We start from the raw sequence: 72,089 nt of genomic DNA, 5'->3' as shown, positions 1-72,089 counted from the left end.
AACAGAAATAGAATTATGTTGAATTTTACTGTGTAATAAAATTGTCCTTTCAAAGTTTGACCTCGAGTCTATGATTTCTATTCAGTCTTGAAAAAACATTCTGTCGCAAACCTTTCGTTCTTTATGATCAGATTTCTATTTAATTGTTCAAGATCCTAGAAACCATCACCTTACACATCTTTATCTTTCCAATACGTCTTGGCACATATTCCAAGACATTCAAGAGAAAAAACCATGAAATATCTTTTTCTTATAAAATTGACTCGAGTTGTGAGCCAATTTTGTCATGAACTAAATGTGTCCCCAGAGATTAAATAGGTAGAACCAATGTATAAGTGATGGCTTTTGTGCACTGCCCTTCTCCTTGTTGAGATCTACTTACCTTTAAAGTTTTATGTCGATATTTCTTATAGTTTTTGTGTTATGCTGCAGACAAAATTATGATGCACAGACAAACGGATGGATGGTTAAAGTGACAAATATATGTTCTCCCTCTGGGAAGCATAAAAAAAATCCTTGTGAAAATATCCCCTAAGTAACACAAGGATTCTTCCAATATTCATTTGAAGTAGCTGTAAGAAGCGTTGTTCAAGGACCATGGATCTGATGGTTACTGTAACAAAATTCCTCTGAATATCTAAGTTTAGGGACCTATGGGATCTTACAATGTTGAGGACTTAAGTCCTAGACAAATAACAGCAAGAAATAGATGGATTTCTGGGAGGATGGAGAAAAGTCCAACCACCTGAGCCACAAATCACTGACTGGAAAGTAGCATTGCCACATTTTGGTACTGTTAACAAAGCTCCAGTGTGTGTAAATAAAGAAAATTATCAGTATCACTGAAAGTAACTACACAATTCTTTTTACATATTCAATTTAATAGCACTAAAGAATGTAAATACAATAAACATACACGTGTCAGCACAGATAATTTTCCATACAGTTTAATATTCTTAGTCTTTCCAGGTATAATATCCACAACTTAATAATAGTTAAATTTGTCACTTCCATAACTTGTTGCCAGAACTCCCTCGTAATCTGAAATAAAGCAAGATTAATTATTATTCAGTAGAATACCAAAGCTATCTTGATGTTTTGTAAAAGGTGTACTGCCTCAATTAAAATGATTGAGGTAAGTTTAGAATAAAAAATCAACTCTATTCATTTACACAAGGGGCCAAAAATAGCCCTTCCCACCAACTGGACAGCCGTGCCAGTAAAAAGTTTTGTTCTGCATTCTGACTCAGGTAAACATATTTATAAGTCCATCCCCTCCTTTTCCTCCTGTTTCAGAGCACTAGGCCATACATGTTAGGGTTAACTATGATCCTGATATTTTGACTGGTGATTCGAAGGCATCTTTCATTCTACATACATCACAAATATTTACATCATAGTTTCTTTCTTCTCTGGGTACTTCTGAACCTATTTCAGTCAAATGTTTACCCAATTCAAATACTCCAGGTACATAGGTGTAAAAAGTTCCAAATGAACCAAAATCTTGTCACCTTGAATGTTTGAACCAATTTCAGTCAAATGTTTACCCAATTCAAATACTCCAGGTACATAGGTGTAAAAAGTTCCAAATGAACCAAAATCTTGTCACCTTGAATGTTTGAACCAATTTCAGTCAAATGTTTACCCAATTCAAATACTCCAGGTACATAGGTGTAAAAAGTTCCAAATGAACCAAAATCTTGTCACCTTGAATGTTTGAACCAATTTCAGTCAAATGTTTACCCAATTCAAATACTCCAGGTACATAGGTGTAAAAAGTTCCAAATGAACCAAAATCTTGTCACCTTGAATGTTTGAACCAATTTCAGTCAAATGTTTACCCAATTCAAATACTCCAGGTACATAGGTGTAAAAAGTTCCAAATGAACCAAAATCTTGTCACCTTGAATGTTTGTATACAATATGTATATAATTATAAGATTAAAGTTTCTTTTCATTATATTTACTCATTCATGATTTATTAACTTATATATTTATTTATTTACTTATTTATTGAAATATATGTTCACAAAACAGGAACCTTAAATATTGCATTAAGGGAAAATTCATTTACAGCAGTGACAGTCAGGCCTTATCAACACACAATGACATGCTCAAAATAACTACTAAACAGTACACTAGACAAAATATAAGTGTTCATACCCTTTTGTCTTGTTTGACTTTTTTGTGGGTTTGTCAGAAGCTATGTCTCTACTGTCAGTCACCATTTGTTCATCGGCGTCTTGCTGTTGAGTGTTTTTAAGTGTTTTCTTGATGTTTGTTACCTGAAATAATAACACATTTGTATTTGTAGGGTTTTCAATAGTTTCATTATGTCTTTACCAGTTATTTACCACAAAACCATAAAACATCTTTAATTATACATTTTTATCAGACAACTAATGTTTGCACTTGTTCCACCTGTATAATTTGTGCACTATAAACAAACTTCTCTGTCATCAACTTCATGCTGCATGTGCAGTAAATAAGTTGTTTTTATTTCAACCTGATATCCTGTTCCGTAATTTCTTGCTTAAAAACCTTTTAAAAATATGTAATTTCCTCACTCAACAGGAAAGTAAACAAATATAGGGTTGATTTGAATAATGCTAGAAAGAGTCATTAAAATAAATGAATTCAATTTTAGTAATCCAGTAATACTGACAAAATTCTGAGTCAAAGAGTTTTACTTTAAACCTTTATTATTGAGGAATTGTTTGTTACTAACTTGGAGGCACATCACCAGTCACCTTAATTAACATGAAAAGAATGCCAGCATATAAATGGTTTTGAGTAACAACCTTACGCTTCCTCAACACATCAACATGGCCAGAAATCACACAATTGTCGGAGTTCTTGACCTTTCATTTACATCTTTGTAATCAACAAAACAATGTATATTTTTAAGGTGTTATTAGTAAGAAAATTCTACCTCCTGGTCAATCTTCTGTTTGATTGCTATATTATTCTCCTTGTTTGTGTTAGCTTTGGAGATCTGCAACTCAATCCCTGACAACACTGCCTCACAACCATCACACCTGTACACAAACAAACATCTATATTTATATTTGCATGGTTATGTCATTATATAAACTAATCATCAAGGATTGTGAGTTTAAGGTATGATAATGACATCCTAACACATGACAATTATGATATCATTACTATGAGGACGAGAACTCATAGCTTACCATCAAAACAGGTGTTCCACTTGACCTGACCGCATGGATTATGATAACAAATAATTTATTTCAGTTTAAGTCAAGTTATCATCAACATGTGGATTAAATGGAAAAAAAGCAATGAACTGTCTTTTAATTTGCATTTATGAAAGATATAAATGACAAGAGTTTTGCTGACAAAATTTCAGCATTTATAACGACTAAAAATACCATATCACGATACATATTGTCCAATGCTTAAGACCACGCACGGTCAGTTGTGTCAAACCAGACACCTCTGATTTTCACTTGGGTTACGACAATCTATGCACCAAGCCCTGAGGATCCTTCCTCCTCTGATCTGACGGCTAAACTCAACTTTGCGCTTGTCAACTTATGAACATTATCCCTATGGGTTAACATTTTCTTAACTTATTTCCAGGGGCTGAACAATTCTACTATATAATCCAAAAATCATAGCATGACCAGCAATTCCTTCATCATCCACATAAGACATTTCTGTTAACATTTGTGCTGCTCTCAGGTTTACAATCCTGCTGGATACTAATGCATATAATCCAGGGCCAGGATTAGATATGACAAAGATGAGAGGCTGCATATTTTTCAGCTACCCACCAATCCTGTAGAACATTGATGATTTCTGGGACAGCTTCCTGTCTGATGTCACGCCCGAGTGCAAAGTCCACCTCTAAATGTTGGTTTTTCTGGTCGAGTTTTCCTCGGATGATATCAGCATATATCACCTCAATAATCAGATCCTGTTCAGTAAAAGGTCACAGGTTAAAGGTCACATCTTTATGTATTTTGTATACTTGATATACTCTGATATGAATACTACTTTTTTTATTGTATTACTCATTTACATTTTGTCTTTTTTTTTCCTCAATCAAATATTGGTAGATTATAAGTTGTTAAAATTATGGAAGACTGGATGAAGCGTGGTGTTCATCATCAGTATTCAAGAGACTCCAATATTTTTTGTTAAATGAACATTGCAAATGTACTAAACATGTTTGTGAAATATCCATATTTCAAAATGAACTAATATGTACTACATGTGATTTGCTGGAAACAGATTACATACCAGTACCATGGTGAATGCTGTTCCTTGTGCTAATTGTACAACACTTACTCATATTATATATTTGAATCATTCCTGTAAAACCATTTTAGAACAAAGGAACCCAGAAGATCTTGGTGCCCAACATCATTTAATATTTATTTATTCTTTAAAAGTTAGACCTTTTCCCTTTTATTCTCTTCTTTTCTCTGTATTTGCTTTAAACTATATGAAATTTGGAAAATCTTCAAAGAAATAGCAATATGATTCTTAGTTGCCAAACCCAAAGTGGTTTTGTTTTGTTTTTCTGATCAAACCAAAAATTAGAAGGGCACAACTAAATGAACAAAGGGGAAGTTCATACAAAATTTGATTTAAAGAAAGTGCGATACCAAACTTTCACAGTCAAAATCCAAGATGGCTGCCTGTCGGTGATTTAAATTTTTTTCTGATCAGTCGCAACGTCAGAAGGAAATAACTAGGGACCAAAAGGAACTTAAATTTGAAATTTTGGAAAGTCTACCTTGTACATCTATAGAAACAGCAGTGACAAGAATTGTTTACAGATGGATCACAGACATAGAACAATAGTCCACCTCTGATAATTGTGAGATAAAAAGCATTAAAATATGATGCTGACCATTGTGAAAAGTGAGTGTGTTATCCACAACATCACCAAGCCATCAAGGAAATATAAAGATGTACTTTTGTATATGTCACCCAAAATTAGTCAACAATTGACTCTACCTTTTAACCTCTCACCTACAGCCAACATCCTGGATACTCCAGGTGTTATGATCACTTTCGCTCTCTGCATCCTAGAACATGTCATAGCAAAAATTGAAGGCACAAGCGAAGTTATTTGATTGGTTCCAGGTGAAAAAAAACTGACCAATCACAGGCTAATACGCTCGATTTGAAGATTACCAATGAGCGACACCAAACTTTGAAGCCATTACATTATACTGTTATGCGTTCTCCATATTTGTTTCACGTACATCAAAGGATCAAACTAGTCTTGTGGACAAGGTGTCACATATGGAATCTTCAATTTTGCCATGAAATGTTCCAGGGATGTAGAGAGTGATAGTGAGCGTAACACTTGGAGTATCCAGGATGTCCTAGCCATTTGCCCAAATATGAATCCTCTCATTTCCTGCCATTAAACCAAACTTTGCATATCCAGTCTCCAGTAACAACTTAACATAAACACATTATTATATCAATGTACATCATATCAAAATATAAATGTATTTGGGAAGCACTGTACCTACCTCTAATGCTCTCAAATGTGGAATATCTAGTTCCTTCAACAGCTCGGCATAAGGTATACACTGTGTATGATATAAATATTGATGATATTATTCACCTTAGCTTAATATCCTAGCATTGAAATGTACAGAGAATGTAAGATATATTGTGTCATGACACTATCATACTATCTGGTTACACACATGACCATTGTTGTGACATCAACAACCTTGTTAGACAACACTGAAAGACCTACCCATACTGATGTCAAAAGAGTGGAAAATTAGATATATAATAACTCTGAACAAAATCAATATTTTGGTATTATGATCCAATAACATGTATAGCTATTGCTGACAGGCTGACCTAAAGCCCTACCATGCTTTTTTTTTTATTTAGGTCTATCAACGATATACAGAAATGTGTGTTATAGGACTGTAACACTGTGTGTTAAAAGGTTCATTGCTTAAAATACATCAATAACTTAGAACTCTATTGCATCTTTCTGATATTTTTTTGCATGTTTGTTTTGTTTTTACATCATTGAATGGCCTCACAACATCCATGGTTTGGTGTCAACAGGGATCTCAAGAGTGGAAAATACAGAATGAAACAGAAGAGAGAAAAGAAAACATTAGGATTCCCCAAATGTTGCATTGGGTCAATAGATCTATTTTGATCCCTTGGTAGAAGACACAGAAGAAAACATCCAATTCTGAAGGGTCCCACTTTTAGTCACCTCCTACAACCATGTTTTTTATTACAGCAGACACTATTCTTAGGCTCTATGATGTCCCCTAAAAAGAGGTCGCCAGGATAACCATCCCCTACCTGCAGGAGGTACTGCAACATCAGTTACTTTTATTACCTTTGAATTTGACTTAGCAGCAAGTGACACAATGGTTAGATGTCGTAGTTTAGTTAGCTGGGCCGGAGTCAACTCAGGTAGTGTTGATGCATTTTCTGAAAAACATTATATGTAAATGATTAATTACAAAAAGATATTAATTGGATTTGAGATGAACATGATATATAAATTAACTTTTTATTGGTGAAAACATAGCTCCATCTAAACAGATACAAAACATTTTATTTGGCCAAACTGGAATATAATTATCTTTAGAAAATGTCATTCTTACCTTTGTAATCTTTGTAAGTTCCATAAGCAAATACATTAAGTAAATTGAAGTAAGGAGCATGGGCACCACTTGACAGCTAAAATTGCAAAAACAAATGGTAAGAATATAGTTATTAATTCATTATGATGATTCAGTACATGTCACCTTGTTAATATCATGGCATAAAGATAAATTTCATTCACAAAATACATTATGCTCATAAACATGAAAAGTTATAGAAAAGACAGAATTTTAGATCTCACAGTTAAGCGGTATCTTTTATAGGCTCTTCATTCTTCTGTGCCATGTAACATGTAGCAAATGTTAAAACATTGATTATATACCTCCTGAATGTTTGGCATGTCCAAGAGTTCACCAAACACATAAACGCCTGGGGCCTCAAGTGCTTGTTTAATGAGTCCTACGGCAGCAGCACCTTTCATTGTCTTTGCCAGGAGAACAAACTGTTCCAGGGGGTTGGTGCTACTGCTTTTCTCAGTTGCCATGATAATAATACACAGTGAAAAATTAGCTTAAGAAACTGAAAGAAGAAAAAGAAAATACACTTATGTAACTTACATTGACAAATAAAAGCAATCTGGAACATGTCATAGCAAAATTGAAGGCAAAAGTGAAGTAATTTAATTGGTTCTGGGAGAAAACGATGTTCTAGGGGTGCAGAGAGAGAAAGTGATTGTAACACCTGGAGTATGGAGGATGAAACTGAAAAGGCTTCAAAGAGCTAAGTTTAAAACACTAAGTATATCTGTGTTAACAATAACAGTTTTAGCAGCAAGTATTGTTTCAATCTGATGGTAAGTGAAACAAACCATCACCAAAAACTTTTAATATTAGGTGAGAAGAATTTTATCAGACAGAATAAAGGTCTAACTTCTGTTTAGTCAAGAACACTTGAAAGTCTTTTTGAGGAAGTGATATTAACATATGAAGAAATATGGGAAAAGAATTAAGTGTATATCAATTGTGGAAGAAATGGGATGGAATAATAGAGATATAGTCAACTGTTTCAGTGGTCCTGTGACCTAACACTGTATTTTGAAGGTTGACTCTGTAACCTAATATTGACCAAACTTAACTCTGACCAAAGGTAATGAGTTAAAACTAAATGACATACTGACACGAGAGAAATTGATACATCCTATGCTTTTGAGGACAGTCTAACCACAAAATAGTATTTGTCATATCCTAATATATTCTAACCTGACCGACGTGATAGCATTAACAAGCCTACATTTCATTGATGTTTCAGAGGGATATGGGATCTTTAAGGTGGCGGGAGGGGGGGGGGGCTATTTCCCTAGACTGAAGGACCTGTACCATTGTACCATTGTCACTGAATGTCAATGTAAGAGTGAGATGTCATTATTTGTGTCAGTGCATCTGCTCGGATTGGAACCCGGAACTCCTGACTTGCGAAAGAGAATTTTCTCTAATGTAGCCGGGTGGTATACTCTGGCTAGAATTTCACCAGGACTACATAAATATGCTCATATTACACCGGTGCCAATACATTAATAATCACGAAGAATGTCTATTCAAACCAATACAGCATAAACGGATTTGATACAATGGCATGTTCCCGGAGCTTCCATACCGAAACTTTCGGATGCCGAATCTGTAATATCAACGAGTTTGTGCCAATAGATAAATATATTTGAAAGTAATGTGAATTGCATGGTTATATATGCTATTAATGCATAGAACGTGCGGTATTTATCTATCAAATGTTGACTTACGGCTTATTTTGGAAACAGTCGTACAGTTTCTCTTATGCTCTGTTCTCTATCGGTAAATTTCGATAGTTCATGAATCTCCAGTCGGAACCTCTCTACCGCTCAACTTTCGGTGTTCACTTCCGGTAAGTCATCGGAATACCTCGTAGATGAGCCAGATGATGATAGCAGCAATCTACGCAGTTATTTCATCAGATTATACATAAAATTTAAGAAACTATTGGAGTACACGTATTTACTCGAGCCCTTGGGCTTCAAGCCCAGGCTCTAAGAGAAAACAAGAACATGTCAGCCAGACTTGTTCTATCTAAGGCTTGGAAGCACGGGAGGCAAGTGGTTCAAAATGTTATCCGTAACAAAATCGGAAAGCCGCCAGTTGCCGAGAGGGCAAAGCCTGTTAACATCGGCAAAATCCACCAAGAACGACAGCTTTTAATAGGGAGATTATTTCCTCATCTTCCCACTCGAACGCTGGCGAGTGAACTGCGCAGAAGAGCTGCTACTCGTTTTGCATTGCCCGGTCGACCAACTCTTCTACCTACTTTCGCTTTTGCCTTTGCTGGATTTGCACTCCAAGGTCAACAACAGGAGACTGCAAAAGACGATCTTTCATCAGAAGTCCGAGTATGCAATACTATTAAGTCATTTAACGTGTATTTTCATGTCAAATAACTTCTGCTTTTTATATTTTATCAGGTCTAATGAAATAAAATTATAAGGTTGTATCACTCTCTGGTATAACTATCATCAGGTCCAGGAAAACCACAAATTTACGTATAATTCCAAACTGGCCTATTACACTTTAATTGTGGTATGAATTTATTACTGAAATAGATTTAACAGTAACTTTTGCTATATATTATTGAAACTCGCATTAATTTATGACAAGGTAAGTAAAGATGTTTACTGAAAGTTTTGTTACTTAGAAACTTGATGCGACTGTTGCAGCATAGGTAACTGTACTATCGTAACATTGGCTATATAGGCCAGAAGTGCTGCATGTATTTTCTGTACTTTCCCACACAAATTAATTTTATTTTTGCTGCTGTATGATGTTTCATGATTGAATAAATGTGACTTTGGCAAAAAATTGGAAAAAAGTATAGGTTTAAAGTGATTTTGACTGTTTTTAGTATTAAATCCTTATCCAAATTAAATTCCAGTGTGTCCTGACTTCATCATTCCATTTGTAACTATTTTAACCATAGAAATCTTTAGGTGCCTCCTTTGTTATGGAACATTCAATCTGCATAAACAACAGGACCTTGGGTTCAGTCCTCAGCAAACTGATCCTTGTTCCTACATAAAATCATTGGGATATTGATGAAAATACATGTAGTTAACCTTACTAGGTCTAGCTTCTCTAGCATAACGGTCGTGCCCATACACAAATTCTTTCACAGATGGAAATTATGTTACCTTGGTAAAATACTAATTGCTTCCTACCCGCTCAATAACGAAGAATTTCTCTATAGCTCCAGATCAATTGGGAGGTCATTGGTTTCTATGGCAGAGATTCTGAATTTAATTCCTAGTAGGTGCACTGGAAGAATAATTACCTCTTAGTCCTCAGCTCTATTGTTGTCTGTCAAATGGGTTTTATTATGGCCATCTATCCAGGAAATATTTTTTTCATTGCTATAGTTGATATGCGACCTGTGCATGGGCCTTTTTCTTTTTTAAACCAAAGTGTTGTAAATTCGCAATTCATTATCAGGGAAGAAACATTTCTGTTGACATATGAAGTATGTCTGGTCTTTTTCTGACTTTGCATGTATATGTACTACCACTTTTTCAAGCACTCATTTGAATATGACCTGTGCATTTAGCAAGCAAGCTGTTGAAAGAAACAAGATCTTGTGATATGTACCAATTTCAGTTGGTGGTTTAGCAGTAGAATTTATTCAGTGGCTTGTTTTTGTACCATGCAGTTTCATATGAAGTGTTCATGCTGTTGTGTTTGCATGTACCTACATGTATTATAAATTGTATTTATTGTTCCTGATGCTCTTTAGTGAGTGCTTGGATTTGTATTGAATCATTGATAACCACTAGAAAAAGAGCCATATACATCTGATAGAGCAGGTTTATTAAAACTGGTAAAATTGTGATTCATTTCAGGAAATTTTCCATGAGCACCATGAGAAAGGATCCATTTTTGACAAAGTACAACAACTGTCACTGGGAGTTTTCGACTTGGGGAATCTGATTGGTCAAGGCTGTAATGCTGCAGTGTACAAAGCAAAGTTCAAAGCACCTCAAGATGAAGGTAAATGTAAAATTAGAGAGAAGAAATATTTCTATATTTTAAAATTTTCAATATTATTTGTAGACTTCATTTTTACAGTATAGTAACTTAATACGAAGCAAGATGGCAGTAACTGTGACACCAACTCTTTCGTTCTTACTTTTAACACTCCAATCTTACCAAAACAAAGTGTTGGCGAGGTTGTGTATATCCCAAATCCACTTCAATGCTTCGGTTGCCGAAATATTAGTCATCTATCTGATAACTGTAAAAACAAAAAGTTTGTGCTAAATGTGGAGTTGTGAGCCATGAAGATGGGTCAGAAGATGGGTTTGTGATGGTCAGACTCACTGTGCGAACTGTGGTAGGAGCATCCAGCATATTCCAGAGATTGCTGTGCTTGGTGCAAGGAAAAAGAGATCTTTCGTGTCAAGTGCATCAAAGCCTTCTTCGACACAGTCATCACGAACACCACCATCACCATCAAAACAGAATGAGAACCCTCAATCCCCATGAAAACCAGCTCCCAATCAGAAAGTGAAAAATCAGACTGTGCAGAAAATCCAAATTTCCTCACAAAGAAGGAAAAAAGGGTCTGATGACCCAATTCACGCCTTTCATATGGAGTACCAGGTAGTTACTTCAAAATCCTCCAAGATCTCTATCAAAGCTGTCAAACCCACCTTAGGTTAAAGAAGTAGTCTAGTTATTTATCTCTATTTATGTTAGTAAAAATGGATACAATAAGCCAATGGAATTGTAGAGGTCTTTGATCTAATATTGATGAAATTCTCTGACTGTCTCCAGAACATAACCCTAGTGTCCTACAGTGGTTGGGGAGCTGATAGAAAAATTTTGCTAAGACTCTATAGAACTCTTAGACGATAAAAATTAGACTACGGTTTAATTGTGTATGGATCTGCTAGACCTTCATATCTCAAATCATTAGACACTGTTCATCACTAGGGTCTGAGGCTCGCTCTTGGAGCTTTTAAGACTGCACCTATAGCAAGCCTCTATGCAGAGGCTAACATGCCATTACTATATAGCTGTCAAAATAAATTGGCTTTGAAATACACCATTCATGTAAAGTAAAATCCCGCTTTTTTACTTCTATTTGATCCAAAATATAAAACCTTGTTTCGAAACAAGCCAAGCTAATGATAAGGTTGCTGCGGCCATGGTTTCACAAGATGAAACTTATGGATGCTGACTACTGAACAACGCCTCAATATTCGCGATGGAAGCGCAAGCTATCTACCTCGCCCTTGAATAAATTCAAACAAAGTAACTAGAGCTGTTATCCATTCAGACTCTTTTTCTGTTCTACGAAGTCTCAGCAATAGAAATATCGAAAATATTTTCATTCCTAATACATTAATACTATATCATGAACTTGCCTTTAATTTTTGTTTTGCTTTTTGCTGGGTTCTTGGGCACATGGGAATACCAGGCAATGAAAAAGCAGACCGTGCCGCAAAGGAAGCTTTATCGCTACCACCTGTTGTTTTTAAACTTTACTTTACTGATTTTAAACCATTTATCAAACAATTTTTAACAGCTCAGTGGCATAATGAATGGAATCAATATACCAATAATAAGTTGCATTCTGTAAAACCTATCATCGGTGAATGGTCTCCATGCTATAGAGACAACCATAGAGACGAAGTTGTGCTTGCCTGTCTTCGGATGGGCCATACATACCATACATATCCATATATGTTAAAAGGTGAAAGATAATCCTCAGTGCAGAGGATGTGATGAGTCATTCACCATCAAATATTTTCTATTGGACTGCATTGATCTTCTGTCTTCTTGAGAAATTTTTTTCGTAATGTTACAAGTCTAAAGACCCTTTTTGAAGCTGTTGAGATTTCTAAAATTCTGTGTTATCTGAAAGATGTTGGTCTTTATTATAGACTATGACTTATCATTTTAATCTTTCGGCCATTTAATACAATATACTCATTTAAGATTTTCAGCATTTGTCTTTTACCTTTCAGTTTGTTTGGTTTTTTTCCCCTTTTTAATTGCTGTGTGTTTCACCATTTGATCTTTAATATGTTGACGAGCTGTTAAGGCTGTTATCATAATAATTATAATAATTATTATTATTACGTAGTTGTCCTACCTCCAGAAAGTGACACGGAAAATGATGCCTTCCTAGATGACATCAGGAATGGAAATGATGATGACTCTGACTCTGTCTTTGACTCTGACTCTGACTTTGTTGTCCTTGGAGACTTATCTGATCAGGAGGATGAAATGGCAGATGATTCTCTGGTCATTTGTAGTTCAGGTGAGAATCTCAAAAAAATGATTAATTCATTCATTCCAGACAAAAGCTTCTTTACTCAAATAGAAACGAGAGTACTTGATGTAAACCCTTTGATTAGGGAATTCGGAATTCATTCTGTCGATATTTTACAAACTGAAAAATCAAATTGTGATGCATAAACAAGGGCAATTTTCTAAACCTACACCTCTCGTGCAAACCTTACTAATGAAGAAATTCAATGATTATGAAACAAATTAAGAATGAACTTGTCAATGAAATGGGGGTAAGCACACAATGCATGTATGTTGATTGTATCTGAATAGAATTTCATATTACAACTTTGAAAGTCATCACAGCTTGTACTGAGCAACGAAAGTATGTGAAGTGTGTTTGTTTCACTTCCCTTGAAGAAAACACATAAATTGGATTAAGTTCATTGTCATGTTTTGGTTGAAGCAAACACAGCGTCAGTAGTTTGCATATGGAGGCAAGTGAAAAATTATGTGACTTTGTGAGTAGTAAACCATAATCTTGGAATGTTACCATTGTGTAGGGGCACAAGGAGAGACCACTGTAACAGGTCCTAGCCTGGTGGAAGAACAAGAGGAGACAACTTTTCCCGATCCTCACCAAGAACAGGAGACTGATGACTATAACCTGGCGATAAAAATGATGTACAACTATGACATTGAGTCCAATGCAGATGCCATAATGTGTGCCATGCTAAAGGAAGCTGTCCCAGCGAGGTGGTTGACTGTCAACCAAGATGATAATGCGCTCTGGCAAAATGGGTAAACTTTATAATATAAGATATTGTGTCTGGTAAATATTGTGCTTCACTAGATAAATTATGTTATGGTAAATATTGTAAGTGTCCTGACACAATCAAATATTTTTTGTTAGATATTGTGTCTGGTAAATATTGTGCTTCACTAGATAAATTATGTTATTATAAATATTGTAAGTGTCCTGACACAATCAAATATTTGTTGTTAGATATTGTGTCTGGTAAATATTGTGCTTCACTAGATAAATTATGTTATGGTAAATATTGTAAGTGTCCTGACACAATCAAATATTTGTTGTTAGATATCATGAATGTTGTTCACTTCAAATATTACAGAAATCTGCATGTGTTCAAACCAGAAAAAACTTGTGTACAAGAAACACATGCACAGTTCAGTTTATAACAACACCAGAGTAGCTTACATCTTGCTCTTCATCTTAGAGATACAGAGTTCAGGGTTAAAGGGTAAAATATCACTCTTGACCACTCGTAAATGATAGTAAAAAGTTTCATTTTAGGGTCAGGGCTGAATGGTCAAGGATTGCACTTGATCACTTATGTGGTTTTTTTTCAGGAACCGAGTTCGCCTGAAATCATTACCAGCCCACCCCAATATTGTTGAGATGTTGGGTGTGTTTGTAGACCCGTTACCAGATCTGCCCGATGCCTTGGATAACTATCCAGCTGCTCTCCCTCAAAGACTGAACCCTCAAGGCCTTGGGCGTAACCAAACAATGTTCCTTGTGATGAAAAAGCAAGTTCTTGAATCATTTCTTTAATTTTCTGTTTGATATTGGTAATCAAAAACATAACTTGCCTTGTTTTTGAAAATTTATTTGTTGAAAAATGTCCTTGCTGAATAGATTTTCCAAATTGTCACTGTTTATGTGAATGATGTGTGAAATCAGGGTTAACTCATGAAAATCTGTCACAATTCGAGAATACCTCAGGAGCCTGTGAAAAGATCTAAAGACTGAAATGATGTAGAAAAGTGGCACTCAATTACGATTTGAATGTTTTAGGAATGTTGTGAAACTTTACTTTCTTGAACAACTCTGTTTTATTTCATAATAAGTTTTATCATGGTTGGTTTGTAGGTATGATCTAACACTGAGACAGATTTTAAGGCAGGAGGAGTTATCTCCCCATATCAGGTGTCTGCTTCTCTGCCAGCTGTTAGAGGGCTCAGTTCATCTTAAACAACACGGAATCGCACACAGGGATTTGAAGAGCGACAACATCTTATTGGATTGTCATAATGGTGATTGTTCAGTCAACTAATAAATGTTGATTTATGAATTAATTTGCTCTTAAAGAATTCCACCAAAATCAACAGATTTATGTGAGTCATTATATCTGGAACTGCTTATGTTACCATGAATGTATGATATTGTTATCTTTGAAAACAGTCCATTACAAGATCTGAAATTCATTTAGAAAAACAGCTTAAATATTGATCAATAGATACATGGAACAGACTCAATGGAAACAAAAAAAGGTAGCAATTGTTTGAGAATACAACAACTGGTTTATGTTTAGAGTGTTACTGCCATGGCATGTTTATTCCAAGATTTTATTACATATCAATCCCGTCTTGTGTGATATGAATACATTTTTTTCTGTTTTAGAGGGCACTGCCCCTCATCTTGTGATAAGTGATTTTGGATGCTGCTTAGCTGACGAGGAGAATGGTCTACAACTTCCGTACCCCACTATTGAAATTAACAAAGGAGGAAATGGAGCATTGATGCCACCAGAGGTAGTTATATATGGGGTGTGGCATTAAAGCAGAGACGGAAAAGGAATTATCAGATATCAAACTACGAAACATATTATCTTGTAATTGAAACAAGTAAAACATTTGCTGTATTTCTTATTTGTGTCAGCTTATTCTGGGATATTTTTAATGGAAGTTTTAATTGCCCTATCATATATTGTTCAGTAAGTATCATCTGTCCTGTAACATGCCCTGAGTGGCATATAATAATGTTGACTCAAAGTCAATGCTAATAGTAGCCCAAGGAAATAGCATGTGTTGATAATTCTGCCTGACAAGAATATCCCTGGTACATAGGATTGGTTTTATTTCTAGACATTGGCTTATTTCTGGTTTTATTTCCAGACATTGGCTTACTTCTGGTATTATTTCCAGACATTGGCTTATTTCTGGTATTATTTCCAGACATTGGCTTATTTCTGGATTTATTTACAGACATTGGCTTATTTCTGGTTTTGTTTTCAGACATTGGCTTATTTCTGGTTTTATTTCAAGACATTGGCTTATTTCTGGTTTTATTTCCAGACATTGGCTTATTTCTGGTTTCATTTTCAGACATTGGCTTATTTCTGGTTTCATTTCCAGACATTGGCTTAGTTCTGGATTTATTTTCAGACATTGGCTTATTTCTGGTTTTATTTCCAGACATTGGCTTACTTCTGGTTTTATTTCCAGACATTGGCTTATTTCTGGTATTATTTCCAGACATTGGCTTATTTCTGGATTTATTTACAGACATTGGCTTATTTCTGGTTTTGTTTTCAGACATTGGCTTATTTCTGGTTTTATTTCCAGACATTGGCTTATTTCTGGTTTCATTTTCAGACATTGGCTTATTTCTGGTTTCATTTCCAGACATTGGCATAGTTCTGGATTTATTTTCAGACATTGGCTTATTTCTGGTTTTATTTCCAGACATTGGCTTACTTCTGGTTTTATTTCCAGACATTGGCTTATTTCTGGTTTCATTTTCAGACATTGGCTTATTTCTGGTTTCATTTCCAGACATTGGCTTATTTCTGGTTTTATTTCCAGACATTGGCTTATTTCTGGTTTTATTTCCAGACATTGGCTTATTTCTGGATAAAAATGGTTATATACCATTAGTATGTGATTTGTTATTCCTTATCGTAATGTATGCTATATTTTTGTAGAGTTTCATGTTCCTAAGCTTTTTAGGAAAAAGTAATCAAGACTCTTAAGCTTTGGTTCTGATTAATAGTTTCAATATGACAGCTGCCATTTTATGGTATTTTAAACAAATTTTCATTAGTCATCATTAGAAACAGAATTTCTTGCAATATAGCTAATGCAGAAGTTTATTTTTCATGTTTTATTTGTCGGTGTTACAGTTTCATCGAATTAGAGTTAATTACTGAATTGTGTAGACTTATAAAACCATCAACTAAAAATGCTTCGTGGTCATTTACAGATATCTTGTACAGCACCAGGACGTAATGTAAAACTGGACTATAGTAAATCTGACCTCTGGGCAATTGGATCACTTGCTTATGAGATATTTGATCAAGATAACCCTTTCTATGGTGGAGCAAGGATCACAAGGAAATTAGACGGAAGAACTTACCATGATAGTGATATTCCATCAATGTTAGGTACTGGTGCCTGTGTTCAGTTGAAAGTTCAATTTATACCTGTTACAAGATTTCATTTATAAAGGGGTTTTATAGAATGTCAGCGTGAGACATTCCATGACACTTGACATTGAAATGATTGAGGTTTCCTTACTATTCAGCAATCGCTTGACATCAAGAACAACTAATACACTTAAGGCACAATGACCACTACCCAAGGACCCTGTCTCTTACAAATATAAACAAGGCACAATGACCACTACCCAAGGACCCTGTCTCTTACAAATATAAACGAGGCACAATGACCACCACCCAGGGACCCTGTCTCTTACAAATATAAACGAGGCACAATGACCACCACCCAGGGACCATGTCTCTTACAGATATAAACGAGGCACAATGACCACCACCCAGGGACCCTGTCTCTTACAGATATAAACGAGGCACAATGACCACCACCCAGGGACCCTGTCTCTTACAAATATAAACGAGGCACAATGACCACCACCCAGGGACCCTGTCTCTTACAGATATAAACGAGGCACAATGACCACCACCCAGGGACCCTGTCTCTTACAAATATAAACGAGGCACAATGACCACCACCCAGGGACCCTGTCTCTTACAAATATAAACGAGGCACAATGACCACCACCCAGGGACCCTGTCTCTTACAGATATAAACCAGGCACAATGACCACCACCCAGGGACCCTGTCTCTTACAAATATAAACAAGGCACAATGACCACCACCCAGGGACCCTGTCTCTTACAGATATAAACGAGGCACAATGACCACCACCCAGGGACCCTGTCTCTTACAGATATAAACGAGGCACAATGACCACCACCCAGGGACCCTGTCTCTTACAAATATAAACGAGGCACAATGACCACCACCCAGGGACCCTGTCTCTTACAAATATAAACGAGGCACAATGACCACCACCCAGGGACCCTGTCTCTTACAAATATAAACGAGGCACAATGACCACCACCCAGGGACCCTGTCTCTTACAAATATAAACGAGGCACAATGGCCACCACCCAGGGACCCTGTCTCTTACAAATATAACGAGGCACAATGACCACCACCCAGGGACCCTGTCTCTTACAAATATAAACGAGGCACAATGACCACCACCCAGGGACCCTGTCTCTTACAAATATAAACGAGGCACAATGACCACCACCCAGGGACCCTGTCTTTTACAAATATAAACGAGGCACAATGACCACCACCCAGGGACCCTGTCTCTTACAAATATAAACGAGGCACAATGACCACCACCCAGGGACCCTGTCTCTTACAAATATAAACAAACACACCTATTCTTTGTTTCCTTTCTAGACATTTTTACTTTGATTTCATTGTTATATAGACAACTTGAGGTTGATGTTTAGATAACAAAACGAAAAAAAACAATATGGAGCTTCTGATTAATAAGTATTTCATTTGTTTAATGAACCACTGATAATTTTTAATGAGCACAAAGCATGTAAAAGATGAATTTGTATAGCATAAATTATTTCATTTTTATCTCATTTTGATTCTCTCCTGAAAGGTGATGTTCCTGATGTTGTCAAGTTTTTGGTTCCAAGGATGCTTCATCGTGATCCAGCTCAGGTAATATAGCTTGGAAAAAATGAACTGGTCTTTTCTGTGGTTCCTGTGCTTGTGTTTTCTGTACTAATTTGTTGTTAGGTGGTGTCGATGTATCTGAAGTAGGATTTAATATGTGATATTCTTTTGGTAAAAACGTTGCAAGCAATGTGAGATATGCAAATTTTAATATTAAGTTTTAAATAAAGATTGCTGCTGATTGGTCTCCTGTTAGCAGTATATAATGATTGTACAGTATTTCAGTGAGCTGTATGTTACGGCTAGCAATTTGTTTATCTGTTATAGAGACCAGAACCAGAAATGGCTGCAAACCTGCTCCAGATTTACCATCACTTCCCAGAATGGTTACGTCCTGGAAACACACCATCAAAGCAGCACATCACTGAAAACGTGATGTTACTTGTAACACAGATGTTAATTGGCTGGAAGTTAAAAGGTGAAAGGTTATATACAGTGGAGAAACAGCTACAACTCACTTTCCTGAGAAGACTGGTCATCTCAGATTTGGTGCATGCTTTGGCATATTACCATGGAAACTGACTTACAAAACACTTTCATTTTGTGATTTCAACTTGTGAGAAAGAGCTTTACAGATTATATTGAAGAACAATTCTACAATTTTTAGATTTGATGATCTTTGAATTTGCTTTAATATCTTTACTATAGGTAAATGTATGATATGTTATATTTTACTTTGCTTGTCATGTAAGAAAAACTTTGAAGACAATAACTTCTGAAAAATCATTTCTATAAATAGACTACCATGATGTGATATACTCTACTACAGAGGTGTTAGACTAAAATTATTATCTGCATTACATGGAAAAAATATAAATATTATTGAAAAGTATTCTTATTGAGTAGAGATAAGATTCTGGGATTCTGTTATTTCCCTTTAGTTATTTTTATTTTACTTGGAGAAATAAACCTCGCTTTGTTATTGATTTTAGGTTGTTGTTGTTTTGTTGTTTTATGTAAGATGCTGTAGCTGTGTACACAAGCACATTAAACAACTGTAACAAAATGTAGTCCCAAATCACACCAATGTCAAAAGGCAAATTATAAAAAATTTTAATTTCTATAATTAAGTTGTATATTAGGGCGAGGATGACAAAAGAGTGAGGTCCTAAAAGCAGTACAAATTAAATAAGATATAATTTGTCTTGTCAACTTTGTTATTCTTATAAATTTTCACATGATGCTAAATTAGGTACTCTTCCGTTTTTAAACAGATTCCATATCAAATTTAACTTAACCATGAAATGTGAAAATAAAAAATCTGTTGCAATAATTAGTTTTGGAATAATGTGAACATAGAATTAGCAAGCATGGTGGTAGAAATACCATTGTATTTGTTGTCACCATGAATTGTCACCAACTTTGACTCTGGCATGTACTGTAAAAGACATTTCTGTATTAGGAGTGTGTAACAAGGTGAATGACAATTCATTACTGCACTGTACAACCTCCCAAAAAAAAATAGACTAGAGAAAATATAAAGCATGTGAACAGTTATTCTTGGGTGAGTTCAGCTGTCATTCCCACAATTACGAACCTTATTTCTAAAACATGGCAATGAATCAATTAATTATACACAATTACCAGTGTGTGACTGATTTTACAGTTCACTAGCTCAGGTTTTATTTGACTACAATTCACATGTACACATATAACAGTTCAGCATACACATCTGTAAAAATATACCAGTGTTTACTCATCATAGGTGACGGGAGTTATTTGGAGATGCAGACAGACATGTATATGCATTATATTTACAGGAAAATGAGATTTTCTAAATCCACGATCAAATATGTAAAAATCTTCTCGATAACCAAAAAGCCAAGGATGATGATATTAAACCTGTAGCATGCTAGAATGATATGAATGACATTAACCCACTTTCAAGGTCACAGGTATCCAATGTGTTAAAATGATGAAAGGACTTCTTCTCTATAACTAAAAAGTCAAGGGCCTTGATACTGGGCCTGTGGCTTGCTTTTTCAACAAGCAATATGTCCAGAGTAATGCCAGTTATGTCGTGCTTGTAGAAAAAATATGATTTCAAATTTGAAGAAAATGTCTTGATGAACAAACAATGTCCTCTATATAAGATGAAGAACAATTTGGCAATTCATTTTAGGCCTGTTTTGCCTCTTTCATATATAGGTCTTTATAGTCAGATGACCATTAAGTCTCATGGGCCTCTTGTCCTTTATACTGCTTTGTTGTATGAAAACACTACTACATGTGTATAAACAGCCCCTAATTGATTGCAAAATTTATACCTGTAAATTAATCTACACAATAGTTATTATTTTATCTTCATTTAAATAAAAAATAATAGGGGCAATATATGAGCTCAACCATAAATCTCAGTGGTATTTTAATACTTCAGTGATAACTCAAAAGTGACAGATAAGTATAGAGTTAAAAGAGAAGAGGTTTTAGGTGTTGATAGGGTGTATGTAATATGGTGAAGGAAAAAGAGTAGAATATATGACATGCTGAAGGGGGATGAGAGGGGTTACATAGAGGTTGAGATATGTTCAGAAGTTGTTTGAGGTAGATATAGTTTATGGTTTATGGAGAGAGTACAGAGGAGATGGGATATGTTTCTGGTTAGAGCACTGTACGGCTGGTAGGTAGGTTATGGATGGGTTGATAAAGGTATCAGAGTACAGTAATATAGAATTCATAGGCAGGGTACTGATAGCATTTAGTGTATAGCCTTGTGAGGTTAGTAGGCAGGGTACAGATAGCATTTAGTGTAGAGCCGTGTGAGGTTAGTAGGCAGGGTACAGATAGCATTTAGTGTAGAGCCGTGTAGGGTTAGTAGGTACGGTACAGATAGCTTTTAGTGTAGAGCCTGTAGGGTTAGTAGGTACGGTACAGAGAGGTTTTAGTGTAGAGCCTTGTGAGGTTAGGCAGGGTACAGATAGCTTTTAGTGTAGAGCTGTGTAGGGTTAGTAGGCAGGGTACGGAGGGGTTGAGATAGGTTTTAGGGTAGAGCCGTGTAGGGTTAGTAGGCAGGGTACGGAGGGGTTGAGATAGGTTTTAGTGTAGAGTCGTGTAGGGTTAGTAGGCAGGGTACGGAGGGCTTGAGATAGGTTTTAGTGTAGAGCCGTGTAGGGTTAGTAGGTATGGTACAGAGAGGTTTTAGTGTAGAACTGTGTAGGGTTAGTGGTACGGTACAGAGAGGTTTTAGTGTAGAGCCAGGTAGGGTTAGTAGGCAGGGTACAGAAAGGTTGAGATAGCTTTTAGGGTAGAGCCGAGTAGGGTTGGTAGGTAGGGTACAGAGGGGTTGAGATAGGTTTTAGGGTAGAGTCGTGTAGGGTTAGTAGGCAGGGTACGGAGGGGTTGAGATAGGTTTTAGTGTAGAGTCGTGTAGGGTTAGTAGGCAGGGTACAGAGGGGTTGATATAGATTTTAGGGTAGAGCCGTGTAGGGTTGGTAGGCAGGGTACAGAGAGGTTGAGATAGGTTTTAGGGTAGAGCCGTGTAGGGTTGGTAGGCAGGGTACAGAGGGGTTGATATAGATTTTAGGGTAGAGCCGTGTAGGGTTTATAAGCAGGGTACAGAGAGGTTGAGGTAACTTTCGGGGCAGAGCCGTGTAGGGTTGAAAGGAAATGTGCAGTTTCTGTTGAGATTTTTGTGTAGAACACATACAGTAAGGAGTTAGGGTATGGAGAGGTTGAGGTAGGTTTTGAGGGCGAGAAATGTAGGGTCAATTGGGAGGGTGCAGATAGGTTTCTAATTATTGTGTTATAAGGTTGAAAGGCAGGGCATGGAGGGGTTGAGTTAGGTTTTGAGGATGAGTATTCTATGGTTGATAGGAGAGTCTAAAAACGTCGGTTTAGGCTGGTAGAGAGAGAGTACAGGGAGATAACAGTCGGTTTAGGGTTGGAGTAGACTGGTATAGAGAGTACAGGGAGATAACAGTCGGTTTAGGGATGCAGTAGACTGGTAGAAAGAGTACAGGGAGATAACAGTCGGTTTAGGGTTGGAGTAGACTTGTAGAGAGAGTACAGGGATATAACAGTCGGTTTAGGGATGGTGTAGAATGGTAGGGAGAGTACAGGGAGATAACAGTCGGTTTAGGGTTGGAGTAGACTGGTAGAGAGAGTACAGGGAGATAACAGTCGGTTTAGGGTTGGAGTAGACTTGTAGAGAGAGTACAGGGATATAACAGTCGGTTTAGGGATGGAGTAGACTGGTAGGGAGAGTACAGGGAGATTACAGTCGGGTTAGGGTTGGAGTAGACTGGTAGAGAGAGTACAGAAATATAACAGTCGGTTTAGGGATGGAGTAGACTGGTAGGGAGAGTACAGGGAGATAACAGTCGGTTTAGGGTTGGAGTAGACTGGTAGGGAGAGTACAGGGAGATAACAGTGGGTTTAGGGTTGGAGTAGACTGGTAGAGAGTACAGGGAGATAAAAGTGTGTTTAGGGTTGGAGTAGACCGGTTGAGAGAGAACAGGGAGATAACAGTGGGTTTAGGGTTGGAGTAGACTAGTAGAGAGAGTACAGGGAGATAACAATCGGTTTAGGGTTGGAGTAGACTGGTAGAGATAGTACAGGGAGATAACAGTCGGTTTAGGGTTGGAGTAGACTGGTAGGGAGAGTACAGGGAGATAACAGTCGGTTTAGGGTTGGAGTAGACTGGTAGGGAGAGTACAGGGAGATAACAGTCGGTTTAGGGATGCAGTAGACTGGTATGGAGAGTACAGGGAGATAACAGTCGGTTTAGGGTTGGAGTAGACTGGTATGGAGAGTACAGGGAGATAACAGTCGGTTTAGGGTTGGAGTAGACTGGTAGAGAGAGTACAGGGAGATAACAGTCGGTTTAGGGTTGGAGTAGACTGGTAGGGAGAGTACAGGGAGATAACAGTCGGTTTAGGGTTGGAGTAGACTGGTAGGAGAGTACAGGGAGATAACAGTCGGTTTAGGGTTGGAGTAGACTGGTATGGAGAGTACAGGGAGATAACAGTCGGTTTAGGGATGGTGTAGAATGGTAGGGAGAGTACAGGGAGATAACAGTCGGTTTAGGGTTGGAGTAGACTGGTAGGGAGAGTACAGGGAGATAACAGTCGGTTTAGGGTTGGAGTAGACTGGTAGAGAGAGTACAGGGAGATAACAGTCGGTTTAGGGTTGGAGTAGACTGGTATGGAGAGTACAGGGAGATAACAGTCGGTTTAGGGTTGGAGTAGACTGGTAGAGAGTACAGGGAGATAACAGTCGGTTTAGGGATGGTGTAGAATGGTAGGGAGAGTACAGGGAGATAACAGTCGGTTTAGGGTTGGAGTAGACTGGTAGAGAGAGTACAGGGAGATAACAGTCGGTTTAGGGTTGGAGTAGACTGGTATAGAGAGTACAGGGAGATAAAAGTGTGTTTAGGGTTGGAGTAGACTGGTAGGGAGAGTACAGGGAGATAACAGTCGGTTTAGGGTTGGAGTAGACTTGTAGAGAGAGAGCAGGGATATAACAGTCGGTTTAGGGATGGAGTAGACTGGTAGGGAGAGTACAGGGAGATAACAGTCGGTTTAGGGTTGGAGTAGACTGGTAGAGAGAGTACAGGGAGATAACAGTCGGTTTAGGGTTGGAGTAGACTGGTAGGGAGAGTACAGGGAGATAACAGTCGGTTTAGGGTTGGAGTAGACTGGTAGAGAGAGTACAGGGAGATAACAGTCGGTTTAGGGTTGGAGTAGACTGGTAGAGAGAGTACAGGGAGATAACAGTCGGTTTAGGGTTGGAGTAGACTGGTAGAGAGAGTACAGGGAGATAACAGTCGGTTTAGGGATGCAGTAGACTGGTAGAGAGTACAGGGAGATAACAGTCGGTTTAGGGTTGGAGTAGACTGGTAGGGAGAGTACAGGGAGATAACAGTCGGTTTAGGGTTGGAGTAGACTGGTAGGGAGAGTACAGGGAGATAACAGTCGGTTTAGGCTTGGAGTAGACTGGTAGGGAGAGTACAGGGAGATAACAGTCGGTTTAGGGTTGGAGTAGACTGGTAGAGAGAGTACAGGGAGATAACAGTCGGTTTAGGGTTGGAGTAGACTGGTAGAGAGAGTACAGGGAGATAACAGTAGGGATGGAGTAGACAGGAGAGTACAGGGAGATAGCAGTCGGTTTCGGGTTGGAGTAGACTGGTAGAGAGGGTACAGGGAGATAACAGTCGGTTTAGGGTTGGAGTAGACTGGTATGGAGAGTACAGGGAGATGACAGTCGGTTTAGGGTTGGAGTAGACCGGTTGAGAGAAAACAGGGAGATAACAGTCGGTTTAGGGTTGGAGTAGACTGGTAGAGAGAGTACAGGGAGATAACAGTCGGTTTAGGGTTGGAGTAGACTGGTATAGAGAGTACAGGGAGATAACAGTCGGTTTAGGGATGCAGTAGACTGGTTGGGAGAGAACAGGGAGATAACAGTGGGTTTAGGGATGCAGTAGACTGGTTGGGAGATAGAAGTCTACAGGGAGATAACAGTCGGTTTAGGGTTGGAGTAGACTGGTAGAGAGAGTACAGGGAGATAACAGTCGGTTTAGGGTTGGAGTAGACTGGTAGGGAGAGTACAGGGAGATAACAGTCGGTTTAGGGTTGGAGTAGACTGGTAGGGAGAGTACAGGGAGATAACAGTCGGGTTAGGGTTGGAGTAGACTGGTAGAGAGAGTACAGGGAGATAACAGTCGGTTTAGGGTTGGAGTAGACTGGTAGGGAGAGTACAGGGAGACAACAGTCGGTTTAGGGTTGGAGTAGACCGGTTGAGAGAGAACAGGGAGATAACAGTGGGTTTAGGGTTGGAGTAGACTGGTAGGAGAGAGAGTAGAGGTTTAGGGTTGGAGTAGAGGGAGATAACAGTCGGTTTAGGGTTGGAGTACAGTAGAGAGGTGGGGAGATAACAGTCGGGGAGTAGACTGGTAGAGAGAGTACAGGGAGATAACAGTCGGTTTAGGGTTGGAGTAGACTGGTAGAGAGAGTACAGGGAGATAAAAGTCGGTTTAGGGTTGGAGTAGACCGGTTGAGAGAGAACAGGGAGATAACAGTCGGTTTAGGGTTGGAGTAGACTGGTAGAGAGTACAGGGAGATAACAGTGGGTTTAGGGTTGGAGTAGACTGGTAGGGAGAGTACAGGGAGATAACAGTCGGGTTAGGGTTGGAGTAGACTGGTTGGGAGAGTACAGGGAGATAACAGTGGGTTTAGGGTTGGAGTAGACTGGTAGGGAGAGTACAGGGAGATAACAGTCGGTTTAGGGTTGGAGTAGACTGGTAGAGAGAGTACAGGGAGATAACAGTCGGTTTAGGGTTGGAGTAGACTGGTAGGGAGAGTACAGGGAGATAACAGTCGGGTTAGGGTTGGAGTAGACTGGTAGAGAGAGGACAGGGAGATAATAGTCGGTTTAGGGTTGGAGTAGACTGGTAGAGAGAGTACAGGGAGATAACAGTCGGTTTAGGGTTGGAGTAGACTGGTAGAGAGAGAGTACAGTGAGATAACAGCCGGTTTAGGGATGGTGTAGAATGGTAGGGAGAGTACAGGGAGATAACAGTCGGTTTAGGGTTGGAGTAGACTGGTAGAGAGAGTACAGGGAGATAACAGTCGGTTTAGGGTTGGAGTAGACCGGTAGAGAGAGTACAGGGAGATAACAGTCGGTTTAGGGTTGGAGTAGACTGGTAGAGAGAGTACAGGGAGATAACAGTCGGTTTAGGGTTGGAGTAGACTGGTATGGAGAGTACAGGGAGATAACAGTCGGTTTAGGGTTGGAGTAGACTGGTAGGGAGAGTACAGGGAGATAACAGTCGGTTTAGGGTTGGAGTAGACCGGTTGAGAGAGTACAGGGAGATAACAGTCGGTTTAGGGTTGGAGTAGACTGGTAGGGAGAGTACAGGGAGATAACAGTCGGTTTAGGGTTGGAGTAGACTTGTAGAGAGAGTACAGGGATATAACAGTCGGTTTAGGGATGGAGTAGACTGGTAGGGAGAGTACAGGGAGATAACAGTCGGTTTAGGGTTGGAGTAGACTGGTAGAGACAGTACAGGGAGATAACAGTCGGTTTAGGGTTGGAGTAGACTGGTAGGGAGAGTACAGGGAGATAACAGTCGGTTTAGGGTTGGAGTAGACTTGTAGAGACAGTACAGGGATATAACAGTCGGTTTAGGGTTGGAGTAGACTGGTAGGGAGAGTACAGGGAGATAACAGTCGGTTTAGGGTTGGAGTAGACTGGTAGGGAGAGTACAGGGAGATAACAGTCGGGTTAGGGTTGGAGTAGACTGGTAGAGAGAGCACAGGGAGATAATAGTCGGATTAGGGTTGGAGTAGACTGGTAGAGAGAGTACAGGGAGATAACAGTCGGTTTAGGGTTGGAGTAGACTGGTAGGGAGAGTACAGGGAGATAACAGTGGGTTTAGGGTTGGAGTAGACTGGTAGGGAGAGTACAGGGAGATAACAGTCGGTTTAGGGTTGGAGTAGACTGGTAGAGAGAGAGTACAGTGAGATAACAGCCGGTTTAGGGATGGTGTAGACTGGTAGAGAGAGTACAGGGAGATAACTGGTTTAGAGAGAGAGATAACAGTCGGTTTAGGGTTGGAGTACAGGAATATAACAGTCGGTTTAGGGTTGGAGTAGACTGGTAGGGAGAGTACAGGGAGATAACAGTCGGTTTAGGGTTGGAGTAGACTGGTAGGGAGAGTACAGGGAGATAACAGTCGGTTTAGGGTTGGAGTAGACTGGTATAGAGAGTACAGGGAGATAACAGTCGGTTTAGGGTTGGAGTAGACTGGTAGAGAGAGTACAGGGAGATAACAGTCGGTTTAGGGTTGGAGTAGACCGGTTGAGAGAGAACAGGGAGATAACAGTGGGTTTAGGGTTGGAGTAGACTGGTAGGGAGAGTACAGGGAGATAACAGTCGGTTTAGGGTTGGAGTAGAATGGTAGGGAGAGTACAGGGAGATAACAGTCGGTTTAGGGTTGGAGTAGACTGGTAGGGAGAGTACAGGGAGATAACAGTCGGTTTAGGGATGGAGTAGAATGGTAGGGAGAGTACAGGGAGATAACAGTCGGTCTAGGGTTGGAGTAGACTGGTAAAAAGTACAGGGATATAACAGTCGGTTTAGGGATGGTGTAGAATGGTAGGGATAGTACAGGGAGATAACAGTCGGTTTAGGGATGGTGTAGAATGGTAGGGATAGTACAGGGAGATAACAGTCGGTTTAGGGTTGGAGTAGACTTGTAGAGAGAGTACAGGGAGATAACAGTCGGTTTAGGGATGGTGTAGACTGGTAGAGAGAGTACAGGGAGATAACAGTCGGTTTAGGGTTGGAGTAGACTGGTTGGGAGAGAACAGGGAGATAACAGTGGGTTTAGGGATGCAGTAGACTGGTAGAGAGAGCACAGGAAATAACAGTCAGTTTAGGGTTGGTGTAGACTGGTAGGGAGAGTACAGGGAGATAACAGTCGGGTTAGGGTTGGAGTAGACTGGTAGGGAGAGTATAGGGAGATTACAGTGGGTTGAGGGTTGGAGTAGACTGGTAGGGATAGTACAGGGAGATTACAGTGGGTTGAGGTAGCTTTGGGGACAGATACATAGAAGATTAATTGTCAGATATACAAAATATTTGGAGATTACATGGAGGTTGAGGTAAGTTTGAAGTTAATAGAGAAGTTTATGGTTGTCATACAGGCTGGGGATGAGCCGAGGTTGTTAAGGTAGGTTAGAACTGTTTTTGTTTAGCTTCGATGATTGGACCAGTTGGCTGGTCTTGTGATGTCATTGATAACATATTTACACGATATTGACAAGGTTGATATATGGAAATATATTGCTTATAACTGCAACGCTGATAAAATCCATGGCGTGTTCATCTTGTGTAATTAATTGGAACACAAACGATATTCTGTTTGCTGGATCAATTATCAACGAGTGTCAATCAATAGTTTGTTGTAAATACGAACTCGGAAATTAATTTATTTGATATGGCACGCAGGTGTCGCACAGCATTCACAGGAAATTACATTATTAACTTAAAACATACAGGCATTATATTCACTATTTTTTTTCTCTCTTGTGATTTCTCCTTAACTATGGTAATTTTTTAGTCTTTAGTTTAATGATATTCGCCCTCTTTCTATTTGCAGATCTTTGTACAACATCAATATAATTGAACGGGGTGCTATTGCTTTGACTTTTCATTTGGTGTTTAATCATAAACAAGTTTAATAGGTTTCAGTCCAATTATCTCCTCAGGCGACCCTTTCCTGAGGAAATTTCCTTTCTTGCTCAAAAATGAAGTCGTCACATGTAATTCAATATCATCAAATGTTTACACACTCACAATCCTAGTTTGGATATTGACAATGTAACCAAGGGAGATCTTTCCCGTACAATGTAACCAAGAGAGAACGTTACTGTACAATATAACCAAGGCAGAACGTTACTGTACAATGTAACAATGGGAGAACATTACTGTACAGTATAACCAAGATAGAACGTTACTGCACAATATAACAAGGGGAGAACGTTACTGTACAATATAACCAAGAGAGAACGTTACTGTACAATATAACCAAGAGAGAACGTTACTGTACAATATAACCAGGGGAGAACGTTACTGCACAATATAACCAAGATAGAACGTTACTGTACAATATAACCAAGGGAGAACGTTACTGTACAATATAACCAAGGGAGAACGTTACTGTACAATATAACCAAGAGAGAACGTTACTGTACAATATAACCAAGAGAGAACGTTACTGTACAATATAACCAAGAGAGAACGTTACTGTACAATATAACCAAGAGAGAACGTTACTGTTCAATATAATCAAGAGGAACGTTACTGTACAATATAACCAAGAGGAACGTTACTGTACAATATAACCAGGGGAGAACGTTACTGTACAATATAACAAAGGGAGAACGTTACTGTACAATATAACCAAGAGAGAACGTTACTGTACAATATAACCAAGAGAGAACGTTACTGTACAATATAACCAGGAGAGAACGTTACTGTACAATATAACCAGGGGAGAACGTTACTGCACAATATAACCAAGAGAGAACGTTACTGTACAATATAACCAAGAGAGAACGTTACTGTACAATATAACCAAGAGAGAACGTTACTGTACAATATAACCAAGAGAGAACGTTACTGTACAATATAACCAAGAGAGAACGTTACTGTACAATATAACCAAGAGAGAACGTTACTGTACAATATAACCAGGAGAGAACGTTACTGTACAATATAACCAGGAGAGAACGTTACTGTACAATATAACCAAGGGAGAACGTTACTGTACAATGTAACCAAGGGAGAACGTTACTGTACAATGTAACCAAGGGAGAACGTTACTGTACAGTATAACCAAGATAGAACGTTACTGCACAATATAACAAGGAGAGAACGTTACTGTTCAATATAATCAAGAGGAACGTTACTGTACAATATAACCAAGAGGAACGTTACTGTACAATATAACCAGGGGAGAACGTTACTGTACAATATAACAAAGGGAGAACGTTACTGTACAATATAACAAAGAGAGAACGTTACTGTACAATATAACCAAGAGAGAACGTTACTGTACAATATAACCAAGAGAGAACGTTACTGTACAATATAACCAAGAGAGAACGTTACTGTACAATATAACCAAGAGAGAACGTTACTGTACAATATAACCAAGGGAGAACGTTACTGTATAATATAACCAAGGGAGAACGTTACTGTACAATATAACCAAGAGAGAATGTTACTGTACAATATAACCAGGGGAGAACGTTACTGTACAATATAACCAAGAGGGAACGTTACCCTATAATATAACCAAGGAAGAACGTTACTGTACAATATAACCAAGGGAGAACGTTACTGTACAACATAACCAAGGGAGAACGTTACTGTACAATATAACCAAGGGAGAACGTTACTGTACATTATAACCAGGGGAGAACGCCATGATTGTGGCAATATCTCTTTAATATCATCGAATCGTTATCACTTTACTTTTTCAGATATTAATTCTGTGTAGCTGAGCAAAACCATGAGCCGTACTTACTGTATCTAGGTATGATACCAATGTATTGAACATACAAATATCTAAAAGAAGAAGTACAGACTTTTTATGAGGAAATTGATTAATTTTAGTCAAAACCTATTTGATTTGATTACACGCTTTAATATAGATTCACGTCTCTCCTGAAAGTGACTTTTTTTATTCCACATGATGTTGATGAGTAATCTATTTTACATGTTATTAACGGTGTTTGATACGAGACTATAAAACTCTATCATTTCTCTGTGGATATTAGTTTTTATTTATATAAACTACAATAGGTACATCCTAGAAACGAAAGTAGTGATGGTGGTATACTAAAGCTTGAAATATTCATAAGTATGAACCAATACCGGTGCGATGGGTTTTTTTCTAAGTTACTTCGGTATATCATTAATATGTGAAAAATTCAATTCTATACAAGTAGGTTTCCTGCTCATGCTGCGTATAAATTATTAACAGTACGTACTCTGCCGACAGCTCTTTTCTTACAATGATATTAGTTTCATGTCAACCGTGATCGAACAGAACAATGAAACGGAGTCTTTGTATAGGCAGTATTAAACCTACCGACCAGCAACGTTTTTGTATTGAAGCCGGTATTGAAAGATACCGCTTCCTGCATCTGCTTCACGGGTATCAGATGGCGGATAGATAAACTTGGGTGTCCATCATCAGAGGACATCATCGCGTTACCTGTGGTGATGATGTCGTTAACATGGATTCTTCTTTTCATTCTGCCATTACGTAAGTATATAAACATTTTCTAATTATTTATTTATTGAACATGTAGAAAGAAACGAAGATGTATAACAAAACAAGAAATATATTCAGTAAATCGAAGTGCTACAATCAGGTCTATTGTTACACTGAATGTACAGGTTAATCAGGTGCAACACGGAAAACGACACGGAGATCAGAGAAATGATATCAGAAGAATCAGCTCATAAAAATATGGGTATTAGAAGACGTAAATACGAAACTTTAATTAGGAGATATATCAACAATTCGAAACTCTGCAGACTCTAAAGGCGGTAAATTAAATCAAAGTACTGAAAGTACTGAGAGGCTAAACGTATTGAAAAATGTTCACTAATAACCGCTACGCTATATTACTTTCTCCATACTCCTACACTTTGGAATGCAAAAATTACTAAAATAAGAGAACCAGAGGCTATTTGTCTTAACTTTAAGCGATTTTATATCTTCTTTAATTCTTATTTCAAATTAGACGATAATAATGTGAATAAATCAAAATAGGTAAATAAATAACAAAATACACACAACCATATATTTATCACCAACAAGCCAAATGATTAATAGCTCTATGATGAAGTTGACTAAATAAAACCTTTGAAATACCCAAGATGTTGCAATTACTATCCTATCAATATGAGGATTTAGACAACTCGAAAGGACTTTATACCTACTTCTTTATTTTGAATGTATTGCAAAGTAATAGACCTTACTTATTATAATTATATTTGTAGTTGAGGAAAGTAGATAAGGTATACACAGCATTTCAGATAGATAAAAGTGTAAGTAATTACATTAAATGTATTTACATGCCTATCTTCCTTGAAGTATCATGGTTAGACTTTCCTTCCAGTAATTATGTCTATAAAGGCATAGTTCTATGAGATTAAACCAGACTTCCAGATATATACAAAATTTACAATATTTTCACTATCGCTACTACTTTTTCTGATCTCCAATGCATTAGATAATGTCACCATGACACGCTAAATGAATAAACATGTTATGGAAATATTTCATTCTAGTTAATTGATAATTATAAACATGAATATTGTGGGGTTTTATATACGCGCTTTGTTTGAAGGAATATTTTCATTTCAAGGAACTTTGATAGACATTAACAAACCTTGAGAAATCAGCACAATCAACCTTCATCAAATAAAACTAAAAGACAAAAATATAAATTATAACAAAGTCAACATCTTGATCAGTACAGTATTAAAAATATATCATTCATAAATCATGAGCACCAAATGTACCTTGCCTATGAAACTTTTTATCTTCAAAAACTTGAAAAAGTGTCATGGCGGTGGGTGTGAAAATCCTGAAAAAAATGTCATATCGGCGGGTGTGCGCAAAGGAATAACAGTCCAATTTTGTGACGTCTAATGAGGTAAAGTGATGTTATATATTAAGACGATCTTGCCACAACGACAAGGATTAAAGCAAAATTGATGTTCTGTTTGTAAGTTTTGTTTGTTTATCAGTGCTGTTAGTTGATAATTCAAACCAAGCACCCGGACTAGCTTCTTATCATGGCGCCAACTCGCACGTACAGTGTTCTGTACGCTTACGTCATGTCGAGAATTCCGTAAAATATATTGTTCAAAATTAATCAATAGTTCATCCACACTGTGCTTCTTTTTTTGAAATATATAGTAATCGTATTGATATTAATATAAATAAACTAATTTTGGATGCTTTTAAACTAGCGATTTGACAAATCGCAGCATTATTTACGCAGAAAATTGCCGCTAGAGGGCTCTAACTCTTTTCGATATTTCAGCCAATGAGAAAGCCAGGATCGGTAAATTTTGTCTGAAAGGCCGTCGCAATAGGCTATGCGTACTGAGTACGTTTAGCCTAAAAATGAAAACACAACATGGTGCAGTCGATGCTGATAACAAATTGAAAGTAGGAATCATGAAATCAAAAGGGAAAGAAGGAGACACCATAAACAGACGGAAAGGAGGAGACACCATAAACAGACGGAAAAGAGGAGACACCATAAACAGACGGAAAAGAGGAGACACCATAAACAGACGGAAAAGAGGAGACACCATAAACAGACGGAAAGGAGGAGACACCATAAACAGACGGAAAGGAGGAGACACCATAAACAGACGGAAAGGAGGAGACACCATAAACAGACGGAAAAGAGGAGACACCATAAACAGACGGAAAAGAGGAGACACCATAAACAGACGGAAAGGAGGAGACACCATAAACAGACGGAAAGGAGGAGACACCATAAACAGACGGAAAGGAGGAGACACCATAAACAGACGGAAAGGAGGAGACACCATAAACAGACGGAAAAGAGGAGACACCATAAACAGACGGAAAGGAGGAGACACCATAAACAGACGGAAAAGAGGAGACACCATAAACAGACGGAAAGGAGGAGACACCATAAACAGACGGAAAAGAGGACACACCATAAACAGACGGAAAAGAGGACACACCATAAACAGACGGAAAAGAGGACACACCTTAAACAGACGGAAAATAGGAGACACCATAAACAGACGGAAAATAGGAGACACCATAAACAGACGGAAAAGAGGAGACACCATAAACAGACGGAAAAGAGAAGAGACCATAAACAGACGGAAAATAGAACATACCCAGTCGACACGATGATATAAAGATGACTAAAGCAGGCGGGGCACAAAGGACGAAAACACAACAAAGAAATTAAAACAACAACAAGGACGGCATCGGGAGACAGGGAAAAGGAGTTATAAATAGGAAAATGAGGGAACACGTCATAAAGGTAGGAAACGAGTAGACATCGCTAGTTCAAAAGACACCATACACTACACATTACACAGAAAACAAATACATGGACATCAGAGGAGACCAAATGATCAACAGAAGATAAATAGTCTCTAAAACATCAGAGAGGACAGAAAAATAAGCTGATTTTAGATAACTCAGGTAAATCAAAGCAAAAACAAGGAAAGACTAAAACGGAATGGGAGACATTATAACGACATGGACAATGCTGACACAACAACAGATACGGATATCGGAACGGTAGGGACACTCATGAAATCAGGCATTATATCGAACAGGAAATCAAAGGACATCAAAACGAGGCCAAAATCAGAGAGTAAACCAAACAGGAAATCAGGAAAAATCGGAATGACATCAAAGTTACAGATTATACCAAACAGGGAGTCAGGAAACATCGAAATGACCTCAAAGTCACAGGTTATACAAATAGGGAGTCAAAACACATCGAAATGACATCAAACTTACAGATTATACCAAACAGGGAGTCAGGAAACATCGAAATGACCTCAAAGTCACAGTTTATACAAATAGGGAGTCAAAACACATCGAAATGACATCAAAGTTACAGATTATACCAAACAGGGAGTCAGGAAACATCGAAATGACATCAAAGTCACTTGTTATACCAAATAGGGAATCAAAACACATCGAAATGACATCAAACTTACAGGTTATACCAAACAGGGAATCAAAACACATAGAAATGACATCAAAGTTACAGATTATACCAAACAGGGAGTCATGAAACATCGAAATGACATCAAAGTAACAGATTATATCAAACAGGGAGTCAGGAAACATCCAAATGACATCAAAGTTACAGATTATACCAAACAGGGAATCACAAGAGATCGAAATGACATCAAATTCACATGTTATACCAGACAGAGAATCACAAGACATCGAAATGACATCAAAATTACAGACTATACCAAACAGGGAATCACAAGACATCGAAATGACATCAAAGTTACAGATTATACCAAACAGGGAGTCATGAACATCGAAATGACATCAAAGTAACAGATTATACCAAACAGGGAATCAAAACACATCGAAATGACATCAAAGTTACATATTATACCAAACAGGGAGTCAGAAGACATCGAAATGACATCAAAGTTACAGATTATATCAAACAGGGAGTCAGGAAACATCCAAATGACATCAAAGTTACAGATTATACCAAACAGGGAATCACAAGAGATCGAAATGACATCAAATTCACAGGTTATACCAGACAGAGAATCACAAGACATCGAAATGACATCAAAATTACAGATTATACCAAACAGGGAATCTCAAGACATCGAAATGACATCAAATTCACATATTATACCAGACAGGGAGTCAGAAGACATCGAAATGACATCAAATTCACAGGTTATACCAAACAGGGAATCACAAGACATCGAAATGACATCAAAGTAACAGATTATACCAAACAGGGAGTCACGAGAGATCGAAATGACATCAAAGTTACAGATTATACCAAACAGGGAATCACGAGAGATCGAAATGACATCAAATTCACATATTATACCAGACAGGGAGTCACAGGACATCGAAATGACATCAAAGTCACAGGTTATACCAAACAGGGAATCACGAGAGATCGAAATGACATCAAATTCACATATTATACCAGACAGGGAGTCACAGGACATCGAAATGACATCAAAGTCACTTGTTATACCAAATAGGGAATCACAAGATTTCGAAATGACATCAAAGTCACAGGTTATACCAGACAGGGAGTCACAAGACATCGAAATGACATCAAATTCACATATTATACCAGACAGGGAATCACAAGACATCGAAATGACATCAAAGTTACAGGTTATACCGAACAGGGAGTCAGGAAACATCGAAATGACATCAAAGTTACAGGTTATACCGAACAGGGAGTCAGGAAACATCGAAATAACATCAAAGTCACAGGTTATACCAAACGGGGAGTCAGGAAACATCGAAATGACATCAAACTTACAGGTTATACCAAACAGGGAGTCAGGAAACATCGAAATGACATCAAAGTTACAGATTTTACCAAGCAGGGAATCACAAGAGATCGAAATGATATCAATGTCACAGGTTATACCAGACAGGGAATCACGAGAGATCGAAATGACATCAAATTCACATATTATACCAGACAGGGAGTCACAAGACATCGAAATGACACCAAAGTTACATATTATACCAAACAAGGAGTCAGAAGACATCGAAATGACATCAAAGTTACAGATTATACCAAACAGGGAATCACGAGAGGTCGAAATGACATCAAATTCACATATTATACCAGACAGGGAGTCACAGGACATCGAAATGACATCAAAGTCACTTGTTATACCAAACAGGGAATCACAAGATTTCGAAATGACATCAAATTCACATATTATACCAAACAGGGAATCAAAACACATCGAAATGACATCAAAGTCACAGGTTATACCAAACAGGGAGTCAGGAAACATCGAAATGACATCAAAGTTACAGATTATACCAAACAGGGAGCCAGGGAACATCGAAATGACATCAATGTTACAGGTTATACCAAACAGGGAGTCAAAACACATCGAAATGACATCAAAGTCACAGGTTATACCAAGCGGGGAGTCAACATACATCGAAATAACATCAAAGTCACAGGTTTTACCAAACGGGGAGTCAACATACATCGAAATGACATCAAAATTACAGGTTATACCAACCAGGGAGTCAAAACACACCGAAATGTCATCAAAGTTACAGGTTATACCAAACAGGGAGTCAGGAAACATCGAAATGACATCAAAGTCACAGGTTATACCAAACAGAGAGTCAGGAATCATCGAAATGACATCAAAGTCACAGGTTATACCAAACAGGGAGTCGGGAAACATCGAAATGACATCAAAGTCACAGGTTATACCAAACGGGGAGTCAACATACATCGAAATGGCATCAAAATTACAGGTTATACCAAGCAGGGAGTCAAAACACACCGAAATAACATCAAAGTTACAGATTATATCAAACAGGGAGTCAGGAAACATCGAAATGACATCAAAGTCACAGGTTATACTAAACAGAGAAACGGGAAACATCGAAATGACACCAAAGTCACATATTATACCGATCAAGGAGCCAGCAGCCGTATTGTTAGCGAACATCATAATTTATTGGGGGTCTATTAAACATGGTACTTGTGGAAGGGTAACAGATGTGGCCACTTATTTGTTAAAACTTTATTTCAGTAGAAGAGTTTTGGTATCAAGTTAATATGAGATAAAACGTGATATGATTAAAATATACATGAACAGATATAGTTATACTGTTTAATATAGATCTGATTCAACAACACAATCATAATCCAAACTAAAATCCAATAACACCAGGACAAAAGATCAAAGATTCTATGTTATTACAACAAATGAATGGTGTCGACTGGAATTTATCTTTCAGAAAATGATAATTCGAATCCTTAATTTATGCGTCAAAAAGGAGAAAAGATATTTTCTGTAGTTCCTATATTGGGAATATGGACTATTCCACAGCCTAAAATATTGGTTATTTTCCTTTCAAATGACATTGATGCATGGTGGGACAAATTGAAAAAATGTGACACGATTAAAAAATTCTCAGGGAAACGAATATAAGATTCTTTTTATCACATAGCTTACATAATCATACAAATATTCGTGAAAATAACATTTTATCAGATTTACCAAATTTAAATTGACGATGTTCTCACTTTCCCTTAGTGGCGCTAAAATGCATACATATGACGTTAAAAAATAATGACGTCACAATGGAAACAACTGAAATATGCAGTTAATTACAACTGCGTTGTGTTGTATTACACGTATGTGATAGCAATATCTGTATCGGATGTTATTACACTTATAGCAGGGTATTGATGCGAATTACATTTCAGGAGAAATGTAAACTAAGTAAACAAGGCTCCATAGAACCACCTGTAATAGGAAAACATACGGGTTCTTTTAATATTTTATTTCTAACTTGTCGTGGAAAAACATCTAAAGCAAACTACCACAAAACCATAATTCAAACCCAGTTTTATAAGCTAAAACTAAATGACTGCTGAAATATCTAAATGCGTGTTTACTAGTCATATAACGGTAATGTTATTTTCTACAGTATAGGATGTTTGGCGAACGTATACTTATTGTCATGATTTATACTAGTCCAATTTTTCTGTCTGTCCTCATATAATATCTAAAACAGACTGTTCAACATTCAAAGCAATTATTGCCAAATAAAATATAAATTAATTGCTTGCTAACAGAACCTGGACGACCATTATGATTTAGAAAACCATTCATTATCGTTATTTATTGATCATAAGTAGTCTCGGTATGTACATTTCTAGGACTACAAATCGACAAATGTCACCGGTTTCATTTGTCATTCTATGTTATATGTTGTCCAGTGATTGTTCTTTTGTCCAGCGTTACAATGTTGAGATAGGTTCAGTCTGTATTGGGAATATAAAAAATGAATAAGATAGTCATGACCTTATAAGGACATATTGTGTAGGAGTTGTATGATGCTTACCACTAGTGGTTTCGGTATCATTTTCTATCCATTGTACTGTGGCGACCACCCAGTCTTCAGTATATCCCAGTTGTTTCAATCCTGTTAATAGATCTGTGGAATTGTTTATTGAAACTTATTTTGAATGATTATATTAAAGATATCATAGCTTTTGAGATTGAAGTGTATGTCCTGTTCTATCCATTTTAACGAGTAAATATTTCTGATATTATCAACGACGCCATACATTTTGAGACTGAAGTGTATGTGTATTATAGAGACATGCAGGTTGATGATCTCATCGTGAAATATTCTATTTCTACCAGGAGTATGGCGGATGTACCTGGTTTGGGGCCTACCAAAACCTCTTTTTAATGACACGGCAGCAAATTACGAATACCTTTTCAGATCACTTGGTCTTATCATTTTCTTTGTACAACGTTTTAATCGTTCTTTGTTTCATATTTTGTTATCATTTCGCCTTCACTTTGCAAAGTCTTTTAATTGTCTTTACATAACAAGACATTTTTGATCACATCCGTTGTATATACCCACCAGAATTGGAATTCAAATACACGACACACTCATCTACGTCTGCAGGCCTCTTATCTCGTTGTTTTCCTACAATGAAACTAGCATGACCAGCTTTTCATCAAGCCGTATGATAAGCGTGATGATTTCAAAATCGCTGTTGTGAATTTTCCATTTTTGGATAGCAAGAACCCTGCATCCACAACCTTTGGTGTTTACATGTCGCAGTTGATTCGATATTCAAGGGCCTGTTCCCCTTATCACGATTTTCGTGTGTGAAGCCGTCAGTTGACTGACAAACTCGTAACAGGGGTTGGACATGTTGTTATTTTCTTGGATTAACAACTATTGTCGGTATTTCATTGTCTGATTTCGGTCTGTTAACTCTATTGTCGACATTGTCTGTTGATATGACATATATACATATATTTGATATAGGTGATATATATATATATATATATATATATATATATATAAGTTAAAACACTGGAAAACACATGATGTAAAACATAAGCGCTTTCATTTCTTCTTCACATGTTTTACATATTTACATAGGTACGGATTGTGAAGTCATGATTATATATATAGGTAATAAAGATAAGAGACTACAGACAATACCAGGATTACATATATACCTGTCCATATAAGACAAGAATGGCATATCGTAGTGAGTTTTGTCATCAATTAAAAAGATAAATAAGTTTAAGGCTTTGACCTCTACATTACAGATACATTGTGCAAAAGCTAACTAAGGTAAGACTTATTATGGTGTATTTGATAACTATTTATCTCACTAGCTATCCACGGAACGCTGTCGATTATGAAGCAATATACTCTACTGAATGCCGCTAACTTTACATGGAACGACGCTAAACTCAAATGTGAAGCGATTGGAGGAAGTCTAGCAAAGATTGAAACAGAGGCCGAACTTTCGACGATACGGTACCTGGATCAACAGGCCCCATGGAACTCTTCTTTGTAAGTAATCAATCTGTATATCGATGTTTGATTCATGTTTGCTTCAATTAGCCTTAGATTGAAATACATTAATAGTTTTGATTATTCGGTAGAATTATGTAAAGCTAAGAAACCATTGTAGCCGTGACGTTATTGTTGTTTAATGAAAAGATAAAACGGATATTTCTCAGACGTCTCTATGAGAATGCTAGATGTGAGTTAAATTCTAAGGAAATGGACCTGTGGATTTTCTGAAGGTGACCTATTGTCTCCTACTTTAAGTACTTTATTCGTTAATTATTTAGAAATTGATTTTATATGAAAAGGCTCTCCATTCGAAAACCGAACTGTCAACCTTTTTTTGACTTACGTATGCAGATGCTATGATCATTCTTTTCTGAAATACCAGAGGATTTACAAAGATCATAGAAAATGGAGCTTAACTGTAAAACAAAAATAGTCACCTTTAGGAATGAGTGAATGGAAGTGTTTCTATGACAACGAAGAAAATTAAAGTATTTTATAAATTTACTTTCGGCTTTCATTAGACATCAAAGAAAAATTTGCTTAAGCTCAAGGAACTTGCTAGGCAAGGGCGGAGAAAATATTTGCAGAAAGAACGTGGAAAGAACGTTTTAAATACAGAATCTCGTCATGCAGTTTTTGACAAATATGTACATGTAAATACTCTTTTAATGTTTTGAAATCTATGGATATTACAATGCTTCTGAAACTTTCGCATTTCTATACTCATTACTAGAACCCAGGCAATACACAAATATCAGGTTCGGTTTATCCACAGTCAGGGAGATATCCTTAAGAGTTTTCATAGTTTATCCACAGTCAGGGAGATATCCTTTAGAGTTTTCATAGTTTATCCACAGTCAGGGAGATATCCTTTAGAGTTTTCATAGTTTATCCACAGTCAGGGAGATATCCTTTAGAGTTTTCATAGTTTATCCACAGTCATCAGGGAGATATCCTTTAGAGTTTTCATAGTTTATCCACAGTCAGGGAGATATCCTTTAGAGTTTTCATAGTTTATCCACAGTCAGGGAGATATCCTTTAGAGTTTTCATAGTTTATCCACAGTCAGGGAGATATCCTTTAGAGTTTTCATAGTTTATCCACAGTCAGGGAGATATCCTTTAGAGTTTTCATAGTTTATCCACAGTCAGGGAGATATCCTTTAGAGTTTTCATAGTTTATCCACAATCAGGGAGATATCCTTTAGAGTTTTCATAGTTTATCCACAGTCAGGGAGATATCCTTTAGAGTTTTCATAGTTTATCCACAATCAGGGAGATATCCTTTAGAGTTTTCATAGTTTATCCACAGTCAGGGAGATATCATTTAGAGTTTTCATAGTTTATCCACAGTCAGGGAGATATCCTTTAGAGTTTTCATAGTTTATCCACAGTCAGGGAGATATCCTTTAGAGTTTTCATAGTTTATCCACAGTCAGGGAGATATCCTTTAGAGTTTTCATAGTTTATCCACAGTCAGGGAGATATCCTTTAGAGTTTTCATAGTTTATCCACAATCAGGGAGATATCCTTTAGAGTTTTCATAGTTTGATCACTAACATTATAAGATAGAGAAGTTCTGATAACTACGTGTCCACGTCAGATGACCTAATGGAATATAAAGAACGAAGGATGATGATGATGATGATGATGATGATGAGGATGATAGTGCATGTTTATGATGATGATGATGATGATGATGATGGCAGTGAATGATATAGAGATGATGTTTCGGTATTAATATCATCCATCAAGTTGTAAAACAGAAAAAAATCAATAGATTTGAGCTAGAACTGAAATGTTAATTACCATAAATATATACAATATGTATACTTACATTCGAAAATGATCTGTTAACGCTACATATTTGCTATTAATGAAACGAGATTGGTAAAATAATTATATGCAAATAGATAATGAAATCCATTTAATACTGAATAAAAGAAACTATCAATAGTTTTACTAATAATGTCATTATAATTTGAATTATAATTCGGTAAGTGCCTGCGTGGCCAGTGTTTTCCTCTTGTGTTGATATATCTTGCCAACTCTCTTACCTGTTATAGATCTAACGGGGAATACTGGTTTGGCCTCCATATTCGTGGGGACAACGATAGGTGTTCAACCAAAACAAATTACTTCTGGTCTGACTGTGAACCTTTGTTTCAATGGACGAACTGGGCGCAAGGCGAACCAAACGACTGTAATACAGATCAATGCATACGTATGGCTAACTTAAAGTTCCGGACTTTCAATTGTAAACGGAAGTTCGGCGCCCTCTGTGAAAAAGAACAAGGTAGCGATTCAGGTAGATGTCGGCAAATGTTTTTTACGTGTGATCTATGTATATAGAATTAAACTCCGAAAGATGTTTTGAAAATAACTTTATCAATATGATGTAAACAAAGGCTATTTTGATCCAAGAGACGTACATATCCTTCAATTGAAATTTGATTTCCTTATTTAACATAGATACAAACAATTTATAATATTCCAATTCAATATAATAAGAGATACAACAATATATATATATAAATCCAGGGAAAGGGAGATTGCCTCTCACTTTTTGGACAAAGAGCACAAATACTTTTTTTACACCCAATAATAATACTCTTTTTATTTAAGCATCTTCTCTCCTCTGCTCAGGTAATTGATCACGTGAACTGAGGCTGTGTTGCATGTTGATATTTTCGCTGTTGTTATACATTTTGCTGTTTTCTGTCCACTACCATTTTTTCTAATGCGTGTAATTTCGTTTTACAGCAGGAGAATGCACTTTTGAGGAAATATACATAGAAAGAGTGGTAGGCCTAAGCCATAAAAAGGTCACACTGAATGTACCGGCAACGTCTTGTAGGTCGGCCTGTCTTAACTATATTATTGACGAGGGGACACAGTGCTGGTTTTATCAAACCATACAGAAAGAGTTTGATGTTAACATGACTGTAATAGCTGAGAACTCCGTCTGTTTCCTGTTCTTCACCACCAACACTTACACAGTTGATACCCTTAGCCCCCTGGGCAACTGGACAAACGCCACCACTATTTACGTAAAACGCTGTTTTGAGGGTAAGGCACTATTTATTGAAAGTTTGGCATTCCTATAGCTGTGATTATCTGAAATTTTTTCTTAAATAATCGCACTATTAAATTACCAAATTGAATAAAGGATTGATTAAACCAACTAGCAAAACCTTAAACAAGAAGAAATATTATAAAATAAAAAAGGATATATTGTATTATATCGAAAAGAAAAAAGAAGAAAATAAATAAATAAATAGATAAATATTACTTGTTGGTGGTAAAATTTAACATGATGAAATCTCAACAATATTTGTACCATTTAAAGCTATACTCGATGAAGAAAATCAACCAGACTCCCTTGACGCCTGGGCGGAAGTTAGAGAACCAAACACGACGTGTCCCGTTATAGGTAAAACAAGTTGCATCATTGTTTTGTTAATCCCTATGGTAATTCATCGTCAGGGATTTCTTTCGATATAGAAAGGTCATTAATTGGTGAGTCATATTTACTTTACGTCTTTGTTATGATAATACTGGGTTTACTTTGCTTTGGTGTCTACCTGATAATGGATCGAATTGTCCTTCAACACATTTAGTCCTGTGTTAATACTTCTGAGAAGTCTTAACATTGCCAAACTGACCCGTTAGGACAAGTATAAAGCAACACATTGGAGATGAAGAACACAACCGACCCTTATACATTATTCGCTTACTAAGAGCGTTTCCTTCAAAGAAACCAACAATGACAGCTTTCATTAAGCTGTAAGCACACTTTGCGAAACACATTTGTCTTACAGCACAATTGTTGAGACAAATGTCTCAAGTTTTTTTTCAAATGTAGATCAAAGAACATGGTCAAGGAACACATATGCCAAATAGGAAAACCCAACCCTAGGCGATGAAATAGTTATGGGCAAGGTTATAATCAATAGTTATGGGCAAGGTTATAATTGACAACAGACAAACATACGGACAGCACAAAACAATATGCCCCGATCTTTCCATCCAAGGGGCTTAAAAATAGGGCATTCCAAAGTGTTTGTAAAAATAAAAACAAGAAAATACCAACATGTCAACATAGTCATAATCCAAACAAAGATATACAAAACTAGGGCAAAATATGAAAAATACATAAAAATAGCATTTAATACAAATGTTATAGTAGTAAGATATACAATACTCTGTATTTAATGATATCATACAGTAGATTATTATATACTGTCAGTGTTCAGGGCCCAATGTATAGGTAGAAGATGAATTAATGACATAGAGGAACAGGCTATTAAATGTAGATATGGTAATAAACCAAAAAATTTATAGATAAAATAATGAATCTAAGTTTGCCTTTATTTAAGTATACAGACCGAGTTTAAATGCACGTGTGAAGACGAGCTTACACTGCACTCCCTATCTAATCTCATCCACGTCGTACACTCTTAAGTAACAGAAACATACACAGTATCAGCGTATAACAGACTGTCAGATATTGTACCATGATAATACATTTACAGGTGATTGTTATTTTGAGACTATTGGAGTGCTTGACCTTGACCGTGCGAAGGACCTAGTTCACACCACGCTGGAGGTTCCTGGGACAGAACAGGAGTGTAAGGACATGTGTATGGGTAGCGTGTTCCATAAGGACTGCTGGTTCGTGGATACGTTCAGTCCTTTGTCCAAAGCTTGTCGTTTATACTATCTACACTCTGACCTCCCGGATACCTTCACAGTTCTCGATCCGAAAAGAAGGAAAAGAACATTGTTTATGAAAAAATGTTTAAAAGGTATCATTTAAATTGTGTTATGGTATCAATATGTTCTTATTATAAAGTCACATGTTTTTGCAGTACACTGCAAAAAAAACAGTTTTCCTGGTGCAGTTCTTAAGTGATTATCAACAGTCATAACACCAAAACTTTAATTCATAATAACAAAACATAAAGCCACTCAGAAATAATTGTAATCTTTGGAAGAGATACAGAATTTAAATAATTGATAAAAGTAATTTAAGGTTATCATTGGAAATGATTAATCTGTTTTGTATACTATCTTTTGAATTTTATATAATCAACATTTCCATTCAGGTGTCAGTCACCACACGGCAGTTTCTTAGCATTGTTATTCTCCTTTACACTCTCCATTCCAATTGTTGCCTTCGTTTTCTCAATTAGTTATATATTAAATGCGTCGTTGTTGTATCTAATACATATGCTACGTTTTGACCATATATGGTGACAATGTATTATATATACCTACAGAGGAAATGACGACAACTGCTGTCCCCACTACTACTACGACACCGGAACTAGTATTCGAAGAACTTCGGGTAGAAGTACAAGGAACCGGAAACTATCGGCGGAAATTTATCAGTATCTACGAGGACAGACCGAGTGCGATGAGTATGGGCATCATAGGCGCTGTTTTCATCGCATTCATCATATGTTTTATGGTATTGTCCGATATTCCGATATTTTACAAGCATGCCAGAACTATCGGCGCTAAGAATATTCGTACCAGGAATAGATGCTTTCCACCAAGAAAGAAAACAAAAAAGACAAAAAGCAGTGTTACAAATCCTGACAAAACAGAGCCAATTTAACGATGTTAAATCAAATTCTACTATGGACGGTGGAGCACGTGCTGACTCTAGCTCTGTCTAATATTGATCCGATATTTGCCTGGGTTAAACCTTAATTATTAATTCATAGGAACGAAAAAATAAACGTATAGTAATGGTGGTCCTTGACATTTGGAATTGATTTTCTAATGTTAATTAAAAACATTTACAACTGAGTGCGTATATGTGGAATGCATGATTTAGATTAAGTGGTGATGTTTTAAAACTGTGATGATATTGTGTTAATATTCATTTATTACATATAGATGCACACTTACCTATAAGCTATCTGTATGGATAATTATTGAATAATTTATCCTTCATATGAATGCATTTTACTTTATCCAAGGGCCTGTTGCAGTTATCAAGATTTTCGTGCAAGTCGTCAAATTACGAACAAACTTGCAACACAGGATTTCAAAAAATCCAAGTTGGTGAAAATTATGGGAAAGTTTTACGGTCGTCACAATAATCTGTAGAGAAATATTCTATTTGTTGATGCTCGTTCGTTTGCCTCTTCGGTTCCGTTGCTATATGCATTGTTCGCATTTGAGAACGTGACATCACTTCATCGGATTCACATGATTTATATGGCGGATGGTATCGATTGAAAAGACACTTACTCTTCCGGAACACTTGGTCTTATTCTCCTTGTACCTTTTCAGTCTCTGTGTAAACCTTTCTGTTGTTCATATTTTGCACTAGTTTTATTAAATTTGAGTTTGGATTGTGATTATGTTGTCTTGTTTGTTTTTTTCTTGTTGTTTTTCAAACTGTTAATATCGTCGGGATGTTTATTGAATCTTTCCTTTAACAATACACATATTTTGAATTAATCAGGAATTATTCGATATTTTATCAAATGGCAGGTGTTTTTTAGATGCGGTGTCAGACGCAGTTTTTTTAACAATTTCCTCGGAAGTCTTTCCTTTGCTCACATTTCGGCTTGTTTTTGAAATGATAATTCGATGATACTAAGGATATGATATTTTGTTATCAATAAATTTCATTTCTGTAGGTCTTCACGTCATCCCCATAGATACCGTTTCCTCTGGGGGCTAATATCAGAATCACACACCATCCACCCTGGGTTTTACGGAATCGCGTTAATCTCGCTGTGAACAGACGGATCACTGAAGGATAATTGTTTTCATCTGTAAACACTTATCAGTTATGAATGAAAACAAGATCTAATCAACTGATTAGATTTTGGCGCGTGCTGTGGACTAATTATATGACAAAGTAAAATATATTAATATTAATACTGGTTTCTTCTTAATTAAATCCAAGATCGATAATTATTGTTTAACAGAGACAATTAGACAATATATTGTCTTTTCCTTTATTTTGTTTGTAATTATGTGTGTATCTTTATGGGACTCTATGGTAGTTTGAATATAAACATGTTTTTCATGCCGTTTGATAATTCAGTCCATTGAATATACATGTACACAATCGTCTGTCGAACTGTGGCTTCTCATTTTGTTGGTTGGGACCGATCAGAGGACCACTTGATGCGTGTTTTCACTATATACACTGATATACACACAAGTAGCAAGGACGTCCTACAAAACGTAGAATAGCATGGCCACCGCTGAACGTAATGTATATCTACCAAAAAAGTGTCACACTATCCCAGGGAAATAGATAAAACAGACAGACCTTCATATTCCCCAACAACCTAGGCCATAAATTGTTTGTTATACTAGAGCTAATTGATAAGTTGTAATCCTCATTATTAAAGGTTTGAATTTTAGACGACATTTTTCAACATAATCGCCTTCAGTATCTATACACTTTTGCCAGCGATGTTTAAGGGTCTCAATGTCACTTTTAAAGAAGTCCTTTTCTTAACCGTTCAGAAAGTCCCCCATTGCACGTCATCATCTAACTGCATGTGGGATACCGAAAAGGATGAAAGTCTGTTGGAGTGAAACCAGGCAAATAAAGCGAATACATATTCAGTTTAAAGCGACAGCCGTTAATGGCAGCCATGGCAATGATACACGTGTGAACATGGGGCATTATTGTCCTAGTGGAACAACACACCTTAACTGAGTTTACTGTGGCGCTGGAGTTTATTTTTTTTTCTCTTAACTGCCAAAGAAGTGATCCATAATATGTGCCATTGATGGTTTGTCCCTTTTGCAGACCATTTACCATCAGAATACCATTAGCATCCCAAAAAAAACGAGACCATAACCTTTCCCGCGGATGGGACAGTCTTTGCCTTCTTTGTTGTGAGTGAACTATGGTGCTTCCGTTGTTTAGACTGTTTGACCTCTGTGGTAAAATGATGAACCCATTTTTCATCCATAGTCACAAACCTCTGCAGAAAGTTTAGCACGCGAAAAAGTGGTGTGCGTCTGTTCAACTCTCAAAAGACTTGGTATTCAACGGGTTGAGATCTAACACAACACACAAACAACTTTACAATCACAGGTGTGATACATTAAAGTCTTATCTAACGCCCAAACACCTTTATAATCACAGGTATGTAACACAACTCACAAAAAAAGTATTACTGGAAGGACTAATCCCATAAATGTTTGTACAATTAAAGGAATATAATTATATACCAACATTTAAGTACATGAAAAAGGCGCCTAACCTTGATCTGGAAGTCCTTTGTATGACTGTCTATTATACAATTGTCCTATCACATAGTTTTGATGTTTATATAAATTTATTAATCGGCAGGTTTTTATTAAAGCACTTGTTGCTGAACGTAAAGCAGAATTTAAGAGTCGATATCCTTTCAGTATGGATTCTTTGTATAATATTTAGCGTCAGATTTCATTTTTTAAATAAAATGTTTGTTCATAATATCCTCCGTTTATGAGTTGTAACATACAATAAAAAAAACTTTTAGATGAGGCGTTTCTATGGCATTATCAATCAAAATCCAATTACATTGAGAACAATGTATCGACCGTAAACAAAACACTATAATATAGATATAATAAAACAGTTTTTTAGTTTCACATAATGAGCTCGTATGAACAGAAACAAACTGGTATGTGCTGACATGGCCGTGTCCATCATCAAGACATATTGCCCTCATGTCATTCACTACTATAAAGGTACCATACTCAAAATAATACTGGCTGTTCATGAAATGATAAACCCCTCAAACAATCATGATAACGAAAAAAAGTCGTGTGTTATTCAACCATATTGAGAGACAACAAATTTGCCTGTCACAGCAATCAACACGTATTTTATAGAAAACACGTGACGATAATTCAGTCAATCAGGAAGAGTGAAGATTTATGATTAAACACATTTATTTCTGTTCGAAATATTTTATTGTAAAAAGGTGTTACATACGTATACAACATGGATTGGACACCAGAACCAGAAAATAACCATCGTCGCCTTCTCTGTAGTAAACAATACATATTAATTAACAGAAATAAAAAACCTCATTGTTCATTAGTATAATGTCATATTCATAATTCACGTGCTCCGTATAATTGTGTAATTAGGATAGATTTGATTGGATAAGCAGACTTTCTCTGTATAGATCGACCCTGGTACAAATAAGCTGTAACCAAATACAGGGAATTTATCAGTTACATCGTGTGTTTCTGCTTGCATATTATAAGCTCAATACGTTAAATAAGAATGACGGTAGCTGCCTAAATGTGTAACATCAGCTGTTCTCAAGTGTGTCTACATGTGTGACCTCTCTTGTTCCCAAGTGTGCTTATAAGTGTGGCTTCAGTTGTCAGGGGTGACCTCAGCTATTTCCAAGTTTTCTACATATGGTATATAGATACGCCTACAGATGTAACATTAATTGTTCCCAAATTATCTAATAGGTGTGACCGCTTTCCTTATAGGTATAAAATCAGCTGTTCCCAGGTGTGCCTACAGGAGTGACCGCTTTTCCTACAGGTATAAAATAAACTGTTCCCAGGTGTGCCTACAGGAGTGACCGCTTTTCCTACAGGTATAAAATCAGCTGTTCCCAGGTGTGCCTACAGGAGTGACCGCTTTTCCTACAGGTATAAAATCAGCTGTTCCCAGGTGTGCCTACAGGAGTGACCGCTTTTCCTACAGGTATAAAATAAACTGTTCCCAGGTGTGCCTACAGGAGTGACCGCTTTTCCTATATAAAATAAGCTGTTCCCAGGTGTGCCTACACATTATTTCGGAGTGGATTGATGACCTGTTACCGCTTTTCCTACAGGTATAAAATAAGCTGTTCCCAGGTGTGCCTACAGTGACCGCTTTTCCTACAGGTATAAAATGTGTTCCTAGGTGTGCCTAGGAGTGACCGCTTTTCCTACAGGTATAAAATAAGCTGTTCCCAGGTGTGCCTACAGGAGTGACCGCTTTTCCTACAGGTATAAAATAAGCTGTTCCCAGGTGTGCCTACAGGAGTGACCGCTTTTCCTACAGGTATAAAATAAGCTGTTCCCAGGTGTGCCTACAGGTGTAACCGCAGCTATTCTAAGTTGTGTAAGCTGTGTGACCTGAACTGTACAATAATGTCGACGTGGATGTCCATGTTAGTTCTCGGAATCATTGTACGACATGTCTATTCAGGTAAGTCGGACTTGAAAAGTCCCTCCTGGTGACAAACTCTCTGCTGACAGCAGCGGAGGGTTATACAAATATACCATCTCTACTCTCCAAAAGGTTTCCCATTTATTTTGTGTAACAGCAGGAAGAAGTCTATTTATGTAAATTACTTCTATTACGGAATTACTTAATTTCGCGAGCAAATATCTTCAGACGTATTCGCGAATACATTATTTCGCTGATATAGAAATTAGTTTAAATTCTGGATTGATGACCTGTTAGAGACATGGATTCTTCAACACTATGACATGACAGCTTCATATTGATCACCATTCTGTTTATAAGAATCATGAGTCTTTATCTGATAACGGAAACTGAAATGTAAAATTATCTAATAGTTCAGATGGTGATCTGATAACGGAAACTGAAATGTAAAATTATCTAATAGTTGAAATGTAAAATTATTTCAGATAATAGGAAACTTCAGATGGATCTGATAACGGAAACTGAAATGTAAAATTATCGTTCAGATGGTGATCTGATAACGAAACTGAAATGTAAAATTATTTAATAGTTCAATGTTCAGATGGTGATCTGATAACGGAAACTGAAATGTAAAATTATTTACTGGTTCAGATGGTGATCTGATAACGGAAACTGAAATGTAAAATTATCTAATAGGTTCTGATAACGGAAACTGGTGATCTGATAACGGAAACTGAAATGTAAAATTATCTAATAGTTCAGATGGTGATCTGATAACGGAAACTGAAATGTAAAATTATCTAATAGTTCAGATGGTGATCTGATAACGGAAACTGAAATGTAAAATTATCTAATAGTTCAGATGGTGATCTGATAACGGAAACTGAAATGTAAAATTATCTAATAGTTCAGATGGTGATCTGATAACGGAAACTGAAATGTAAAATTATTTAATAATGGTGATCTGATAACGGAAACTGAAATGTAAAATTATTTAATAGTTCAGATGGTGATCTGATAACGGAAAAAATTATTTACTGAAATGTAAAATTATTTACTGGTTCAGATGGTGATCTGATAACGGAAACTGAAATGTAAAATTATCTAATAGTTCAGATGGTGATCTGATAACGGAAACTGAAATGTAAAATTATCTAATAGTTCAGATGGTGATCTGATAACGGAAACTGAAATGTAAAATTATTTACTGGTTCAGATGGTGATCTGATGAAATGTAAAATTATCTACTGATAACGAAACTGAAATGTAAAATTATCTAGTTCAATAGTTCAGATGGTGATCTGATAATAGTTCAGATGGTGATCTGGAAACTGAAATGTAAAATTATCTAATAGTTCAGATGGTTCAGATGGTGATCTGATAACGGAAACTGAAATGTAAAATTATCTAATAGTTCAGATGGTGATCTGATAACGGAAACTGAAATGTAAAATTATTTACTGGTTCAGATGGTGATCTGATAACGGAAACTGAAATGTAAAATTATTTACTGGTTCAGATGGTGATCTAATAACGGAAACTGAAATGTAAAATTATCTAATAGTTCAGATGGTGATCTGATAACGGAAACTGAAATGTAAAATTATCTAATAGTTCAGATCATAACGAAACTGGTAAAATTATAGTTCAGATAATAGTTCTGAAATGTAAAATTATTTACTGGTTCAGATGGTGATCTGATAACGGAAACTGAAATGTAAAATTATTTACTGGTTCAGATGGTGATCTGATAACGGAAACTGAAATGTAAAATTATCTAATAGTTCAGATGGTGATAGTTCAGATGGTGATCTGATAACGGAAACTGAAATGTAAAATTATTTACTGGTTCAGATGGTGATCTGATAACGGAAACTGAAATGTAAAATTATCTAATAGTTCAGATGGTGATCTGATAACGGAAACTGAAATGTAAAATTATCTAATAGTTCAGATGGTGATCTGATAACGGAAACTGAAATGTAAAATTATTTACTGGTTCAGATGGTGATCTGATAACGGAAACTGAAATGTAAAATTATTTACTGGTTCAGATGGTAAAATTATTTAATAGTTCAGATGGTGATCTGATAACGGAAACTGAAATGTAAAATTATTTACAGATGGTGATCTGATAACGGAAACTGAAATGTAAAATTATTTAATAGTTCAGATGGTGATCTGATAACGGAAACTGAAATGTAAAATTATCTAATAGTTCAGTTCAGATGGTAAAATTATTTAATAGTTCATCTGATAACGGAAACTGAAATGTAAAATTATTTACTGGTTCAGATGGTGATCTGATAACGGAAACTGAAATGTAAAATTATTTACTGGTTCAGATGGTGATCTGATAACGGAAACTGAAATGTAAAATTATTTACTGGTTCAGATGGTAATCTGATAACGGAAACTGAAATGTAAAATTATCTAATAGTTCAGATTGTGATCTGATAACTGAAACTGAAATGTAAAATTATCTAATAGTTCAGATGGTGATCTGATAACGGAAACTGAAATGTAAAATTATCTAATAGTTCAGATGGTGATCTGATAACGGAAACTGAAATGTAAAATTATCTAATAGTTCAGATATCTGATAACGGAAACTGAAATGTAAAATTCAGTTCAGATGGTGATCTGATAACGGAAACTGAAATGTAAAATTATCTAATAGTTCAGATGGTGATCTGATAACGGAAACTGAAATGTAAAATTATTTACTGGTTCAGATGGTGATCTGATAACGGAAACTGAAATGTAAAATTATTTACTGGTTCAGATGGTGATCTGATAACGGAAACTGAAATGTAAAATTATCTAATAGTTCAGATGGTGATCTGATAACGGAAACTGAAATGTAAAATTATCTAATAGTTCAGATGGTGATCTGATAACGGAAACTGAAATGTAAAATTATTTACTAGTTCAGATGGTGATCTGATAACGGAAACTGAAATGTAAAATTATTTAATAGTTCAGATGAATATGAAATGTAAAATTATCTAATAGTTCAGATGGTGATCTGATAACGGAAACTGAAATGTAAAATTATCTAATAGTTCAGATGGTGATCTGATAACGGAAACTGAAATGTAAAATTATCTAATAGTTCAGATGGTGATCTGATAACGGAAACTGAAATGTAAAATTATTTACTAAGATGGTGATCTGATAACGGAAACTGAAATGTAAAATTATTTACAGAGATGGTGATCTGATAACGGAAACTGAAATGTAAAATTATTTACTGGTTCAGATGGTGATCTGATAACGGAAACTGAAATGTAAAATTATTTACTGGTTCAGATGGTAATCTGATAACGGAAACTGAAATGTAAAATTATCTAATAGTTCAGATGGTGATCTGATAACGGAAACTGAAATGTAAAATTATCTAATAGTTCAGATGGTGATCTGATAACGGAAACTGAAATGTAAAATTATCTAATAGTTCAGATGGTGATCTGATAACGGAAACTGAAATGTAAAATTATCTAATAGTTCAGATGGTGATCTGATAACGGAAACTGAAATGTAAAATTATTTAATAGTTCAGATGGTGATCTGATAACGGAAACTGAAATGTAAAATTATTTAATAGTTCAGATGGTGATCTGATAACGGAAACTGAAATGTAAAATTATTTAAAGATGGTGATCTGATAACGGAAACTGAAATGTAAAATTATTTACTGGTTCAGATGGTGATCTGATAACGGAAACTGAAATGTAAAATTATCTAATAGTTCAGATGGTGATCTGATAACGGAAACTGAAATGTAAAATTATTTACTGGTTCAGATGGTGATCTGATAACGGAAACTGAAATGTAAAATTTTCTAATAGTTCAGATGGTGATCTGATAACGGAAATTGAAATGTAAAATTATTTACTTGTTCAGATGGTGATGTGATAACGGAAACTGAAATGTAAAATTATCTAATAGTTCATATGGTGATCTAATAACGGAAACTGAAATGTATGATTTTTTAGTAATTCAGTTGGTGATCACAAAATATGATATTTTTACCGTCTACACAAACAAGTTATAATAACGACGGAATCGAATGGATACCATCCAGGCTTCGTACAAATAACTTGATCGTGTGTTAAAGTGAAAATGAATCTCCCGTGGAAGTGATTTATAGTATTTAAATGACAATTAAGTCGTTGTTACTTTATCTTTCTAAGTAATTGACGTGCTATTGTGGTTTTTTTATCCAGGAAAAAGTCATATGAAAGAAAAAATTCGGCGAAGGTGATTAGGATCAACAAAAAGTTAGACATATTCCTCATTTGAAGTGTCTATATAAAACAAAAAATTCGGTGAAGGTGATTAGGATCAACAAAAAGTTAGACATATTCCTCATTTGAAGTGTCTATATAAAACAAAAAATTCGGTGAAGGTGATTAGGATCAACAAAAAGTTAGACATATTCCTCATTTGAAGTGTCTATATAAAACAAAAAATTCGGCGAAGGTGATTAGGATCAACAAAAAGTTAGACATATTCCTCATTTGAAGTGTCTATATAAAACAAAAAATTCGGCGAAGGTGATTAGGATCAACAAAAAGTTAGACATATTCCTCATTTGAAGTGTCTATATAAAACAAAAAATTCGGCGAAGGTGATTAGGATCAACAAAAAGTTAGACATATTCCTCATTTGAAGTGTCTATATAAAACAACAGTGGCATCTATTTCAGCCCAGATATGTTACTTACAATGCAATGATTTATAATGTGGAATGGTAGGTAACATCTTCAGAAAATAAACTTTATGAAATGTATGTTTGGCCTAATATGGGACGCTGTAAGTAAGAGAAAACGCTATATCCAAGGTTTAAAGTGTAATACCTACTTGTTGTGTAACAATAGATGTGTTACATCTACAGAACAGGTTTTCTGAAATATTCCACCTGAGGTTTGGATTAAAAAACATTGGATTATTAAAATGGCTTAACAGTATTAGTAACTTGACTTGCCTTTTAGATGTGAAATATACTATAATTGATCTCAGTAACAACATATATTTTACTCCTTAAATATGATAGTCTGTAGGCTTTTCCTACTTGACCGTTATAGATTTACTTACAAAAAGTATCGATCATTGGATTTCGTCAAATATGCTGATTCTATTGTATTTCTTGTCCAAACTGAAAAAAATCAGGAGAGCATAACATAAAAACATATCTATTTGTGCATGTGTGTTTCTCATCAGACAAGTTATTATGGTAAGTATTGATGTGTGGCCGAACGCTGATAACAACATACAATTTTGCCTTAACAGTAACAAAGACCATGGTTCTGACTTTTCTTTTTATTGAGGGGATGGGTGTGGGGGTGGGGGAATTGGTTTTGTAAAGTAATTTCAAATTTCAATCAGAAATGGTCAAACTTGCACTAGGCGAGGTTTTGACTGACTGACCTTTTTATCATTTCCAAATTTAGAATATAACGACCAGAAAATAATATCATGATTATGATCTTTCTAGTATCTGCTTTTGTTATTCTTAAAATGCAAGCTAAATGGATTGAGAAATATGTATGTAAAATTCGATAAATCCGAATCACCATCATCAAACAATTTTGCTGATTGAGGACTTTAAAGGTCTGAATGCAAACGTGCACTTTGCTCTTCCAGCCACCCGTATCAACAATTGTAACTAAGACGATAACTTATTCCACAATCATTGTTTTGTATGGCTATTAGCTAAACCCCTCACTGAAAAAAAACTAAATACATGTACAATGTTTTCATGAATTTAATACTTTGCTAGTATTGCTATTGATAATAATTTCATAATCAGTCTTTAAAATGCAACAAATTTTCAATATATTAAAGATTTGAATTTTTGATTTTTTTTTTTTTTTTTTTTTTACAAATTTTCGGTTCCAAACGATGCCTGTATAAAAGTAAAATATCTATTGTATATTTTGTAATTTGACTGATCTTACACTATTATTTGATTTCCATGTTTAATTTCACCTAAACAGGTAGATATTACTGACACTCCAACTTCGGTCCAATTTAAATTTTCACGATGCAGCGTAGATCAAAGGCTAAATCATGCAGAATTGAGTTGATGCAATGATATACACAATTTGTACCACAAAACTAGACGGAAAGTTTTACTTTAATTAAAAATTTCAAACTAATAACTGTCCTTTGATAACGATGGACTTGATTGATTTAATTAACTATAACAATATGTCGCCTCTCTCTTAAGTTCCAAAACATTCTTCTATCTTGATATTTCTTATTCCTTTATGGTAAATATAGCAAACATGTATATACGCATGCTCATTTGCATATAAATCGAAACATTGACGTATTCCTCCAAAGGTATGATTTTTCTCTATAAAGAATACCGAATCCTCTATTCAATGTAATAGAACTACAAGTTGTATAATGAACCGATAATGAACGTGCATTGTTAGATCTCGTCTGCTTATCTACCACCATGACAATGACATCGTTCATAAAGTCTAGTATTGCAACATAATTACCACATTAATTTCTATCAGAAAAAAAAAACTCTCCAAAATAGCGAATAAATAGACTAGACAGAAAATACTTTCTTGAGATGAGCCTTCGGTATCAGCAGGTTAAAAGCCACGCCGCTACAAGTCCTCGTGTGTCCACGCGTGCGTAAACAGTAGGGTAGAGAACTTCCGGTACGGAGTCCGGATAATGGTTGCCTTCAGTATGGAGGTATCACAACACCTTTCTTTTCATGTTGTTAATGCGTGTTTATGAAAATAGATGTAAATTAATAATCTAATATGCTTATGATCTATTTCGGTGTGAATGTTGTTTTTGTTGGAATGTATGGTATGTATGGAGTGTGAGAGCCTTCCTGTGTCAGGACGTGTTTTGTAAACATGATGGCTGACCTAGGGCTTCAATCTTCGCTGTCTTCCAAATATGCATGTCTGGAAAATAAATGTTGTTAAGAAACATGTCGCTCGCCCATATAAAAATTACAAAAGTCCACTAAGATTAATTTTGTTATGTGTCTCCAGCTCGAAAGATTATTAATCTTTTTGTAATCAATTTCTCCACGCAAAACATAACTGGATTTTTATCTGCATACTCTAATGTCTAAAGGATGAAGATGTTTATTCTGTTAATTATATTACATAGTTACCCAACCGAGACTAACCATCATCACTCTTCACGAGAGTGAACAAGTCTCGTGGGATGTCGCCTACAACACGTGCCGATCCCTGAACCAATCGCTACTAACCATGAAATCACCAGAGAAAAAAGCACTCATTGCCGAAATGGATCAGAAGCACTTCAATAATCATATGTAAGTCTACACTCGATTTGTTCGGTTTGATTGACAAGCTACGATCCTTATATCTAACAGCTGACTTTTGGCGAACATATTGTATCATTTTTCAACATAATTCCCTTCAGTATCTACAGACGTATATAGGATGATAAAGGGTCTCAATGCCACAATTAAAGAAGTCCTTTTCTTGACATAGTCATAGTAACATTCACACCTGATCATTTTCAAACATTGTGTTATTGTGTGTAAATCAAATGGTATATGAATAACCCATCTGTTTTGTTATATTTGAATTGACTTGTTTAACAGTTACGATTCTCAGTACTGGATAGGGTTACATGCACCACAGCCAGGCTCGGCCGATTGTTCGAATGCAGCTTACTACTGGGTTGATGATAACAGCCCACTTGGCTGGGGAGAATATTTTAATGGGGAACCAAATAAATGCGACGAGGAGCTCTGTATGCGAATCGTTAACCTGTTACTGCGCACTAGAGCATGCGATCGGCTGTATTTCTTCATCTGTGAAGAAGTCCTTGGTGAGTACTTGGAAAAACAATGTTATATTGCCTAGGTAGGGACCCTGCTAAAACACCGTAAGACACAACAAATATTATAATTCCTAGTGTAGTACAACAGGAAAATCCCCTAAAATGCATCGTTACCTCAAAACTATCAATCGGAGAGGATTTAGTGGAAATGTTCGGATTTGAACGGCCAAGCCGCACCATAGTGGAACGGTTCCTTGTTTCCACTTTATATCCCCCGGCTGTATCGTAAAGGAACGATTCCTTATTTCCACTTTATATCCCCGGCTGTATCCCCCGGCTGTATTAAGGGAACGATATATCCCCGGCTGTATTTCCTTATTTCCACTTATATCCCCGGCTGTATCGTAAGGGAACGATTCCTTATTTCCACTATATATCCCTCGGCTGTATCGTAAGGGAACGGTTCCTTATTTCCACTATATATCCCCTATCGTATATATATCCCCGGCTGTATCGTAAGGGAACGGTTCCTTATTTCCACTATATATCCCCCGGCTGTATCCCCGGCTGTATCGTAAGGGAACGGTTCCTTATTTCCACTATATATCCCCCGGCTGTATCGTAAGGGAACGGTTCCTTATTTCCACTTCATATCCCAGGCTGTATCGTAAGGGAACGGTTCCTTATTTCCACTTTATATCCCCAGCTGTATTGTAAGGGAACGGTTCCTTGTTTCCACTATATATCCCCCAGCTGTATCGTAAGGGAACAGTTCCTTATTTCCACTATATATCCCTATATATGCCCCAGGCTGTATGGTAAATATAACGGTTCCTTATTTCCACTATATATCCCCGGCTGTATCGTAAGGGAACGGTTCCTTATTTCCACTTTATATCCCCGGCTGTATCGTAAGGGAACGATTCCTTATTTCCACTATATATCCCCGGCTGTATCGTAAGGGAACGGTTCCTTATTTCCACTATATATCCCCGGCTGTATCGTAAGGGAACGGTTCCTTATTTCCACTATATATCCCCGGCTGTATCGTAAGGGAACGGTTCCTTATTTCCACTTGATATCCCCGGCTGTATCGTAAGGGAACGGTTCCTTGTTTCCACTATATATCCCCCGGCTGTATCGTAAGGGAACGGTTCCTTATTTCCACTTCATATCCCCGGCTGTATCGTAAGGGAACGGTTCCTTGTTTCCACTTGATATCCCCGGCTGTATCGTAAGGGAACGGTTCCTTATTTCCACTATATATCCCCGGCTGTATCGTAAGGGAACGGTTCCTTATTTCCACTTCATATCCCCGGCTGTATCGTAAGGGAACGGTTCCTTGTTTCCACTATATATCCCCGGCTGTATCGTAAGGGAACGGTTCCTTATTTCCACTATATATCCCCGGCTGTATCGTAAGGGAACGGTTCCTTATTTCCACTTGATATCCCCGGCTGTATCGTAAGGAACGATCGTAAGGGAACGGTTCCTTATTTTCACTATATATCCCCGGCTGTATCGTAAGGGAACGGTTCCTTATTTCCACTACAATGCACCAGCTGTATCGTAAGGGAACGGTTCCTTATTTCCACTATATATCCCCCGGCTGTATCGTAAGGGAACGGTTCATTGTTTCCACTATCTATCCCCCGTCTGTATCGTAAGGGAACGATTCCTTATTTCCACTATATATCTCTCGGCTGTATCGTAAGGGAACGGTTCCTTATTTCCACTATATATCCCCGGCTGTATCGTAAGGGAACGGTTCCTTATTTCCACTATATATCCCCCGGCTGTATCGTAAGGGAACGGTTCCTTATTTCCACTATATATCCCCGGCTGTATCGTAAGGGAACGGTTACTTATTTCCACTACATATCCCCGGCTGTATCGTAAGGGAACGGTTCCTTATTTTCACTATCTATCCCCAGGCTGTATCGTAAGGGAACGGTTCCTTATTTTCACTATATATCCCCGGCTGTATCGTAAGAGAACGGTTCCTTATTTCCACTTGATATCCCCGGCTGTATCGTAAGGGAACGGTTCCTTATTTCCACTATATATCCCCGGCTGTATCGTAAGGGAACGGTTCCTTGTTTCCACTATATATCCCCCGGCTGTATCGTAAGGGAACGGTTCCTTATTTCCACTATATATCCCCCGGCTGTATCGTAAGGGAACGGTTCCTTATTTCCACTATATATCCCCGGCTGTATATATCCCCGGCTGTATCGTACGGGAACGGTTCCTTATTTCCACTTGATATCCCCGGCTGTATCGTAAGGAAACGGTTCCTTATTTTCACTATATATACCCGGCTGTATCGTAAGGGAACGGTTCCTTATTTCCACTATATTTCCATCCCCGGCTGTATCGTAAGGGAACGGTTCCTTATTTCCACAATCTATATCCCCCGGCTGTATATCCTTATTTCCACTATATATCCCCGGCTGTATCGTAAGGGAACAGTTCCTTATTTCCACTTTATATCCCCGGCTGTATCGTAAGGGAACGGTTCCTTATTTCCACTATATATCCCCCGGCTGTATCGTAAGGGAACGGTTCCTTATTTCCACTATATATCCCCGGCTGTATCGTAAGGGAACGGTTCCTTATTTCCACTACAATGCCCCGGCTGTATCGTAAGGGAACGGTTCCTTATTTCCACTATATATCCCCCGGCTGTATCGTAAGGGAACGGTTCCTTATTTCCACTATATATCCCCCGGCTGTATCGTAAGGGAACGGTTCCTTATTTCCACTATATATCCCCCGGCTGTATCGTAAGGGAACGGTTCCTTATTTCCACTATATATCCCCGGCTGTATCGTAAGGGAACGGTTCCTTATTTCCACTATATATCCCCGGCTGTATCGTAAGGGAACGGTTCCTTATTTCCACTATATATCCCCGGCTGTATCGTAAGGGAACGGTTCCCCCTATATATCCCCGGCTGTATCGTAAGGGAACGGTTCCTTATTTCCACTATATATCCCCGGCTGTATCGTAAGGGAACGGTTCCTTATTTCCACTATATATCCCCGGCTGTATCGTAAGGGAACGGTTCCTTATTTCCACTTGATATCCCCCCCGGCTGTATCGTAAGGGAACGGTTCCTTGTTTCCACTATATATCCCCCGGCTGTATCGTAAGGGAACGGTTCCTTATTTTCACTATATATCCCCGGCTGTATCGTAAGGGAACGGTTCCTTATTTCCACTTCATATCCCCGGCTGTATCGTAAGGGAACGATTCCTTATTTCCACTATATATCCCCGGCTGTATCGTAAGGGAACGATTCCTTATTTCCACTATATATCTCCCGGCTGTATCGTAAGGGAACGGTTCCTTATTTCCACTACAATGCCCCGGCTGTATCGTAAGGGAACGGTTCCTTATTTCCACTACATATGCCCCGGCTGTATCGTAAGGGAACGGTTCCTTATTTCCACTATATATCCCCCGGCTGTATCGTAAGGGAACAGTTCCTTATTTCCACTTTATATCCCCGACTGTATCGTAAGGGAACGGTTCCTTATTTCCACTATATATCCCCGGCTGTATCGTAAGGGAACGGTTCCTTATTTCCACTATATATCCCCCGGCTGTATCGTAAGGGAACGGTTCCTTATTTCCACTACAATGCCCCGGCTGTATCGTAAGGGAACGATTCCTTATTTCCACTACAATGCCCCAGGCTGTATCGTAAGGGAACGGTTCCTTATTTCCACTATATATCCCCCGGCTGTATCGTAAGGGAACGGTTCCTTATTTCCACTTGATATCCCCGGCTGTATCGTAAGGGAACGGTTCCTTATTTCCACTATATATCCCCCGCTGTATCGTAAGGGAACGGTTCCTTATTTCCACTTTATATCCCCGGCTGTATCGTAAGGGAACGGTTCCTTATTTCCACTTCATATCCCCAGGCTGTATTGTAAGGGAACGGTTCCTTGTTTCCACTATATATCCCCCGGCTGTATCGTAAGGGAACGATTCCTTATTTCCACTTTATATCCCCGGCTGTATCGTAAGGGAACGGTTCCTTATTTCCACTATATATCCCCGGCTGTATCGTAAGGGAACGGTTCCTTATTTCCACTACAATGCCCCGGCTGTATCGTAAGGGAACGGTTCCTTATTTCCACTATATATCCCCGGCTGTATCGTAAGGGAACGGTTCCTTATTTCCACTTCGTATCCCCGGCTGTATCGTAAGGGACCGGTTCCTTATATCCACTTCATATCCCCGGCTGTATCCTAAGGGACCGGTTCCTTATTTCCACTTGATATCCCCGTCGTCTACAAATGCCTGTGATTTTACCAGTAATGCTGAATTTTCTTCTTCTAGATGACTGTACATTCGAAACATATGAAAACTCCGCCTTCACACCGGAACAGCTGTCACAGGTGCCGTCAGCAGTGATCACTTTGGAGACAAACTCCAAAAAAGTGTCCTGTTTGGAAACCTGCCTCAATACCGCAGTAGATGGTGTGTTTTGTCAGGCTGTATCAATTAACGTCACATCCTGTGAGTGTGTTCTCATGTTCTCCAACTACACTGGCTTTGGAAATCTCGGAATGGTTACAGAGAGTCACCATGTAACCTATGTCAAGCAATGCTTTCAGGGTAAGGTTCACCATTGTTGGCTAGCATATCCTTATTTAATCATATGAGATACTAACAAATAGTATTAAAACATTTTCCGTTGAACAAGTTCAAACTCTTGAAACAGAAAAAGTAAATGATTTTCAGTGTGTATTATATTGATACGTTTCCCCCTCTGTTTTAGTGAGGAATTGATAAAAATGTATAAGGTATGAGAGAGACAGGAAAAAAATCAGAATTCCATCAGATATACAGATTAAAAAAATAGAAGCAAAAAACAAACAGAGTGACGCAATATCAAAACTAAGTAAGCAAACATGGCAAAGCTTAGAGAAAACAAGAAAATATAAATATGCCAAAAGAATCCCAAGTCTAATTCAATAAATCTGGAAAAAAAAACACCACAAAAATATTTAAACGAATATTTATGAAAAAGTCTTAGGATAATAAAACCAAGTGTTCGAAAGGGTTAGCGTCTTCTGCTTCTTCGGAGACACCCGCTTTGTAATCTTAATCAACCCAAGAAAAAATATCACGTTCTCAAGTGAACGAGAAAGGTAAAGTAACAAAGGCATAACCAGGTGTACAATACTCAACGCACACTCGCGAAATCCCTCAGTGGAAATAAATATATTGAAATGTTAGAACACGACCAATCGGTACATATAAGTATAAATCAACCTCCAATACAAAGGCAAAAAACACCACAACATCAATGCACGGAGACAAACACAGTGCACTATTAACGCAGACGAATAAACAAGATTGTTATTTTAAAAAAAAAGACAAAAATATACGTTAAAAAAGAGCAGCACGCTCTGAAGAAATTGTAAAGCAACTATTTTGTATTACTGCATCTAAAAGTCACTTGATACGTCCGCTATGAGTTAATAGTTTTGATGTTTTACTATTGGCAGTTTTGGAACAACCAGCATCGCGTGTGCCGTATGAAGACGTCTGCTTTTCGCAATCGACCACTTGTCCTACATTGGATCCTCTCATTAACCTCGATCTAACCACGTCAAGTTCTAGTGTTACCACAACCAGTACTTCCGGTCCTGATACCACCACAAGCTCCGATGTTAGCACATCCGCTACTACCGTCCTTGACGCCATATATACAGCAACAACAACCCAGAACGTCGCTTCTACAATCCACCCTCCACAGCCGTCCTCTGGTTCAATTCTAGCCTCGGCCATTAACAGAAATACTTGTGCTATTAATATATCTTGGGAATTGCCACCAAATGCTGATATTGGGAAAATCATGAAGAAAGTCCACGAATTGAAACAGGAGCTTGAGACTCTAAAGAATAGCACAATTTTATATAAACGAGCGAAGATGAGTTGGTATGATGACAGAGTGAGCTCCAAATCCTTAGGGGGGCTTGGTGCCTCATTCCTTGTCATTTTCTGTCTCTTATTTGTCGTAGCCGATATTATATCTTTGAAAACTCAGACCAAAGCGATGACCGACTTCTCATAAATAACTCCGCCATCTATTTCATTGAATTATTGGGTAAGTTTCGAATTCCAGAAACATATTGTTGTGTATATATATAATGGGTGAAGTGATGGGAGATAATTGCTTGGTCTTATCGCTCCATCGTTCACTGGATTAGGTACGATTCCGCATTTAGTTTTACTTATATTGGAACTCTTTTGTATGAAAAGTTGCGAAAAAGGAATAAAAGAAATTGAAATGAAGGACTCAGCAGTCTGGACAGGTTTGTTTATCGTCATTTGTTACCCTACTAAATTCCCCGATCACATGGTGGAGAATCCTAAGGTTCAAGTCGTTCTGCGATACAGGTAGACTCTATATACTCGGTGATCGATGTATTAACACATGAAAATGACTGATTGACATTATCGTACCGATACAATTAAAGAGTGTGTGAACTTTTCCCCACGACGACGTGCTCAGCCATGTTGGTTGCCAGGTTCGGCTGGTGCAGCACTTGAAATGACTAATTTCTATCATGAACAGATGCGGTACCCCACCCGAAATACATGAACAACTCACCTCAGATACAGAAGAAATATACTCCAACCAGTTTCTTTAAATTTACAACAACAGTGAAAATGGAATCACCAACTCAAACAGATCCAGTGTCAATCGAGCTTCATGATAGTGTTGTCTCTGAAAATGAGGATGAATTGCATACAAATGATAATAGTAGTGATGTCATGACTTCCATTCCAAAACCTTTAGCTACTGTTCAAGGACGTCCTGTACGGAATGTTGGCAAACCTTTCCGATATTGCAGTTTTCAGGATAGCTCTTCTGAATCCTCCAAAGCCAGAGACAGACATTATAAGATAAAGAGGATCATAGCCCAAAGACAATCCAAAACTGGAAAGGAATATCTTATTCACTGGGTTGGAGAGCCATCCCAGAAAGCACAGTGGTAGCCTTATGATGCCCTCAATGATGCTACAAAGAAGGCTGTCGTGGTTAAACCACCACCATTTGTGTAGACCTGAAGATTTCGTCATGTATGATATATGTTTATGAACATTTATATACAAGAAACTTTGACCTCTTCAAGGTTTATGATAAATTGTTTTAATACATTTTGCCATGTTCAAAAAAAAAGTCGTGATAAGTTTTCCGATCACAATATTTAATGGCAAAATTATCTTCAAACCCCAGGTTTTTTTTTACTTTATTTTCAGTTTTTGTGGGATGATTATCCATTTTTTTTCAATTTCTTTATAAACATTGATAAATAAAAAACATGCCAGACTTGTTTTCAATTATGAACAACAATTGTGAAATGACATGGTAGTATAATTATTGTTCCGAGGATTCCGGGAAGCTACACTCGGAAGGTCTCGTACCTCCCCAATGCCTACGTTCAGCTCTCGGTTATCGTGCAACTCCATAGCAAACAGACTTATCTTCCCGTCGATTCGTCTGTCTGACAATATTGTAATGACTCATTAACATTACTCGACTTTACAACATCAAACCTATTTACGCTTCAAAAATAAAGAATAAATAAGTTATTAAATTAAAACAAAAAGAGCGCTGCTCTTTATTTTTCAATTATAACTGTTTACATTCTGCAAAAATGTTTATATTCATGATCGTACCCAAAGTGACAGGAAGTCAACAACACTGATATCCGTGTTTATACATCTGCTGGGCGACCATCGTGTTTTCTACCTTTATTTAATTAGATTTAATTTCTTTCTTGAATTTCACATCAGTATCTTTAGGCTTCGTCTTGTGATTAGCAACACACCCCAAAACACCAAGATGTAGTGTAAATCACAAAACCAGATACAGACAGTTCGTTATATAAAAAGAAACGGATGAGCGGACTCTGGAAAGAGTGACGCCACACAAGGTCGATCTACATTAAATGGGACACAAGTAGGGCAGTGAAAGTAAACATACCGCACGAGCGAAATATCATTTTTGATTTTTTAGTTGATAGCGTTAACTATTGTTGGCTTGGATGGATGTGCGTGAAGGATCTTACTATGATAGGAAACCAGAGTATCGGGAAAACTCACAAGGCTATCACCGCGTCCGCAAACCACCCCCAAAATAATAAAATTAGGTTTACGAGAAAAAAATATCTGGAGAATAAGAACGGATATTCCGGAAAGGTAAGACTGTCCTGCATCATAGACTCAGAAGTAGAATTCGGTCAGGGGAAACTGTCCACTGTCTATAACGATTTAAGGCACAAATTAGTCAAACCATACTATTATAGAAAACCCTCCATTTTTAAATTCATACAACATCTAAGTACAAATAATGTTAGAGAATTGGCCAATTTAGGGAAATATTTATACTTAGCATGCAAAAGACGTAATTAATATTTATATTTAATTAGTTTAATATACATACAATATCATATTTTACTGTATGGAACATGCCAGAGACGTAATTAATAAGTTTTAATTGACTTACAACATCCATGACTATACCTTAGGGAACATGGTTTTATATACATATGTACAATGTTTATACTCTGATGTCACTCTGCTGTCCATTTAAAGTTTCGTTTAATTGTTATATGTGTACATTATCATTGTACTTTCGGGTACCTATAAGCCTCAGATATTTTGTTTAACTAATAAATTGAACAATTAATATGTATGAGCGGGTGAGAGGATGCTCGTTCGTGCGTGTGTGTGTATGTGAGAGGGTGTGTGTGTGTGGGTGGGTGGGTGTGTGTGTGAGGGTGGGTGTGTGTGTGTGAGGGTGGGTGTGTGGTGTGTGGGTGAGGGTGGGTGTGAGAGTGTGTGTGTGTGTGAGGATGGGTGTGAGCGTGGGTGTGTGGGTGAGGGTGTGTGTGTGGGTGTGTGCGAGTGTAAGTATAAATGAGTGGAAGTACTTATATATGTATTGTATTACATATGTTTATGTATTTGTATTGCTTTTGTGCGTAGGAGTCGTATGGCTCATGGCAAATACAGAATTTGAATCAGATGTCTTGACTGTGTTTCAAATGACAAGTTTCAGATCAGTTAGATTCTAGGATTGCTTGAGAATTGTGTTTGAATCGAACATACAATTTTCATTTTATCTCACCATGCCAGAAAGCTGTCTGGTGATCAGAGGTTAGATGAGATATATTCAGAGGTAAATTAATCACATGACGCCTGGATAATGACGTTCAATAAAGACTGAAAAATCCTGATTTTTTTTTTATCTTCGTTGATTTTGTAGGATTGATTGGGCTTAATTTATCATCGGAATCAAATTTCACAAAAACTAAACACAAAGGACTACACAACGGACTTAGCTGCATTTTTCAGCTGTTTCGTCCTTCCCTTCTAGAGCTCAGGTACAGAAAGACTTAACAACGGACTTACCTGCATTATACGACTGTTTCGCCCTTCTAGACCCCAGGTACAGACGGGGTAAACAACCGACTTAACTTATTTATAGTACTAACAGAACCCGTCAGATATACCAAAATACTTAGCTTTGAAGCCAATAAAGAAACTTCATTTGAGGAAATCTTTTCATTAAAAGTCTTCTTTAAACGTGGCTTCACAAGTGTGGTAGATAGTGGAGGGGAGATAACCGTTAGAAGAGCGATACATAAGTAATGTGGAAAGTAAGATGTTATGTCACGTGATAGATATATTTTTTCAGATGCTGTCTTTAATCTACATGTACCGTATCATTGACTTTGTGATCTGAAACAATTACATTAAATGGATAGATAAATTATGTATTTAAATGTTGAAAGATAACTGTATACCGTAAGCATATGGAAGACTACTGGATTGATGAACAGAAAAAATGGGATTTCAATGTATATTTTTGCTTTGATTTAAAACAATGATATCAATAAAATATAATATCAGCTATTGAGTTGAATTTAACATCGTTTAAAGTAGAATTGCCAGAGCAATAGCGATACAAATGATTGCTATTTATTTGTTTATGGTTCCTTAATGACGTTTAAAAAATGCATAAAAAGGAAGAAAAAAAAAACCCAAAAAAAACTGGAGAAACCAGTTCTGGTTTATTTCGTCAGTTCGTTTATGATTAAACATCGCCGCATCTAAAATTGTTCAACAGACACAAAAGTGAATAGCACCTTTCAAAAACAAAATCACAGTTAGATGAAGAAGAATCGGACAACGCATTAAATGCATCATACAGCTGATCTTTAAGGACATGAATGTTGGAACCCCAGAGACGACCGAGGGGAAATTTGACCAGAGGTAGTGTCACCATTTAGATGTGGCGGGGAGTGCTCTATATTGTAAGGTGATCAGTCGTGTCATCAACTCCTTTGTTGTAACATTTACAAGATTTCACCCTGAAGTTCACGTTTTGATTGTGTTATTCATTTTAAACCTTGCTGTGTTAGCTAAATCATTTGACGATGTTTCAAATTTAAAGACATTTACTTTATTTTAAACGTAATTACAACAAATATTCTCGGTCGTCCAACGGTCCAAATTTATCCTATAATCCCTGGTCCAGTTGTAGTGTTACCACTGAAATGAAATGGTTCAATCATTTTAAATACTTGGTCATTGTGTAATTAATTATTCTATATTTCAGTGTATTTTAATAGCTTGTGGAAAACCACATTGTAATCTATAACAAAAGGCAATAACATAAATCCCAAAAACAAGTAGCTTTGATTACAAGTAATCCAAAACCATGACATTTACACCAACAGTGTACAGTCCACAGACTGTAACACAGATGTAATTTACACCAACAGTGTACAGTCCACAGACTGTAACACAGATGTAATTTACACCAACAGTGTACAGCCCACAGACTGTAACACAGATGTAATTTACACCAACAGTGTACAGCCCACAGACTGTAACACAGATGTAATTTACACCAACAGTGTACAGCCCACAGACTGTAACACAGATGTAATTTACACCAACAGTGTACAGTCCACAGACTGTAACACAGATGTAATTTACACCAACAGTGTACAGTCCACAGACTGTACCACAGATGTAATTTACACCAACAGTGTACAGCCCACAGACTGTAACACAGATGTAATTTACACCAACAGTGTACAGCCCACAGACTGTAACACAGATGTAATTTACACCAACAGTGTACAGCCCACAGACTGTAACACAGATGTAATTTACACCAACAGTGTACAGCCCACAGACTGTAACACAGATGTAATTTACACCAACAGTGTACAGTCCACAGACTGTAACACAGATGTAATTTACACCAACAGTGTACAGCCCGCAGACTGTAACACAGATGTAATTTACACCAACAGTGTACAGCCCGCAGACTGTAACACAGATGTAATTTACACCAACAGTGTACAGCCCGCAGACTGTAACACAGATGTAATTTACACCACAGTGTACAGCCCGCAGACTGTAACACAGATGTAATTTACACCAACAGTGTACAGCCCGCAGACTGTAACACAGATGTAATTTACACCAACAGTGTACAGCCCGCAGACTGTAACACAGATGTAATTTACACCAACAGTGTACAGCCCGCAGACTGTAACACAGATGTAATTTACACCAACAGTGTACAGCCCGCAGACTGTAACACAGATGTAATTTACACCAACAGTGTACAGCCCACAGACTGTAACACAGATGTAATTTACACCAACAGTGTACAGCCCACAGACTGTAACACAGATGTAATTTACACCAACAGTGTACAGCCCGCAGACTGTAACACAGATGTAATTTACACCAACAGTGTACAGCCCGCAGACTGTAACACAGATGTAATTTACACCAACAGTGTACAGCCCGCAGACTGTAACACAGATGTAATTTACACCAACAGTGTACAGCCCACAGACTGTAACACAGATGTAATTTACACCAACAGTGTACAGCCCACAGACTGTAACACAGATGTAATTTACACCAACAGTGTACAGCCCACAGACTGTAACACAGATGTAATTTACACCAACAGTGTACAGCCCACAGACTGTAACACAGATGTAATTTACACCAACAGTGTACAGTCCACAGACTATAACACAGATGTAATTTACACCAACAGTAGCTTCAAGATGGCCAGTGGGTTACATAGGTAAATATTTTAATTTTTGATAATGTCATATCATTACCTACGTCGAAAGTGCCAAATTTAGATGCACTTTCTTACTTACGAAGGAATCGAATGTGCTTTTATCTAAATTGGTTTTTTTTCGTTATGATTTTTCTTTTTACTTCTAGACACTTGAAAAAGTGAGTTTAAAAAACAAATGCATATTTTTGCCGAATTCATTTGAAATATCAAAACTTTAAAATGTTTTTATTTTCACGTGAAGGTTTGAAAGTCCGTTCTGCGATAAAAGTTCCAGCAACCGAGTTGTTCAAGGCGGATCACAGATGCAATTAGTTGCTTTAATTGGACTCATTAACCGTCTATAATTTCTGCACTAAATACTCGCGGTGCTCGCTGAAATTAGTTCCGCCAGAAACAGAACAAGCGCGCGATATTCGTATGGATGGATAAAGTACTTCCAATTAACCGAAGTCGAATTGCTTTATCCGACAGTTATGAGCTATATCGAGTGTGGTTGTAGGACAAAGATAAAAAAAAATTACATACATCTTGTCGCACTTGGTGATTTGATGTATTATCGATACTTACAGTTTCTCACAAAGGTAGTATGTGGACTCTCGGGGCCTGCACAGTTGGTCGGACCAGACCAGGTCATCGTTCTCCCACATTAACATAAGGCAATTACGGGTGTTGTTTATTTGAGGCTGTCCTGCTGCCCACCTTGAAAAAGGACCGACGGGCGCACCGGTCTCTACCCAACGGAATTGCCCCTCGAAATAATAGTCCGACCCACCGATGAAAAATCGTTCATAATGCCAATCTGTATACCAAATAACAATGCATGGATATTAACTAGCTGAAGAGGTTCAGAGGGATGGTTAATTTACTGTCAAAGACGTTGTAGAATTATCAGGGATACGCTTGCCTAAATAAAATAAAGAGAAATGCTGATTCAGATATAGCTTTTAGTAAAGGTAGATTAAATGAAGGATAAAGCTTTTTAATGGTTTAGTTTAGGGGTATTTGAATGAGGAAGTCTACTTAGGGTTCGGCTTTACTGAATCATATTATGGTTAGTGTTAAGTTTGATTGAATAGTGACTGAAGAGAAAGTCTTATTATGGTTAGTGTTAAGTTTGATTGAATAGTGACTGAAGAGAAAGTCTTATTATGGTTAGTGTTAAGTTTGATTGAATAGTGACTGAAGAGAAAGTCTTATTATGGTTAGTGTTAAGTTTGATTGAATAGTGACTGAAGAGAAAGTCTTACTATGGTTAGTGTTAAAGTAGATTGAATAGTGACTTAAGAGAAAGTCTTATTATGGTTAGTGTTAAGTTTGATTGAATAGTGACTTAAGAGAAAGTCTTACTATGGTTAGTGTTAAAGTAGATTGAATAGTGACTTAAGAGAAAGTCTTATTATGGTTAGTGTTAAGGTAGATTGAATAGTGACTTAAGAGAAAGTCTTATTATGGTTAGTGTTAAAAAGGCGTCGAATGAGAGTTCGATGACCGACCATTAACAACCTGAATTGCGCTCACTTCAGTTTTAAAAATCTCGTCATAGGGTTGATAGGGTCAATTGAAGCAGCTGAAGAGTGATAAGGCTTTGGAGAAGAAAACAGAGGTTGTATTTAAGGGTTTGGGTTAGAAATTAATTATATAAGGAATT

General features: G+C 37.2%; 3 protein-coding genes and 1 pseudogene across 3 annotated transcripts in view; 2 read left to right on the top strand and 2 right to left on the bottom strand.

Annotated features, from left to right (window-relative positions):
- LOC132548719 (COP9 signalosome complex subunit 7b-like) overlaps positions 1–8,901 on the bottom strand; it is a 9,276-nt gene extending 375 nt beyond the window's left edge. Inside the window, exons 1-9 of the mRNA XM_060212598.1 lie at positions 8,369–8,901; positions 6,956–7,152; positions 6,633–6,708; positions 6,362–6,456; positions 5,517–5,576; positions 3,798–3,940; positions 2,933–3,038; positions 2,164–2,285; positions 1–1,041 (exon numbers count right to left, since the gene is read on the bottom strand). The exon at positions 1–1,041 is cut by the window's left edge and continues 375 nt beyond it. Of these exons, the coding sequence (XP_060068581.1) occupies positions 1,005–1,041; positions 2,164–2,285; positions 2,933–3,038; positions 3,798–3,940; positions 5,517–5,576; positions 6,362–6,456; positions 6,633–6,708; positions 6,956–7,117 (801 nt within the window). The 5' untranslated portion in view covers positions 7,118–7,152; positions 8,369–8,901 and the 3' untranslated portion in view covers positions 1–1,004. The remainder of the gene's footprint in view (positions 1,042–2,163; positions 2,286–2,932; positions 3,039–3,797; positions 3,941–5,516; positions 5,577–6,361; positions 6,457–6,632; positions 6,709–6,955; positions 7,153–8,368) is intronic.
- Positions 8,521–19,616, top strand: LOC132548718 (serine/threonine-protein kinase Pink1, mitochondrial-like). The gene is made up of 10 exons (XM_060212596.1): positions 8,521–8,989; positions 10,487–10,634; positions 12,736–12,912; positions 13,445–13,682; positions 14,253–14,432; positions 14,776–14,939; positions 15,307–15,437; positions 16,888–17,068; positions 18,613–18,674; positions 18,957–19,616. The coding sequence occupies exons 1-10, from the start codon at positions 8,651–8,653 to the stop codon at positions 19,209–19,211; spliced, it is 1,875 nt and encodes a 624-aa protein (XP_060068579.1). The 5' UTR covers positions 8,521–8,650; the 3' UTR covers positions 19,212–19,616.
- An 8,663-nt stretch (positions 19,617–28,279) lies between these two features.
- Positions 28,280–45,935, top strand: LOC132548683 (uncharacterized; annotated as a pseudogene).
- Positions 45,936–68,837: 22,902 nt separating this feature from the next.
- LOC132548682 (perlucin-like protein) overlaps positions 68,838–72,089 on the bottom strand; it is a 10,466-nt gene continuing 7,214 nt past the window's right edge. The window contains exons 3-4 of the mRNA XM_060212563.1: positions 71,009–71,240; positions 68,838–68,874 (exon numbers count right to left, since the gene is read on the bottom strand). Of these exons, the coding sequence (XP_060068546.1) occupies positions 68,838–68,874; positions 71,009–71,240 (269 nt within the window). The remainder of the gene's footprint in view (positions 68,875–71,008; positions 71,241–72,089) is intronic.

Source organism: Ylistrum balloti, unplaced genomic scaffold (assembly GCF_031769215.1).
Source record: "Ylistrum balloti isolate Yb309-2 unplaced genomic scaffold, AGI_CSIRO_Ybal_v1 Utg370024, whole genome shotgun sequence".
NCBI classification, from domain to species: domain Eukaryota; kingdom Metazoa; phylum Mollusca; class Bivalvia; order Pectinida; family Pectinidae; genus Ylistrum; species Ylistrum balloti.
This window is presented reverse-complemented; position numbering and strand designations above follow the sequence as displayed.

Excerpts from the sequence above, each read along its gene's own strand:
- LOC132548718 (XM_060212596.1), top strand. The coding sequence starts at position 8,651 with ATGTCAGCCAGACTTGTTCTATCTAAGGCTTGGAAGCACGGGAGGCAA. Across the intron at positions 10,635-12,735 it reads CAAAGCACCTCAAGATGAAG|TTGTCCTACCTCCAGAAAGT; the intron begins GTAAATGTAAAA and ends ATTATTACGTAG. Across the intron at positions 15,438-16,887 it reads GAGCATTGATGCCACCAGAG|ATATCTTGTACAGCACCAGG; the intron begins GTAGTTATATAT and ends GGTCATTTACAG.